General features: G+C 37.4%; 2 protein-coding genes across 2 annotated transcripts; one reads left to right on the top strand and one right to left on the bottom strand.

The window, feature by feature from the left end:
* Positions 1-33,993: 33,993 nt before the first annotated feature.
* Positions 33,994-42,964, top strand: LOC128997305 (decapping and exoribonuclease protein-like). Its single transcript, XM_054422938.1, has 5 exons — positions 33,994-34,717; positions 37,764-37,983; positions 38,959-39,193; positions 41,586-41,721; positions 41,859-42,964. The coding sequence occupies exons 1-5, from the start codon at positions 34,310-34,312 to the stop codon at positions 42,057-42,059; spliced, it is 1,200 nt and encodes a 399-aa protein (XP_054278913.1). The 5' UTR covers positions 33,994-34,309; the 3' UTR covers positions 42,060-42,964.
* A 363-nt stretch (positions 42,965-43,327) lies between these two features.
* Positions 43,328-62,542, bottom strand: LOC128997027 (structural maintenance of chromosomes protein 5-like). Its single transcript, XM_054422605.1, has 20 exons — positions 62,434-62,542; positions 59,646-59,793; positions 58,504-58,653; positions 58,019-58,148; positions 57,239-57,362; positions 56,675-56,792; positions 56,350-56,478; positions 55,187-55,379; positions 54,018-54,149; positions 53,402-53,556; positions 52,874-53,091; positions 52,433-52,596; positions 52,036-52,165; positions 51,292-51,541; positions 50,981-51,157; positions 50,117-50,332; positions 49,371-49,598; positions 48,551-48,730; positions 48,080-48,175; positions 43,328-45,723 (listed from the first exon to the last, which is right to left on the bottom strand). The coding sequence occupies exons 1-20, from the start codon at positions 62,484-62,486 to the stop codon at positions 45,541-45,543; spliced, it is 3,174 nt and encodes a 1,057-aa protein (XP_054278580.1). The 5' UTR covers positions 62,487-62,542; the 3' UTR covers positions 43,328-45,540.
* Positions 62,543-72,089: the final 9,547 nt, after the last annotated feature.

Here is a 72,089-nt window from a genome sequence, read left to right as displayed (position 1 = left end):
ACGACGACGACGACGACGACGACGACGACGACGACGACGACGACGACGACGACGACGACGACGACGACGACGACGACGACGACGACGACGACGACGACGACGACGACGACGACGACGACGACGACGACGACGACGACGACGACGACGACGACGACGACGACGACGACGACGACGACGACGACGACGACGACGACGACGACGACGACGACGACGACGACGACGACGACGACGACGACGACGACGACGACGACGACGACGACGACGACGACGACGACGACGACGACGACGACGACGACGACGACGACGACGACGACGACGACGACGACGACGACGACGACGACGACGACGACGACGACGACGACGACGACGACGACGACGACGACGACGACGACGACGACGACGACGACGACGACGACGACGACGACGACGACGACGACGACGACGACGACGACGACGACGACGACGACGACGACGACGACGACGACGACGACGACGACGACGACGACGACGACGACGACGACGACGACGACGACGACGACGACGACGACGACGACGACGACGACGACGACGACGACGACGACGACGACGACGACGACGACGACGACGACGACGACGACGACGACGACGACGACGACGACGACGACGACGACGACGACGACGACGACGACGACGACGACGACGACGACGACGACGACGACGACGACGACGACGACGACGACGACGACGACGACGACGACGACAGTTATGAGTACTGGTATGAGTAAAAGTTTTTATGTCAGCTTGGTGGTTGAGTGATTATAGTGCTGCTTTACTCGCCTTGTAATTAGAAGGTAGCTGGTTTGATTCTATGTTACTTTGTTTGTATTACCTGTCACTAGTTTGGTATTACTAATTTAATTAATCTTTGTCACAGGTGTACGAGGCTGCTGGGCTGGCCAATGCTGACAGTTTTATCCGACAGTTCCCTGATGGCTACAGTACAATTCTGGGGGAGAGAGGAGTTACCGTGTCTGGGGGCCAGAAACAGAGGATAGCTATCGCCCGCGCTCTACTGAAAATCCCATCCATCCTCATACTAGACGAGGCTACCAGGTCAGTTGCAAGGGAATGACTTGATCGTAAAACATGTTAAAATGTAACATGTAAAAATGTAACATGTGGAAATATAAGAAGTTAAAATGTAACATGTTAAAATGTAACGTGTTAAAATGTAACATTTTAAAATGTAACATGCTTATATTAAAATGTAACATGTAAAAATGTAACATGTAAAATTGTAACCTTTTAAAATGTAACATGCTTAAAGGTAACTTGTTAAAATGTAACACATTAAAAACGTTATGAGTACTGGTATGAGTAAAAGTTTTTATGTCAGCTTGGTGGTTGAGTGATTATAGTACTGCTTTACTCGCCTTGTAATTAGAAGGTAGCTGGTTTGATTCTATGTTACTTTGTTTGTATTACCTGTCACTAGTTTGGTATTACTAATTTAATTAATCTTTGTCACAGGTGTACGAGGCTGCTGGGCTGGCCAATGCTGACAGTTTTATCCGACAGTTCCCTGATGGCTACAGTACCATTCTGGGGGAGAGAGGAGTTACCGTGTCTGGGGGCCAGAAACAGAGGATAGCTATCGCCCGCGCTCTACTGAAAATCCCATCCATCCTCATACTAGACGAGGCTACCAGGTCAGTTGCAAGGGAATGACTTGATCGTAAAACATGTTAAAATGTAACATGTAAAAATGTAACATGTGGAAATATAAGAAGTTAAAATGTAACATGTTAAAATGTAACGTGTTAAAATGTAACATTTTAAAATGTAACATGCTTATATTAAAATGTAACATGTAAAAATGTAACATGTAAAATTGTAACCTTTTAAAATGTAACATGCTTAAAGGTAACTTGTTAAAATGTAACACATTAAAAACGTTATGAGTACTGGTATGAGTAAAAGTTTTTATGTCAGCTTGGTGGTTGAGTGATTATAGTACTGCTTTACTTGCCTTGTAATTAGAAGGTAGCTGGTTTGATTCTATGTTACTTTGTTTGTATTACCTGTCACTAGTTTGGTATTACTAATTTAATTAATCTTTGTCACAGGTGTACGAGGCTGCTGGGCTGGCCAATGCTGACAGTTTTATCCGACAGTTCCCTGATGGCTACAGTACCATTCTGGGGGAGAGAGGAGTTACCGTGTCTGGGGGCCAGAAACAGAGGATAGCTATCGCCCGCGCTCTACTGAAAATCCCATCCATCCTCATACTAGACGAGGCTACCAGGTCAGTTGCAAGGGAATGACTTGATCGTAAAACATGTTAAAATGTAACATGTAAAAATGTAACATGTGGAAATATAAGAAGTTAAAATGTAACATGTTAAAATGTAACGTGTTAAAATGTAACATTTTAAAATGTAACATGCTTAAATGTAATGGTTAAAATGTAACGTATTAAAATGTAACATGTAAAAATGTAACATGTAAAATTGTAACCTTTTAAAATGTAACATGCTTAAAGGTAACTTGTTAAAATGTAACATATTAAAAACGTTATGAGTACTGGTATGAGTAAAATCTTTTTATGTCAGCTTGGTGGTTGAGTGATTATAGTACTGCTGTATTCAGAAGGTAGCTAGTTTAATTCTATGTTACTTTGTTTGTATTACCCGTCACTAGTTTGGTATTACTAATTTAATTAATCTTTGTCAAAGGTGTAGGCTGCTGGGCTGGCCAATGCTGACAGTTTTATCCGACAGTTCCCTGATGGCTACAGTACCATTCTGGGGGAGAGAGGAGTTACCGTGTCTGGGGGCCAGAAACAGAGGATAGCTATCGCCCGCGCTCTACTGAAAATCCCATCCATCCTCATACTAGACGAGGCTACCAGGTCAGTTGCAGGGGAAAGACTTGATCATAAAAAATGTTAAAATGTAACATGTAAATATGTAAAATGTAAAAATGTAGACGACGACGACGACGACGACGACGACGACGACGACGACGACGACGACGACGACGACGACGACGACGACGACGACGACGACGACGACGACGACGACGACGACGACGACGACGACGACGACGACGACGACGACGACGACGACGACGACGACGACGACGACGACGACGACGACGACGACGACGACGACGACGACGACGACGACGACGACGACGACGACGACGACGACGACGACGACGACGACGACGACGACGACGACGACGACGACGACGACGACGACGACGACGACGACGACGACGACGACGACGACGACGACGACGACGACGGTCGACGGTCGACGGTCGACGACGACGACGACGACGGTCGACGACGACGACGACGACGACGACGACGACGACGACGACGACGACGACGACGACGACGACGACGACGACGACGACGACGACGACGACGACGACGACGACGACGACGACGACGACGACGACGACGACGACGACGACGACGACGACGACGACGACGACGACGACGACGACGACGACGACGACGACGACGACGACGACGACGACGACGACGACGACGACGACGACGACGACGACGACGACGACGACGACGACGACGACGACGACGACGACGACGACGACGACGACGACGACGACGACGACGACGACGACGACGACGACGACGACGACGACGACGACGACGACGACGACGACGACGACGACGACGACGACGACGACGACGACGACGACGACGACGACGACGACGACGACGACGACGACGACGACGACGACGACGACGACGACGACGACGACGACGACGACGACGACGACGACGACGACGACGACGACGACGACGACGACGACGACGACGACGACGACGACGACGACGACGACGACGACGACGACGACGACGACGACGACGACGACGACGACGACGACGACGACGACGACGACAGTTATGAGTACTGGTATGAGTAAAAGTTTTTATGTCAGCTTGGTGGTTGAGTGATTATAGTGCTGCTTTACTCGCCTTGTAATTAGAAGGTAGCTGGTTTGATTCTATGTTACTTTGTTTGTATTACCTGTCACTAGTTTGGTATTACTAATTTAATTAATCTTTGTCACAGGTGTACGAGGCTGCTGGGCTGGCCAATGCTGACAGTTTTATCCGACAGTTCCCTGATGGCTACAGTACAATTCTGGGGGAGAGAGGAGTTACCGTGTCTGGGGGCCAGAAACAGAGGATAGCTATCGCCCGCGCTCTACTGAAAATCCCATCCATCCTCATACTAGACGAGGCTACCAGGTCAGTTGCAAGGGAATGACTTGATCGTAAAACATGTTAAAATGTAACATGTAAAAATGTAACATGTGGAAATATAAGAAGTTAAAATGTAACATGTTAAAATGTAACGTGTTAAAATGTAACATTTTAAAATGTAACATGCTTATATTAAAATGTAACATGTAAAAATGTAACATGTAAAATTGTAACCTTTTAAAATGTAACATGCTTAAAGGTAACTTGTTAAAATGTAACACATTAAAAACGTTATGAGTACTGGTATGAGTAAAAGTTTTTATGTCAGCTTGGTGGTTGAGTGATTATAGTACTGCTTTACTCGCCTTGTAATTAGAAGGTAGCTGGTTTGATTCTATGTTACTTTGTTTGTATTACCTGTCACTAGTTTGGTATTACTAATTTAATTAATCTTTGTCACAGGTGTACGAGGCTGCTGGGCTGGCCAATGCTGACAGTTTTATCCGACAGTTCCCTGATGGCTACAGTACCATTCTGGGGGAGAGAGGAGTTACCGTGTCTGGGGGCCAGAAACAGAGGATAGCTATCGCCCGCGCTCTACTGAAAATCCCATCCATCCTCATACTAGACGAGGCTACCAGGTCAGTTGCAAGGGAATGACTTGATCGTAAAACATGTTAAAATGTAACATGTAAAAATGTAACATGTGGAAATATAAGAAGTTAAAATGTAACATGTTAAAATGTAACGTGTTAAAATGTAACATTTTAAAATGTAACATGCTTATATTAAAATGTAACATGTAAAAATGTAACATGTAAAATTGTAACCTTTTAAAATGTAACATGCTTAAAGGTAACTTGTTAAAATGTAACACATTAAAAACGTTATGAGTACTGGTATGAGTAAAAGTTTTTATGTCAGCTTGGTGGTTGAGTGATTATAGTACTGCTTTACTTGCCTTGTAATTAGAAGGTAGCTGGTTTGATTCTATGTTACTTTGTTTGTATTACCTGTCACTAGTTTGGTATTACTAATTTAATTAATCTTTGTCACAGGTGTACGAGGCTGCTGGGCTGGCCAATGCTGACAGTTTTATCCGACAGTTCCCTGATGGCTACAGTACCATTCTGGGGGAGAGAGGAGTTACCGTGTCTGGGGGCCAGAAACAGAGGATAGCTATCGCCCGCGCTCTACTGAAAATCCCATCCATCCTCATACTAGACGAGGCTACCAGGTCAGTTGCAGGGGAAAGACTTGATCATAAAAAATGTTAAAATGTAACATGTAAATATGTAAAATGTAAAAATGTAGACGACGACGACGACGACGACGACGACGACGACGACGACGACGACGACGACGACGACGACGACGACGACGACGACGACGACGACGACGACGACGACGACGACGACGACGACGACGACGACGACGACGACGACGACGACGACGACGACGACGACGACGACGCCGACGACGACGACGACGACGACGACGACGACGACGACGACGACGACGACGACGACGACAGTTATGAGTACTGGTATGAGTAAAAGTTTTTATGTCAGCTTGGTGGTTGAGTGATTATAGTGCTGCTTTACTCGCCTTGTAATTAGAAGGTAGCTGGTTTGATTCTATGTTACTTTGTTTGTATTACCTGTCACTAGTTTGGTATTACTAATTTAATTAATCTTTGTCACAGGTGTACGAGGCTGCTGGGCTGGCCAATGCTGACAGTTTTATCCGACAGTTCCCTGATTGCTACAGTACAATTCTGGGGGAGAGAGGAGTTACCGTGTCTGGGGGCCAGAAACAGAGGATAGCTATCGCCCGCGCTCTACTGAAAATCCCATCCATCCTCATACTAGACGAGGCTACCAGGTCAGTTGCAAGGGAATGACTTGATCGTAAAACATGTTAAAATGTAACATGTAAAAATGTAACATGTGGAAATATAAGAAGTTAAAATGTAACATGTTAAAATGTAACGTGTTAAAATGTAACATTTAAAAATGTAACATGCTTATATTAAAATGTAACATGTAAAAATGTAACATGTAAAATTGTAACCTTTTAAAATGTAACATGCTTAAAGGTAACTTGTTAAAATGTAACACATTAAAAACGTTATGAGTACTGGTATGAGTAAAAGTTTTTATGTCAGCTTGGTGGTTGAGTGATTATAGTACTGCTTTACTCGCCTTGTAATTAGAAGGTAGCTGGTTTGATTCTATGTTACTTTGTTTGTATTACCTGTCACTAGTTTGGTATTACTAATTTAATTAATCTTTGTCACAGGTGTACGAGGCTGCTGGGCTGGCCAATGCTGACAGTTTTATCCGACAGTTCCCTGATGGCTACAGTACCATTCTGGGGGAGAGAGGAGTTACCGTGTCTGGGGGCCAGAAACAGAGGATAGCTATCGCCCGCGCTCTACTGAAAATCCCATCCATCCTCATACTAGACGAGGCTACCAGGTCAGTTGCAAGGGAATGACTTGATCGTAAAACATGTTAAAATGTAACATGTAAAAATGTAACATGTGGAAATATAAGAAGTTAAAATGTAACATGTTAAAATGTAACGTGTTAAAATGTAACATTTTAAAATGTAACATGCTTATATTAAAATGTAACATGTAAAAATGTAACATGTAAAATTGTAACCTTTTAAAATGTAACATGCTTAAAGGTAACTTGTTAAAATGTAACACATTAAAAACGTTATGAGTACTGGTATGAGTAAAAGTTTTTATGTCAGCTTGGTGGTTGAGTGATTATAGTACTGCTTTACTTGCCTTGTAATTAGAAGGTAGCTGGTTTGATTCTATGTTACTTTGTTTGTATTACCTGTCACTAGTTTGGTATTACTAATTTAATTAATCTTTGTCACAGGTGTACGAGGCTGCTGGGCTGGCCAATGCTGACAGTTTTATCCGACAGTTCCCTGATGGCTACAGTACAATTCTGGGGGAGAGAGGAGTTACCGTGTCTGGGGGCCAGAAACAGAGGATAGCTATCGCCCGCGCTCTACTGAAAATCCCATCCATTCTCATACTAGACGAGGCTACCAGGTCAGTTGCAAGGGAATGACTTGATCGTAAAACATGTTAAAATGTAACATGTAAAAATGTAACATGTGGAAATATAAGAAGTTAAAATGTAACATGTTAAAATGTAACGTGTTAAAATGTAACATTTTAAAATGTAACATGCTTATATTAAAATGTAACATGTAAAAATGTAACATGTAAAATTGTAACCTTTTAAAATGTAACATGCTTAAAGGTAACTTGTTAAAATGTAACACATTAAAAACGTTATGAGTACTGGTATGAGTAAAAGTTTTTATGTCAGCTTGGTGGTTGAGTGATTATAGTACTGCTTTACTTGCCTTGTAATTAGAAGGTAGCTGGTTTGATTCTATGTTACTTTGTTTGTATTACCTGTCACTAGTTTGGTATTACTAATTTAATTAATCTTTGTCACAGGTGTACGAGGCTGCTGGGCTGGCCAATGCTGACAGTTTTATCCGACAGTTCCCTGATGGCTACAGTACCATTCTGGGGGAGAGAGGAGTTACCGTGTCTGGGGGCCAGAAACAGAGGATAGCTATCGCCCGCGCTCTACTGAAAATCCCATCCATCCTCATACTAGACGAGGCTACCAGGTCAGTTGCAGGGGAAAGACTTGATCATAAAAAATGTTAAAATGTAACATGTAAATATGTAAAATGTAAAAATGTAGACGACGACGACGACGACGACGACGACGACGACGACGACGACGACGACGACGACGACGACGACGACGACGACGACGACGACGACGACGACGACGACGACGACGACGACGACGACGACGACGACGACGACGACGACGACGACGACGACGACGACGACGACGACGACGACGACGACGACGCCGACGACGACGACGACGACGACGACGACGACGACGACGACGACGACGACGACGACGACAGTTATGAGTACTGGTATGAGTAAAGGTTTTTATGTCAGCTTGGTGGTTGAGTGATTATAGTGCTGCTTTACTCGCCTTGTAATTAGAAGGTAGCTGGTTTGATTCTATGTTACTTTGTTTGTATTACCTGTCACTAGTTTGGTATTACTAATTTAATTAATCTTTGTCACAGGTGTACGAGGCTGCTGGGCTGGCCAATGCTGACAGTTTTATCCGACAGTTCCCTGATGGCTACAGTACAATTCTGGGGGAGAGAGGAGTTACCGTGTCTGGGGGCCAGAAACAGAGGATAGCTATCGCCCGCGCTCTACTGAAAATCCCATCCATCCTCATACTAGACGAGGCTACCAGGTCAGTTGCAAGGGAATGACTTGATCGTAAAACATGTTAAAATGTAACATGTAAAAATGTAACATGTGGAAATATAAGAAGTTAAAATGTAACATGTTAAAATGTAACGTGTTAAAATGTAACATTTAAAAATGTAACATGCTTATATTAAAATGTAACATGTAAAAATGTAACATGTAAAATTGTAACCTTTTAAAATGTAACATGCTTAAAGGTTACTTGTTAAAATGTAACACATTAAAAACGTTATGAGTACTGGTATGAGTAAAAGTTTTTATGTCAGCTTGGTGGTTGAGTGATTATAGTACTGCTTTACTCACCTTGTAATTTGAAGGTAGCTGGTTTGATTCTATGTTACTTTGTTTGTATTACCTGTCACTAGTTTGGTATTACTAATTTAATTAATCTTTGTCACAGGTGTACGAGGCTGCTGGGCTGGCCAATGCTGACAGTTTTATCCGACAGTTCCCTGATGGCTACAGTACCATTCTGGGGGAGAGAGGAGTTACCGTGTCTGGGGGCCAGAAACAGAGGATAGCTATCGCCCGCGCTCTACTGAAAATCCCATCCATCCTCATACTAGACGAGGCTACCAGGTCAGTTGCAAGGGAATGACTTGATCGTAAAACATGTTAAAATGTAACATGTAAAAATGTAACATGTGGAAATATAAGAAGTTAAAATGTAACATGTTAAAATGTAACGTGTTAAAATGTAACATTTTAAAATGTAACATGCTTAAATGTAATGGTTAAAATGTAACGTATTAAAATGTAACATGTAAAAATGTAACATGTAAAATTGTAACCTTTTAAAATGTAACATGCTTAAAGGTAACTTGTTAAAATGTAACATATTAAAAACGTTATGAGTACTGGTATGAGTAAAATCTTTTTATGTCAGCTTGGTGGTTGAGTGATTATAGTACTGCTGTATTCAGAAGGTAGCTAGTTTGATTCTATGTTACTTTGTTTGTATTACCCGTCACTAGTTTGGTATTACTAATTTAATTAATCTTTGTCAAAGGTGTACGAGGCTGCTGGGCTGGCCAATGCTGACAGTTTTATCCGACAGTTCCCTGATGGCTACAGTACCATTCTGGGGGAGAGAGGAGTTACCGTGTCTGGGGGCCAGAAACAGAGGATAGCTATCGCCCGCGCTCTACTGAAAATCCCATCCATCCTCATACTAGACGAGGCTACCAGGTCAGTTGCAGGGGAAAGACTTGATCATAAAAAATGTTAAAATGTAACATGTAAAATGTAAAATGTAAAAATGTAGACGACGACGACGACGACGACGACGACGACGACGACGACGACGACGACGACGACGACGACGACGACGACGACGACGACGACGACGACGACGACGACGACGACGACGACGACGACGACGACGACGACGACGACGACGACGACGACGACGACGACGACGACGACGACGACGACGACGACGACGACGACGACGACGACGACGACGACGACGACGACGACGACGACGACGACGACGACGACGACGACGACGACGACGACGACGACGACGACGACGACGACGACGACGACGACGACGACGACGACGACGACGACGACGACGACGACGACGACGACGACGACGACGACGACGACGACGACGACGACGACGACGACGACGACGACGACGACGACGACGACGACGACGACGACGACGACGACGACGACGACGACGACGACGACGACGACGACGACGACGACGACGACGACGACGACGACGACGACGACGACAGTTATGAGTACTGGTATGAGTAAAAGTTTTTATGTCAGCTTGGTGGTTGAGTGATTATAGTGCTGCTTTACTCGCCTTGTAATTAGAAGGTAGCTGGTTTGATTCTATGTTACTTTGTTTGTATTACCTGTCACTAGTTTGGTATTACTAATTTAATTAATCTTTGTCACAGGTGTACGAGGCTGCTGGGCTGGCCAATGCTGACAGTTTTATCCGACAGTTCCCTGATGGCTACAGTACAATTCTGGGGGAGAGAGGAGTTACCGTGTCTGGGGGCCAGAAACAGAGGATAGCTATCGCCCGCGCTCTACTGAAAATCCCATCCATCCTCATACTAGACGAGGCTACCAGGTCAGTTGCAAGGGAATGACTTGATCGTAAAACATGTTAAAATGTAACATGTAAAAATGTAACATGTGGAAATATAAGAAGTTAAAATGTAACATGTTAAAATGTAACGTGTTAAAATGTAACATTTTAAAATGTAACATGCTTATATTAAAATGTAACATGTAAAAATGTAACATGTAAAATTGTAACCTTTTAAAATGTAACATGCTTAAAGGTAACTTGTTAAAATGTAACACATTAAAAACGTTATGAGTACTGGTATGAGTAAAAGTTTTTATGTCAGCTTGGTGGTTGAGTGATTATAGTACTGCTTTACTCGCCTTGTAATTAGAAGGTAGCTGGTTTGATTCTATGTTACTTTGTTTGTATTACCTGTCACTAGTTTGGTATTACTAATTTAATTAATCTTTGTCACAGGTGTACGAGGCTGCTGGGCTGGCCAATGCTGACAGTTTTATCCGACAGTTCCCTGATGGCTACAGTACCATTCTGGGGGAGAGAGGAGTTACCGTGTCTGGGGGCCAGAAACAGAGGATAGCTATCGCCCGCGCTCTACTGAAAATCCCATCCATCCTCATACTAGACGAGGCTACCAGGTCAGTTGCAAGGGAATGACTTGATCGTAAAACATGTTAAAATGTAACATGTAAAAATGTAACATGTGGAAATATAAGAAGTTAAAATGTAACATGTTAAAATGTAACGTGTTAAAATGTAACATTTTAAAATGTAACATGCTTATATTAAAATGTAACATGTAAAAATGTAACATGTAAAATTGTAACCTTTTAAAATGTAACATGCTTAAAGGTAACTTGTTAAAATGTAACACATTAAAAACGTTATGAGTACTGGTATGAGTAAAAGTTTTTATGTCAGCTTGGTGGTTGAGTGATTATAGTACTGCTTTACTTGCCTTGTAATTAGAAGGTAGCTGGTTTGATTCTATGTTACTTTGTTTGTATTACCTGTCACTAGTTTGGTATTACTAATTTAATTAATCTTTGTCACAGGTGTACGAGGCTGCTGGGCTGGCCAATGCTGACAGTTTTATCCGACAGTTCCCTGATGGCTACAGTACCATTCTGGGGGAGAGAGGAGTTACCGTGTCTGGGGGCCAGAAACAGAGGATAGCTATCGCCCGCGCTCTACTGAAAATCCCATCCATCCTCATACTAGACGAGGCTACCAGGTCAGTTGCAGGGGAAAGACTTGATCATAAAAAATGTTAAAATGTAACATGTAAATATGTAAAATGTAAAAATGTAGACGACGACGACGACGACGACGACGACGACGACGACGACGACGACGACGACGACGACGACGACGACGACGACGACGACGACGACGACGACGACGACGACGACGACGACGACGACGACGACGACGACGACGACGACGACGACGACGACGACGACGACGACGACGACGACGACGCCGACGACGACGACGACGACGACGACGACGACGACGACGACGACGACGACGACGACGACAGTTATGAGTACTGGTATGAGTAAAAGTTTTTATGTCAGCTTGGTGGTTGAGTGATTATAGTGCTGCTTTACTCGCCTTGTAATTAGAAGGTAGCTGGTTTGATTCTATGTTACTTTGTTTGTATTACCTGTCACTAGTTTGGTATTACTAATTTAATTAATCTTTGTCACAGGTGTACGAGGCTGCTGGGCTGGCCAATGCTGACAGTTTTATCCGACAGTTCCCTGATGGCTACAGTACAATTCTGGGGGAGAGAGGAGTTACCGTGTCTGGGGGCCAGAAACAGAGGATAGCTATCGCCCGCGCTCTACTGAAAATCCCATCCATCCTCATACTAGACGAGGCTACCAGGTCAGTTGCAAGGGAATGACTTGATCGTAAAACATGTTAAAATGTAACATGTAAAAATGTAACATGTGGAAATATAAGAAGTTAAAATGTAACATGTTAAAATGTAACGTGTTAAAATGTAACATTTAAAAATGTAACATGCTTATATTAAAATGTAACATGTAAAAATGTAACATGTAAAATTGTAACCTTTTAAAATGTAACATGCTTAAAGGTTACTTGTTAAAATGTAACACATTAAAAACGTTATGAGTACTGGTATGAGTAAAAGTTTTTATGTCAGCTTGGTGGTTGAGTGATTATAGTACTGCTTTACTCGCCTTGTAATTAGAAGGTAGCTGGTTTGATTCTATGTTACTTTGTTTGTATTACCTGTCACTAGTTTGGTATTACTAATTTAATTAATCTTTGTCACAGGTGTACGAGGCTGCTGGGCTGGCCAATGCTGACAGTTTTATCCGACAGTTCCCTGATGGCTACAGTACCATTCTGGGGGAGAGAGGAGTTACCGTGTCTGGGGGCCAGAAACAGAGGATAGCTATCGCCCGCGCTCTACTGAAAATCCCATCCATCCTCATACTAGACGAGGCTACCAGGTCAGTTGCAAGGGAATGACTTGATCGTAAAACATGTTAAAATGTAACATGTAAAAATGTAACATGTGGAAATATAAGAAGTTAAAATGTAACATGTTAAAATGTAACGTGTTAAAATGTAACATTTTAAAATGTAACATGCTTATATTAAAATGTAACATGTAAAAATGTAACATGTAAAATTGTAACCTTTTAAAATGTAACATGCTTAAAGGTAACTTGTTAAAATGTAACACATTAAAAACGTTATGAGTACTGGTATGAGTAAAAGTTTTTATGTCAGCTTGGTGGTTGAGTGATTATAGTACTGCTTTACTTGCCTTGTAATTAGAAGGTAGCTGGTTTGATTCTATGTTACTTTGTTTGTATTACCTGTCACTAGTTTGGTATTACTAATTTAATTAATCTTTGTCACAGGTGTACGAGGCTGCTGGGCTGGCCAATGCTGACAGTTTTATCCGACAGTTCCCTGATGGCTACAGTACCATTCTGGGGGAGAGAGGAGTTACCGTGTCTGGGGGCCAGAAACAGAGGATAGCTATCGCCCGCGCTCTACTGAAAATCCCATCCATCCTCATACTAGACGAGGCTACCAGGTCAGTTGCAAGGGAATGACTTGATCGTAAAACATGTTAAAATGTAACATGTAAAAATGTAACATGTGGAAATATAAGAAGTTAAAATGTAACATGTTAAAATGTAACGTGTTAAAATGTAACATTTTAAAATGTAACATGCTTAAATGTAATGGTTAAAATGTAACGTATTAAAATGTAACATGTAAAAATGTAACATGTAAAATTGTAACCTTTTAAAATGTAACATGCTTAAAGGTAATTTGTTAAAATGTAACATATTAAAAACGTTATGAGTACTGGTATGAGTAAAATCTTTTTATGTCAGCTTGGTGGTTGAGTGATTATAGTACTGCTGTATTCAGAAGGTAGCTAGTTTGATTCTATGTTACTTTGTTTGTATTACCCGTCACTAGTTTGGTATTACTAATTTAATTAATCTTTGTCAAAGGTGAACGAGGCTGCTGGGCTGGCCAATGCTGACAGTTTTATCCGACAGTTCCCTGATGGCTACAGTACCATTCTGGGGGAGAGAGGAGTTACCGTGTCTGGGGGCCAGAAACAGAGGATAGCTATCGCCCGCGCTCTACTGAAAATCCCATCCATCCTCATACTAGACGAGGCTACCAGGTCAGTTGCAAGGGAATGACTTGATCGTAAAACATGTTAAAATGTAACATGTAAAAATGTAACATGTGGAAATATAAGAAGTTAAAATGTAACATGTTAAAATGTAACGTGTTAAAATGTAACATTTTAAAATGTAACATGCTTATATTAAAATGTAACATGTAAAAATGTAACATGTAAAATTGTAACCTTTTAAAATGTAACATGCTTAAAGGTAACTTGTTAAAATGTAACACATTAAAAACGTTATGAGTACTGGTATGAGTAAAAGTTTTTATGTCAGCTTGGTGGTTGAGTGATTATAGTACTGCTTTACTTGCCTTGTAATTAGAAGGTAGCTGGTTTGATTCTATGTTACTTTGTTTGTATTACCTGTCACTAGTTTGGTATTACTAATTTAATTAATCTTTGTCACAGGTGTACGAGGCTGCTGGGCTGGCCAATGCTGACAGTTTTATCCGACAGTTCCCTGATGGCTACAGTACCATTCTGGGGGAGAGAGGAGTTACCGTGTCTGGGGGCCAGAAACAGAGGATAGCTATCGCCCGCGCTCTACTGAAAATCCCATCCATCCTCATACTAGACGAGGCTACCAGGTCAGTTGCAAGGGAATGACTTGATCGTAAAACATGTTAAAATGTAACATGTAAAAATGTAACATGTGGAAATATAAGAAGTTAAAATGTAACATGTTAAAATGTAACGTGTTAAAATGTAACATTTTAAAATGTAACATGCTTAAATGTAATGGTTAAAATGTAACGTATTAAAATGTAACATGTAAAAATGTAACATGTAAAATTGTAACCTTTTAAAATGTAACATGCTTAAAGGTAACTTGTTAAAATGTAACATATTAAAAACGTTATGAGTACTGGTATGAGTAAAATCTTTTTATGTCAGCTTGGTGGTTGAGTGATTATAGTACTGCTGTATTCAGAAGGTAGCTAGTTTGATTCTATGTTACTTTGTTTGTATTACCCGTCACTAGTTTGGTATTACTAATTTAATTAATCTTTGTCAAAGGTGTACGAGGCTGCTGGGCTGGCCAATGCTGACAGTTTTATCCGACAGTTCCCTGATGGCTACAGTACCATTCTGGGGGAGAGAGGATTTACCGTGTCTGGGGGCCAGAAACAGAGGATAGCTATCGCCCGCGCTCTACTGAAAATCCCATCCATCCTCATACTAGACGAGGCTACCAGGTCAGTTGCAGGGGAAAGACTTGATCATAAAAAATGTTAAAATGTAACATGTAAATATGTAAAATGTAAAAATGTAGACGACGACGACGACGACGACGACGACGACGACGACGACGACGACGACGACGACGACGACGACGACGACGACGACGACGACGACGACGACGACGACGACGACGACGACGACGACGACGACGACGACGACGACGACGACGACGACGACGACGACGACGACGACGACGACGACGACGACGACGACGACGACGACGACGACGACGACGACGACGACGACGACGACGACGACGACGACGACGACGACGACGACGACGACGACGACGACGATTACGACGACGACGACAGTTATGAGTACTGGTATGAGTAAAAGTTTTTATGTCAGCTTGGTGGTTGAGTGATTATAGTGCTGCTTTACTCGCCTTGTAATTAGAAGGTAGCTGGTTTGATTCTATGTTACTTTGTTTGTATTACCTGTCACTAGTTTGGTATTACTAATTTAATTAATCTTTGTCACAGGTGTACGAGGCTGCTGGGCTGGCCAATGCTGACAGTTTTATCCGACAGTTCCCTGATGGCTACAGTACAATTCTGGGGGAGAGAGGAGTTACCGTGTCTGGGGGCCAGAAACAGAGGATAGCTATCGCACGCGCTCTACTGAAAATCCCATCCATCCTCATACTAGACGAGGCTACCAGGTCAGTTGCAAGGGAATGACTTGATCGTAAAACATGTTAAAATGTAACATGTAAAAATGTAACATGTGGAAATATAAGAAGTTAAAATGTAACATGTTAAAATGTAACGTGTTAAAATGTAACATTTTAAAATGTAACATGCTTATATTAAAATGTAACATGTAAAAATGTAACATGTAAAATTGTAACCTTTTAAAATGTAACATGCTTAAAGGTAACTTGTTAAAATGTAACACATTAAAAACGTTATGAGTACTGGTATGAGTAAAAGTTTTTATGTCAGCTTGGTGGTTGAGTGATTATAGTACTGCTTTACTCGCCTTGTAATTAGAAGGTAGCTGGTTTGATTCTATGTTACTTTGTTTGTATTACCTGTCACTAGTTTGGTATTACTAATTTAATTAATCTTTGTCACAGGTGTACGAGGCTGCTGGGCTGGCCAATGCTGACAGTTTTATCCGACAGTTCCCTGATGGCTACAGTACCATTCTGGGGGAGAGAGGAGTTACCGTGTCTGGGGGCCAGAAACAGAGGATAGCTATCGCCCGCGCTCTACTGAAAATCCCATCCATCCTCATACTAGACGAGGCTACCAGGTCAGTTGCAAGGGAATGACTTGATCGTAAAACATGTTAAAATGTAACATGTAAAAATGTAACATGTGGAAATATAAGAAGTTAAAATGTAACATGTTAAAATGTAACGTGTTAAAATGTAACATTTTAAAATGTAACATGCTTATATTAAAATGTAACATGTAAAAATGTAACATGTAAAATTGTAACCTTTTAAAATGTAACATGCTTAAAGGTAACTTGTTAAAATGTAACACATTAAAAACGTTATGAGTACTGGTATGAGTAAAAGTTTTTATGTCAGCTTGGTGGTTGAGTGATTATAGTACTGCTTTACTTGCCTTGTAATTAGAAGGTAGCTGGTTTGATTCTATGTTACTTTGTTTGTATTACCTGTCACTAGTTTGGTATTACTAATTTAATTAATCTTTGTCACAGGTGTACGAGGCTGCTGGGCTGGCCAATGCTGACAGTTTTATCCGACAGTTCCCTGATGGCTACAGTACCATTCTGGGGGAGAGAGGAGTTACCGTGTCTGGGGGCCAGAAACAGAGGATAGCTATCGCCCGCGCTCTACTGAAAATCCCATCCATCCTCATACTAGACGAGGCTACCAGGTCAGTTGCAAGGGAATGACTTGATCGTAAAACATGTTAAAATGTAACATGTAAAAATGTAACATGTGGAAATATAAGAAGTTAAAATGTAACATGTTAAAATGTAACGTGTTAAAATGTAACATTTTAAAATGTAACATGCTTATATTAAAATGTAACATGTAAAAATGTAACATGTAAAATTGTAACCTTTTAAAATGTAACATGCTTAAAGGTAACTTGTTAAAATGTAACACATTAAAAACGTTATGAGTACTGGTATGAGTAAAAGTTTTTATGTCAGCTTGGTGGTTGAGTGATTATAGTACTGCTTTACTTGCCTTGTAATTAGAAGGTAGCTGGTTTGATTCTATGTTACTTTGTTTGTATTACCTGTCACTAGTTTGGTATTACTAATTTAATTAATCTTTGTCACAGGTGTACGAGGCTGCTGGGCTGGCCAATGCTGACAGTTTTATCCGACAGTTCCCTGATGGCTACAGTACCATTCTGGGGGAGAGAGGAGTTACCGTGTCTGGGGGCCAGAAACAGAGGATAGCTATCGCCCGCGCTCTACTGAAAATCCCATCCATCCTCATACTAGACGAGGCTACCAGGTCAGTTGCAAGGGAATGACTTGATCGTAAAACATGTTAAAATGTAACATGTAAAAATGTAACATGTGGAAATATAAGAAGTTAAAATGTAACATGTTAAAATGTAACGTGTTAAAATGTAACATTTAAAAATGTAACATGCTTATATTAAAATGTAACATGTAAAAATGTAACATGTAAAATTGTAACCTTTTAAAATGTAACATGCTTAAAGGTTACTTGTTAAAATGTAACACATTAAAAACGTTATGAGTACTGGTATGAGTAAAAGTTTTTATGTCAGCTTGGTGGTTGAGTGATTATAGTACTGCTTTACTCGCCTTGTAATTAGAAGGTAGCTGGTTTGATTCTATGTTACTTTGTTTGTATTACCTGTCACTAGTTTGGTATTACTAATTTAATTAATCTTTGTCACAGGTGTACGAGGCTGCTGGGCTGGCCAATGCTGACAGTTTTATCCGACAGTTCCCTGATGGCTACAGTACCATTCTGGGGGAGAGAGGAGTTACCGTGTCTGGGGGCCAGAAACAGAGGATAGCTATCGCCCGCGCTCTACTGAAAATCCCATCCATCCTCATACTAGACGAGGCTACCAGGTCAGTTGCAAGGGAATGACTTGATCGTAAAACATGTTAAAATGTAACATGTAAAAATGTAACATGTGGAAATATAAGAAGTTAAAATGTAACGTGTTAAAATGTAACATTTTAAAATGTAACATGCTTATATTAAAATGTAACATGTAAAAATGTAACATGTAAAATTGTAACCTTTTAAAATGTAACATGCTTAAAGGTAACTTGTTAAAATGTAACACATTAAAAACGTTATGAGTACTGGTATGAGTAAAAGTTTTTATGTCAGCTTGGTGGTTGAGTGATTATAGTACTGCTTTACTTGCCTTGTAATTAGAAGGTAGCTGGTTTGATTCTATGTTACTTTGTTTGTATTACCTGTCACTAGTTTGGTATTACTAATTTAATTAATCTTTGTCACAGGTGTACGAGGCTGCTGGGCTGGCCAATGCTGACAGTTTTATCCGACAGTTCCCTGATGGCTACAGTACCATTCTGGGGGAGAGAGGAGTTACCGTGTCTGGGGGCCAGAAACAGAGGATAGCTATCGCCCGCGCTCTACTGAAAATCCCATCCATCCTCATACTAGACGAGGCTACCAGGTCAGTTGCAAGGGAATGACTTGATCGTAAAACATGTTAAAATGTAACATGTAAAAATGTAACATGTGGAAATATAAGAAGTTAAAATGTAACATGTTAAAATGTAACGTGTTAAAATGTAACATTTAAAAATGTAACATGCTTATATTAAAATGTAACATGTAAAAATGTAACATGTAAAATTGTAACCTTTTAAAATGTAACATGCTTAAAGGTTACTTGTTAAAATGTAACACATTAAAAACGTTATGAGTACTGGTATGAGTAAAAGTTTTTATGTCAGCTTGGTGGTTGAGTGATTATAGTACTGCTTTACTCGCCTTGTAATTAGAAGGTAGCTGGTTTGATTCTATGTTACTTTGTTTGTATTACCTGTCACTAGTTTGGTATTACTAATTTAATTAATCTTTGTCACAGGTGTACGAGGCTGCTGGGCTGGCCAATGCTGACAGTTTTATCCGACAGTTCCCTGATGGCTACAGTACCATTCTGGGGGAGAGAGGAGTTACCGTGTCTGGGGGCCAGAAACAGAGGATAGCTATCGCCCGCGCTCTACTGAAAATCCCATCCATCCTCATACTAGACGAGGCTACCAGGTCAGTTGCAAGGGAATGACTTGATCGTAAAACATGTTAAAATGTAACATGTAAAAATGTAACATGTGGAAATATAAGAAGTTAAAATGTAACATGTTAAAATGTAACGTGTTAAAATGTAACATTTTAAAATGTAACATGCTTATATTAAAATGTAACATGTAAAAATGTAACATGTAAAATTGTAACCTTTTAAAATGTAACATGCTTAAAGGTAACTTGTTAAAATGTAACACATTAAAAACGTTATGAGTACTGGTATGAGTAAAAGTTTTTATGTCAGCTTGGTGGTTGAGTGATTATAGTACTGCTTTACTTGCCTTGTAATTAGAAGGTAGCTGGTTTGATTCTATGTTACTTTGTTTGTATTACCTGTCACTAGTTTGGTATTACTAATTTAATTAATCTTTGTCACAGGTGTACGAGGCTGCTGGGCTGGCCAATGCTGACAGTTTTATCCGACAGTTCCCTGATGGCTACAGTACCATTCTGGGGGAGAGAGGAGTTACCGTGTCTGGGGGCCAGAAACAGAGGATAGCTATCGCCCGCGCTCTACTGAAAATCCCATCCATCCTCATACTAGACGAGGCTACCAGGTCAGTTGCAAGGGAATGACTTGATCGTAAAACATGTTAAAATGTAACATGTAAAAATGTAACATGTGGAAATATAAGAAGTTAAAATGTAACATGTTAAAATGTAACGTGTTAAAATGTAACATTTAAAAATGTAACATGCTTATATTAAAATGTAACATGTAAAAATGTAACATGTAAAATTGTAACCTTTTAAAATGTAACATGCTTAAAGGTTACTTGTTAAAATGTAACACATTAAAAACGTTATGAGTACTGGTATGAGTAAAAGTTTTTATGTCAGCTTGGTGGTTGAGTGATTATAGTACTGCTTTACTCGCCTTGTAATTAGAAGGTAGCTGGTTTGATTCTATGTTACTTTGTTTGTATTACCTGTCACTAGTTTGGTATTACTAATTTAATTAATCTTTGTCACAGGTGTACGAGGCTGCTGGGCTGGCCAATGCTGACAGTTTTATCCGACAGTTCCCTGATGGCTACAGTACCATTCTGGGGGAGAGAGGAGTTACCGTGTCTGGGGGCCAGAAACAGAGGATAGCTATCGCCCGCGCTCTACTGAAAATCCCATCCATCCTCATACTAGACGAGGCTACCAGGTCAGTTGCAAGGGAATGACTTGATCGTAAAACATGTTAAAATGTAACATGTAAAAATGTAACATGTGGAAATATAAGAAGTTAAAATGTAACATGTTAAAATGTAACGTGTTAAAATGTAACATTTTAAAATGTAACATGCTTAAATGTAATGGTTAAAATGTAACGTATTAAAATGTAACATGTAAAAATGTAACATGTAAAATTGTAACCTTTTAAAATGTAACATGCTTAAAGGTAACTTGTTAAAATGTAACATATTAAAAACGTTATGAGTACTGGTATGAGTAAAATCTTTTTATGTCAGCTTGGTGGTTGAGTGATTATAGTACTGCTGTATTCAGAAGGTAGCTAGTTTGATTCTATGTTACTTTGTTTGTATTACCCGTCACTAGTTTGGTATTACTAATTTAATTAATCTTTGTCAAAGGTGTACGAGGCTGCTGGGCTGGCCAATGCTGACAGTTTTATCCGACAGTTCCCTGATGGCTACAGTACCATTCTGGGGGAGAGAGGAGTTACCGTGTCTGGGGGCCAGAAACAGAGGATAGCTATCGCCCGCGCTCTACTGAAAATCCCATCCATCCTCATACTAGACGAGGCTACCAGGTCAGTTGCAGGGGAAAGACTTGATCATAAAAAATGTTAAAATGTAACATGTAAATATGTAAAATGTAAAAATGTAGACGACGACGACGACGACGACGACGACGACGACGACGACGACGACGACGACGACGACGACGACGACGACGACGACGACGACGACGACGACGACGACGACGACGACGACGACGACGACGACGACGACGACGACGACGACGACGACGACGACGACGACGACGACGACGACGACGACGACGACGACGACGACGACGACGACGACGACGACGACGACGACGACGACGACGACGACGACGACGACGACGACGACGACGACGACGACGACGACGACGACGACGACGACGACGACGACGACGACGACGACGACGACGACGACGACGACGACGACGACGACGACGACGACGACGACGACGACGACGACGACGACGACGACGACGACGACGACGACGACGACGACGACGACGACGACGACGACGACGACGACGACGACGACGACGACGACGACGACGACGACGACGACGACGACGACGACGACGACGACGACGACGACGACGACGACGACGACGACGACGACGACGACGACAGTTATGAGTACTGGTATGAGTAAAAGTTTTTATGTCAGCTTGGTGGTTGAGTGATTATAGTGCTGCTTTACTCGCCTTGTAATTAGAAGGTAGCTGGTTTGATTCTATGTTACTTTGTTTGTATTACCTGTCACTAGTTTGGTATTACTAATTTAATTAATCTTTGTCACAGGTGTACGAGGCTGCTGGGCTGGCCAATGCTGACAGTTTTATCCGACAGTTCCCTGATGGCTACAGTACAATTCTGGGGGAGAGAGGAGTTACCGTGTCTGGGGGCCAGAAACAGAGGATAGCTATCGCCCGCGCTCTACTGAAAATCCCATCCATCCTCATACTAGACGAGGCTACCAGGTCAGTTGCAAGGGAATGACTTGATCGTAAAACATGTTAAAATGTAACATGTAAAAATGTAACATGTGGAAATATAAGAAGTTAAAATGTAACATGTTAAAATGTAACGTGTTAAAATGTAACATTTAAAAATGTAACATGCTTATATTAAAATGTAACATGTAAAAATGTAACATGTAAAATTGTAACCTTTTAAAATGTAACATGCTTAAAGGTAACTTGTTAAAATGTAACACATTAAAAACGTTATGAGTACTGGTATGAGTAAAAGTTTTTATGTCAGCTTGGTGGTTGAGTGATTATAGTACTGCTTTACTCGCCTTGTAATTAGAAGGTAGCTGGTTTGATTCTATGTTACTTTGTTTGTATTACCTGTCACTAGTTTGGTATTACTAATTTAATTAATCTTTGTCACAGGTGTACGAGGCTGCTGGGCTGGCCAATGCTGACAGTTTTATCCGACAGTTCCCTGATGGCTACAGTACCATTCTGGGGGAGAGAGGAGTTACCGTGTCTGGGGGCCAGAAACAGAGGATAGCTATCGCCCGCGCTCTACTGAAAATCCCATCCATCCTCATACTAGACGAGGCTACCAGGTCAGTTGCAAGGGAATGACTTGATCGTAAAACATGTTAAAATGTAACATGTAAAAATGTAACATGTGGAAATATAAGAAGTTAAAATGTAACATGTTAAAATGTAACGTGTTAAAATGTAACATTTTAAAATGTAACATGCTTATATTAAAATGTAACATGTAAAAATGTAACATGTAAAATTGTAACCTTTTAAAATGTAACATGCTTAAAGGTAACTTGTTAAAATGTAACACATTAAAAACGTTATGAGTACTGGTATGAGTAAAAGTTTTTATGTCAGCTTGGTGGTTGAGTGATTATAGTACTGCTTTACTTGCCTTGTAATTAGAAGGTAGCTGGTTTGATTCTATGTTACTTTGTTTGTATTACCTGTCACTAGTTTGGTATTACTAATTTAATTAATCTTTGTCACAGGTGTACGAGGCTGCTGGGCTGGCCAATGCTGACAGTTTTATCCGACAGTTCCCTGATGGCTACAGTACCATTCTGGGGGAGAGAGGAGTTACCGTGTCTGGGGGCCAGAAACAGAGGATAGCTATCGCCCGCGCTCTACTGAAAATCCCATCCATCCTCATACTAGACGAGGCTACCAGGTCAGTTGCAAGGGAATGACTTGATCGTAAAACATGTTAAAATGTAACATGTAAAAATGTAACATGTGGAAATATAAGAAGTTAAAATGTAACATGTTAAAATGTAACGTGTTAAAATGTAACATTTTAAAATGTAACATGCTTAAATGTAATGGTTAAAATGTAACGTATTAAAATGTAACATGTAAAAATGTAACATGTAAAATTGTAACCTTTTAAAATGTAACATGCTTAAAGGTAACTTGTTAAAATGTAACATATTAAAAACGTTATGAGTACTGGTATGAGTAAAATCTTTTTATGTCAGCTTGGTGGTTGAGTGATTATAGTACTGCTGTATTCAGAAGGTAGCTAGTTTGATTCTATGTTACTTTGTTTGTATTACCCGTCACTAGTTTGGTATTACTAATTTAATTAATCTTCGTCAAAGGTGTACGAGGCTGCTGGGCTGGCCAATGCTGACAGTTTTATCCGACAGTTCCCTGATGGCTACAGTACCATTCTGGGGGAGAGAGGAGTTACCGTGTCTGGGGGCCAGAAACAGAGGATAGCTATCGCCCGCGCTCTACTGAAAATCCCATCCATCCTCATACTAGACGAGGCTACCAGGTCAGTTGCAGGGGAAAGACTTGATCATAAAAAATGTTAAAATGTAACATGTAAATATGTAAAATGTAAAAATGTAGACGACGACGACGACGACGACGACGACGACGACGACGACGACGACGACGACGACGACGACGACGACGACGACGACGACGACGACGACGACGACGACGACGACGACGACGACGACGACGACGACGACGACGACGACGACGACGACGACGACGACGACGACGACGACGACGACGACGACGACGACGACGACGACGACGACGACGACGACGACGACGACGACGACGACGACGACGACGACGACGACGACGACGACGACGACGACGACGACGACGACGACGACGACGACGACGACGACGACGACGACGACGACGACGACGACGACGACGACGACGACGACGACGACGACGACGACGACGACGACGACGACGACGACGACGACGACGACGACGACGACGACGACGACGACGACGACGACGACGACGACGACGACGACGACGACGACGACGACGACGACGACGACGACGACGACGACGACGACGACGACGACGACGACGACGACGACGACGACGACGACGACGACGACGACGACGACGACGACGACGACGACGACGACGACGACGACGACGACAGTTATGAGTACTGGTATGAGTAAAAGTTTTTATGTCAGCTTGGTGGTTGAGTGATTATAGTGCTGCTTTACTCGCCTTGTAATTAGAAGGTAGCTGGTTTGATTCTATGTTACTTTGTTTGTATTACCTGTCACTAGTTTGGTATTACTAATTTAATTAATCTTTGTCACAGGTGTACGAGGCTGCTGGGCTGGCCAATGCTGACAGTTTTATCCGACAGTTCCCTGATGGCTACAGTACAATTCTGGGGGAGAGAGGAGTTACCGTGTCTGGGGGCCAGAAACAGAGGATAGCTATCGCCCGCGCTCTACTGAAAATCCCATCCATCCTCATACTAGACGAGGCTACCAGGTCAGTTGCAAGGGAATGACTTGATCGTAAAACATGTTAAAATGTAACATGTAAAAATGTAACATGTGGAAATATAAGAAGTTAAAATGTAACATGTTAAAATGTAACGTGTTAAAATGTAACATTTTAAAATGTAACATGCTTATATTAAAATGTAACATGTAAAAATGTAACATGTAAAATTGTAACCTTTTAAAATGTAACATGCTTAAAGGTAACTTGTTAAAATGTAACACATTAAAAACGTTATGAGTACTGGTATGAGTAAAAGTTTTTATGTCAGCTTGGTGGTTGAGTGATTATAGTACTGCTTTACTCGCCTTGTAATTAGAAGGTAGCTGGTTTGATTCTATGTTACTTTGTTTGTATTACCTGTCACTAGTTTGGTATTACTAATTTAATTAATCTTTGTCACAGGTGTACGAGGCTGCTGGGCTGGCCAATGCTGACAGTTTTATCCGACAGTTCCCTGATGGCTACAGTACAATTCTGGGGGAGAGAGGAGTTACCGTGTCTGGGGGCCAGAAACAGAGGATAGCTATCGCCCGCGCTCTACTGAAAATCCCATCCATCCTCATACTAGACGAGGCTACCAGGTCAGTTGCAAGGGAATGACTTGATCGTAAAACATGTTAAAATGTAACATGTAAAAATGTAACATGTGGAAATATAAGAAGTTAAAATGTAACATGTTAAAATGTAACGTGTTAAAATGTAACATTTTAAAATGTAACATGCTTATATTAAAATGTAACATGTAAAAATGTAACATGTAAAATTGTAACCTTTTAAAATGTAACATGCTTAAAGGTAACTTGTTAAAATGTAACACATTAAAAACGTTATGAGTACTGGTATGAGTAAAAGTTTTTATGTCAGCTTGGTGGTTGAGTGATTATAGTACTGCTTTACTCGCCTTGTAATTAGAAGGTAGCTGGTTTGATTCTATGTTACTTTGTTTGTATTACCTGTCACTAGTTTGGTATTACTAATTTAATTAATCTTTGTCACAGGTGTACGAGGCTGCTGGGCTGGCCAATGCTGACAGTTTTATCCGACAGTTCCCTGATGGCTACAGAACCATTCTGGGGGAGAGAGGAGTTACCGTGTCTGGGGGCCAGAAACAGAGGATAGCTATCGCCCGCGCTCTACTGAAAATCCCATCCATCCTCATACTAGACGAGGCTACCAGGTCAGTTGCAAGGGAATGACTTGATCGTAAAACATGTTAAAATGTAACATGTAAAAATGTAACATGTGGAAATAAAAGAAGTTAAAATGTAACATGTTAAAATGTAACGTGTTAAAATGTAACATTTTAAAATGTAACATGCTTAACTGTAATGGTTAAAATGTAACGTATTAAAATGTAACATGTAAAAATGTAACATGTAAAATTGTAACCTTTTAAAATGTAACATGCTTAAAGGTAACTTGTTAAAATGTAACATATTAAAAACGTTATGAGTACTGGTATGAGTAAAATCTTTTTATGTCAGCTTGGTGGTTGAGTGATTATAGTACTGCTGTATTCAGAAGGTAGCTAGTTTGATTCTATGTTACTTTGTTTGTATTACCCGTCACTAGTTTGGTATTACTAATTTAATTAATCTTTGTCAAAGGTGTACGAGGCTGCTGGGCTGGCCAATGCTGACAGTTTTATCCGACAGTTCCCTGATGGCTACAGTACCATTCTGGGGGAGAGAGGAGTTACCGTGTCTGGGGGCCAGAAACAGAGGATAGCTATCGCCCGCGCTCTACTGAAAATCCCATCCATCCTCATACTAGACGAGGCTACCAGGTCAGTTGCAGGGGAAAGACTTGATCATAAAAAATGTTAAAATGTAACATGTAAATATGTAAAATGTAAAAATGTAGACGACGACGACGACGACGACGACGACGACGACGACGACGACGACGACGACGACGACGACGACGACGACGACGACGACGACGACGACGACGACGACGACGACGACGACGACGACGACGACGACGACGACGACGACGACGACGACGACGACGACGACGACGACGACGACGACGACGACGACGACGACGACGACGACGACGACGACGACGACGACGACGACGACGACGACGACGACGACGACGACGACGACGACGACGACGACGACGACGACGACGACGACGACGACGACGACGACGACGACGACGACGACGACGACGACGACGACGACGACGACGACGACGACGACGACGACGACGACGACGACGACGACGACGACGACGACGACGACGACGACGACGACGACGACGACGACGACGACGACGACGACGACGACGACGACGACGACGACAGTTATGAGTACTGGTATGAGTAAAAGTTTTTATGTCAGCTTGGTGGTTGAGTGATTATAGTGCTGCTTTACTCGCCTTGTAATTAGAAGGTAGCTGGTTTGATTCTATGTTACTTTGTTTGTATTACCTGTCACTAGTTTGGTATTACTAATTTAATTAATCTTTGTCACAGGTGTACGAGGCTGCTGGGCTGGCCAATGCTGACAGTTTTATCCGACAGTTCCCTGATGGCTACAGTACAATTCTGGGGGAGAGAGGAGTTACCGTGTCTGGGGGCCAGAAACAGAGGATAGCTATCGCCCGCGCTCTACTGAAAATCCCATCCATCCTCATACTAGACGAGGCTACCAGGTCAGTTGCAAGGGAATGACTTGATCGTAAAACATGTTAAAATGTAACATGTAAAAATGTAACATGTGGAAATATAAGAAGTTAAAATGTAACATGTTAAAATGTAACGTGTTAAAATGTAACATTTTAAAATGTAACATGCTTATATTAAAATGTAACATGTAAAAATGTAACATGTAAAATTGTAACCTTTTAAAATGTAACATGCTTAAAGGTAACTTGTTAAAATGTAACACATTAAAAACGTTATGAGTACTGGTATGAGTAAAAGTTTTTATGTCAGCTTGGTGGTTGAGTGATTATAGTACTGCTTTACTCGCCTTGTAATTAGAAGGTAGCTGGTTTGATTCTATGTTACTTTGTTTGTATTACCTGTCACTAGTTTGGTATTACTAATTTAATTAATCTTTGTCACAGGTGTACGAGGCTGCTGGGCTGGCCAATGCTGACAGTTTTATCCGACAGTTCCCTGATGGCTACAGTACCATTCTGGGGGAGAGAGGAGTTACCGTGTCTGGGGGCCAGAAACAGAGGATAGCTATCGCCCGCGCTCTACTGAAAATCCCATCCATCCTCATACTAGACGAGGCTACCAGGTCAGTTGCAAGGGAATGACTTGATCGTAAAACATGTTAAAATGTAACATGTAAAAATGTAACATGTGGAAATATAAGAAGTTAAAATGTAACATGTTAAAATGTAACGTGTTAAAATGTAACATTTTAAAATGTAACATGCTTATATTAAAATGTAACATGTAAAAATGTAACATGTAAAATTGTAACCTTTTAAAATGTAACATGCTTAAAGGTAACTTGTTAAAATGTAACACATTAAAAACGTTATGAGTACTGGTATGAGTAAAAGTTTTTATGTCAGCTTGGTGGTTGAGTGATTATAGTACTGCTTTACTTGCCTTGTAATTAGAAGGTAGCTGGTTTGATTCTATGTTACTTTGTTTGTATTACCTGTCACTAGTTTGGTATTACTAATTTAATTAATCTTTGTCACAGGTGTACGAGGCTGCTGGGCTGTTACTTGTTACCGTGTCTGGGGGCCAGAAACAGAGGATAGCTATCGCCCGCGCTCTACTGAAAATCCCATCCATCCTCATACTAGACGAGGCTACCAGGTCAGTTGCAGGGGAAAGACTTGATCATAAAAAATGTTAAAATGTAACATGTGCCGATTTTCAAATCAAAAGATTTAAAATCCGCGACAGGCAATGGACAAGTCAGTCAAACATGACGTAACGCGGAAGGATACGAAGACCGGGGAACCGCGTCGTCTGCAAAGCGTCTCGTCGTCCTCGTCACTCGTGGCTCAGTACTCGCGTAGTCAACATGTGAAGTCGCGTTTTGTCGCTGGTGTAGGACGAATTTATTAATATCTTAATTCGTAGCTCGGAAATTAGCGTTCGGGCGGAAATTGTACGTGCATCAAACGATCGCAATTGTCAAAATTTCGCCGAATTGCATTTGGGGGTGTGTTTTATTAGTATTAAGTCGAGACAGTTGAGATGCCGGATTGATTGTTCGCGTTCGTGATGAAAATTCGTACATGCATCATATCGATAGCAAATGTCAGTTTCTAGCGAATAGCGGGTCGTCGTGAAGGTATTTTCAATTGAATCATTAAACGCCAGCTCGAAAAAACAAGAATTAATAAGTCCTACACCAGAAAAAAACCGTGTCGTGATGTTCCGCTCGGTCAGACAAAAAGTCACAAATTACCACGAGTCAGTTTTTAAATGTTCGGTACGCGTGAATCTTCGTCGGAATGAATGTGTATGTGTCGACATGTGTACGTAAGTAAATGTTTGTGTTATTTGTGTTTTAGTATTAAAATAGTCTTGCCAATCTGCCACATTTTTTCACATGTACCACTCGTTTTACAAGTTATGAATCATGTTTTGTTTGGTCTGAGATTTTCATGTTTCATTTGGTCTACTTAGAGCACATGGTCACGATTCAGGATAAAATGTTTTATTAAATTTGGTCATGTCATACAAAGAATTTAAGTTATAATAGTGAACCTAGTCAAATGAAAATTATTTATTAAATTGAATTGAAATGGTATATTAATTTAAAGAGCAATGTTTGTCTGTGATATTATTATTTTTGTATTCTATGTAAAGTCAGATTCTATCATCATCAGTATTATTATTTAAAACGTTTGTATTTCATGTGTAGAATAATTTCTGAACAGTATTACATTTTTTAATAGTGAGAGTTTGATTGTGTAACGTAAATGGGGGTAACAGAGTGCTCGGTCGAAGGCTAGGGTTGATAAAGGGTCATGAGGATAGACTCCCATTAAATTCATAAATATTAAATACTAAATAAAAAAATTATCAAATAATCGACTCAGCAGTCGATTGGCCCCGTTGCACTGAACAGCAAGGAGTGATGTAGATCACAAACCTACATAATAGTCCCTGTTTGATTAAATTGTAAACTGGCCAGTTTGATCGTTACGAACATCTTTGGGGAGTCTGGTGATCCAAAACAAATAAATAAAATCATCAAGGCTAGGTTTTCCCGAGACTTTGCAGTTTTAAAAATGAACAAACCGCCAATTTGAACATTCAATCTTACAATCAACTCTCTCACTCTCTCTTTCAAAATATTGTTAAATTGTGCACAAAAAAGGTTATTACATTGTTTATATTTGTTACTTGTATCACAGCTCAATTCAACTCATTATACAGTATTTTTACAAATCACCATCTTTTCATTATCCTGTGTTTCAGCTGTTAGTAGCATTAGTATAAAAACTGGTAAAGTAAAGAGGTAAATGGCTTAACTGAAAGAGGTATACAAAGTATTCACAATGGGTGTTGATGATCACATTTTGTAAATATATTTTGACAGTGCAATTTTCATAAGCTCAGTTCATAATATTTAATATTAAATTGGTGAATTCATGAGAAATCGGCTTAACCGAATCCAGTATATATAAACATCTTGAAGTCATATTTTGATAAATATTTCCTGAACAAACAGTTTCACAAATATTTTCAATCAATATTTCAATATTATTATTTGCACTTTTACAGTTTTACAGAGTATCAATTCATATCACAATTTTTCATCAGAACAGCACATTTTAATTCATGGAGTGATCAAATAGACACATCTATTAGTTTTAAGAAGTGTTAGAATTAAGCTGAAGAAGGTGTGAAGGAGGACAACATATCAGACCTCTCACGGTCCATAAATCGGATTTCTGGGATACACAATTATCAGGGCTCAATACAACATCTTACTTCCACTGCCGGCTCTGTGATTGGTCCTCAGTTGTCTGATCAACTAAATTAAATTCATTGAAACCCCACCAGGGGGCAACTTTTTGTTGTACTCACACCTATATGGAATAGCCAAATTGCATTACATAAAGGTGTGAGGCGATTTTAGTGATGGAATGATCAATTAATGTATAGAGTATATTTTGAATATAAGTGAAGAATTTTCTATTTTTTCTTTACAGTACCACATACAATATGTTTACTAGTGTGAACTACGCTGTAGGCTTCACATTGAATGTGTTGCCCATGTTTATTAAATTAACCTAAAACAGAGTTGTTTTGTTACAGAGTCATTGATTGAGGTGCTGGTGAACTGATTGAAGACTTAAAAATGTTTTGTCATTAGTGTGAGGTGTGATAGTACGGACTGTTGTGATAAATTACTACTGTTTATGATTTACTTTATATGTTTTAAAATAAATGTTCTACATAAACTATTAAAATTGAATGATCATTTACAATGCCACTATTTCCAGCTGTAATAATTTTTTTTATACTTCTTTTAATTATTTTTTACTTTGTTTCTAAACATAAGTTCTGATGTAGTCAATATTTGCATAATATGCACTTTCAAAAATATAAAATAGTAAACACAACAGCTTTTTATATACCATTGTTATTATTTATTGGCGTTTTTGTATTGCAATAAGAATAAGAATAAGAATAAGAAAGTTTATTGCCATTGACCAAGTTGTACATCGTTAAGTTGCATGCGTAGTTGCAGATGCATTGGTCTGTTTAAATGTATAAAGGAACTAAAATAAAATCTGAAAATTCCAGACTAACATAAAGATTATTCAAACAAAGGAGGTTGAAGTATGTAAACAATACCAAAAACTCTTAAGTTATTTTGAATTTGGTAAGTTTAATTTGATACCAAATATCGTTGACCTTATTTCCTATATTTTCTCTGGATGGTATTTCAATTTATTTTATAGTTGCAATGATTCTGCTCCACTCAAATTCCAGGGCATGGACTGCAATCAATATCTGCCAACATCAAATTCGAGAAAATCTAAAAATTTGTTAACTCACTTGTATATACCGTATAACATTTAAATACCACAACATGAAAAATAATAGGATTTCCTGGAATTTTTCTAAAATGTTTGAGATCATTCTCAACATCCCAGGCAATTTCCTTGAATATACTTGGATCATTCATAAAAAATATTCAAAGAAAATTTTTATATTGCCTAGAAATCTGAAGAACATTCTCAGAATATTCTGGAAAAGTACTCTGAAATATTCATGGTATCTGAACATATTAAGTTTAAATTATTAATTTTGTCAAATATCACAAAATAACTTGAAAAATACAAAAAACAATGTTTTTAGGGTAAAAAATGGGAAAACTCAATTTTTAGTCCATTCCCATAGTTAGTATTAAAGTACCGAATAGGTACTTAAAATGCAACGGATGATGGGGGTGACAGAGATGACTGACTCAAGTCGTCAATCGTCATGGAACGGAGGTAGCTAACAGCAGAACAGAACTGAAACTGAACTGAACTAGTAAGTTATGACTCCTGAGTCGACTCGTTGAAGACCAAATACAACTGAATTGATTCTTTCTGGCGCATGCGCAGTAGGCTAGTCCAATTCCTGCCCTGAAACGCTCGCCTTTACTTGACGTCCTACACTCATTCGAATGAAAATATCGATCGATATATCGATTGCTTCATTCGATATATCGTTTGGTTAGTTAGGTAAGGTTAACCTAACCTAACTAACCAAACGATATATCGAATGAAACAATCGAACTAAAATATCGAATCGAAAAAAACAATCGAATGAGTGTAGGACGTCAAGTAAAGTGCAGCCCTTCGAAGTACACAATACATCATAATACATAAAAGCATAAAATATTATATCCTTTCATTCATCGTTCTTCGAGAAAAGGAATTTTACAATTCAGGAAAAATCTGTTTTTTATTTATGATTATAAATCTAAGAATCCATATATTAATTTGAAACTGTTTTTCTTTGTCACAGCTATTTTGAAAGAACGGCTGGTTGTTAAATTTGTATTCTTATATTATTGTCAGATTCAATCTCCCTACCTCAGGCGATTGAACGAACGAGTCCTACCTTACTGACCATCTTACTCATCCTTCACTCTTCACTCATATTTGGGTTGAAATACGCACCTATAGGTGGCGTCCCCATCAATGATTGATATTTTAATGAATGCTTCTTGGCACGTCCGAAGATAAGCGTCGGATCTCCATCGGTCCATCACCACTTCTGTGGCTGCACAGCCACTATTTCTTAGTCTAGGTCACCTTGTTCTTCTAGACCTCTTTGCTCAGAATGGAGAAGGCCACACGGCTAAGGCTGTCTGTAGTGTTATAACCAAGCAATCAAGTTATAAAGTACAAATCATGAAACATGAACGTAAAAATACATTCTCTTAAATTTACGCTCTGCGTTGCCAGCGTAAAGTTAGTAGTCTATACGAAAAAAGCCAGATTCCAGAAAACTTTTATTATGCCTCCCATATGGTCCTTTCTTTGATTATACATATATATAATCAATGACCTAATTTGATTAGAACTACTCTTTTCCTATTTCGTTTTGTTTATTAATATCATATGTGAATGTGACAATAATTTAGTAAATACGTAACGTGTCAGCGTTTTCTTTCTGCTGCCAGCCATTGCCAATATTGCCATTATTTGTTGTTGGCAAAACATTCCAAGAGTAAACAAACTTGGAACACATAACTTAGTGTAAATGTTTGCTCCTTTAAGTGTTGTGTTATAAAGTAAATGACGTAGGCCTAAAATATATTTTATCGAGGCTAAAATAGCAAATTTACTTATATCTAAGTTTTAACACACGCGACTTGGTTTCCACGAAAGAGTGCACTCCTGATTCCTAGGCTTTCTCAATGCTTAACCTTAACATTATCATAAATTATCTACTTAACCATTAATGTTTGCTTTTTTATAAGACTGTCGTGAACAAATTATCAATGAATACCAAAAGAAAATTCGACAACAGAAACTCAAGTGGGAGGAATTACAACAATTTCAACGTTAAAACAAATAGCAACTATTTAACCTTAAATGATGATGACAATACTGTTCAATGTAAACGAACTGAAATTATTCGAGATGGAAGAAAATTTCCAGTTTTCCAAAAACCATCAGTGATTGGTGTCTTCAGTGTTGATACAAACAGAAAGTTTCTTCCTAATGAAAGTCAACTTAAGTACTTGTTTTGGTGCAAGTCTCCTCAAGGAGGTCTTGCCAGCAAAGTAAATTTTAATTTAAATGAAGGTATTGAAAAATGTGTTCGTAAAGATGAGTTGCTTAACGAGAAACTAGATCATATATTTACCTGGATACAAGCAGAAGGGAATCAAAAAGAAGAATTTCAAGTAAGTTATGAGACAGTCACAGATGTGAAAAATCTCAAAAAATCAATCTTACTTAGGCCTAGGCCCATTATAGGTCGGCCGCTTAGAAAACGGCCTGCGCAAAGTTTTTAGCGCATGTAGGGGAGGTAACGGCGAGGGAGGGTATGTTCCCCCTCGCTGCCAATGGCCGTTTTCACACTACACGACACGACACCGGAACGGCGCTGCCCCGGTGTTGTGGGAGTTGGAATCCTGTGTTACCAAATGAAACAGCGTACACAATGATATAATAACATTTCATGATCCTCAAATATTGATGCGATTTAGGCTATACAATATTTTTGCAGGACCTATTTTTCTCAAGTTATGAAGAACGTACTGGTAATTGTTTATATTTTGATCAGCTGTATAATTTAATTGCTGTTAATATTCAAGCTGCAATTCAAAGAAGGTTGGGGGTGGCAGCAGCAGAGTGGGGTAAGAGCCATAGTCTGTCTCACTCTCACATCTTGGTATCTCTCTCTCACACTAATGCTACGAGGACGCTTTCTAACCGGCCGACCCATAGTTTTTCTTACATTCAAAGAAGTGACACATAACTACAGAGTAGTAACTTAGCTTGTAACTAAAGTAGGCCTATTAACTTACTTTTTTGTCTATATGGAAGGCAGTAGCTCCCAACCATGATGTACAGCCATAACTTAACTTAAAACCAGACCAGTCAGTCGGGATCAAAGTTAATGTGCAATGATAGGATATAGTAGGGGCCTATGTAATTTCTCCGAATTTCTGTTATGGGGGCATTTCCATATCTGCTGGCACAAACGAACGAATGAAAATATCGATCGATATATCAAACTAAACAACTAACAAAGCGTGCATGGATAAGTCTTTAAAAAGTAAACTTAATTAAACTTGGTTGCACAAAAATGGGGGAAACATTATCACCCCAAAAACTAACTTAACCCTTCACGGACGGGTGACGGATATATCCGCCTAAGTCTTTGGCGTTAAAGGACGGGTGGCGGATATATCCGCTTATGGTTTTTGATGTTCCGGACGGGAAGCGGATATATCCGCCTTCTCTTTAGACAGGCAGGTGCATGAGCAGTAACCAGATATTTCGCGGTACCAAGGCGCCACTTTCCTGCTCTCTGCATGGCTGCACTCCCCCCTCTCTCCCACGCCTACCCCTCTCCCGCGCGCCACCCCCTCTCTCGCGCACCACCCACCTCTCCTACGCTGCCCCCCTCGACGTTTCGTGCTCAACACTGCGTCTTTATTTATTGTTTACATACCTATTGTTCTTAATTTATTGCCTAACGTCATGGTCATATCTTCTGTGAGGTATCAAATTTTAAGGGGGGTAAAAAAACGTATTGCTAGTCAACAAACACCATAACTTACCCGATTTTTATCCACAACATCCTAATCCTAGGCCTATGTGTTGGCCCTAGCTTGGGCTATGGGCCAAAGAACGTAGGCCTACTTTTGATAACAGTGAAGTACACGAACACACCCACAACTACATATTTATTCATAATAGCACTCCGTTTCACATAATAAAGTTAAAACGACCGATTTTACGAATATTTAACGCCGATGACAACATCACTTAACCTCGAAATGGTGTTTGTTGACCAACGACAGACGACAACTAGACCGGCTCAACAGGCGAATCCCCGATCAGCTGTTGGCTAGTTTCCGAAATCGCCACTGCAGCGCTTGAGCCGCGGCCGAGGAAATCGGGATTTGAGCCGGACAAGGATTATTCGCTCTGACGACTGTACGATATTATTACGAAGGTTAGCTACTATATTAGTTAGGCCCCTTTTTACGTTTTACGTTGTTTCTGTTTTACCTTACGCATACTTAACTTATTATACCTTTACGTTTTCTTAATATTCCGTTTCGAATTATCTAAATTTAATATCTTAACTTGAGTCTTGACCCGCCAGTTCCTGCCTGCCAGTGACTAGCGGTGGCTATCGTTTATTTAATTACCATTAATTAGTTTCGAAATTACGATTTCTCCGTTCGCTTAACAAATAATTATCACGTCTAAAATTATATCGTTTTCACCGTTTTAATACCCCGAGACTTGTCGTCTATGTTCTAAACCCCGTCTTTGGCGGGTGAAAGAATCAAGTCTTGGGAGCAGCTGATTTGAACAATCAAACAGCTACGAATATTAATATTAAATCTATTTTAAACAACATCACGATAAATTCTCCGTCCAATTATATTAATTAGGCCCCGACGACTCTGTAGGAATTGTTTTGCCTTTTATTCGATATTAGATCAATTACCAACGTCTTCAACTAATTAGTTTAAAGTTCATTACGAGTATTTAAATCACATTGGCTTAAGATTGAATACTCGTCGGCCCTACAGAGTCATTCTAAAAGTTAGGCAAAATTCTCCGAAACACTTTTACGAAGGCTGGGATGATATAGCTCCAACTGGGCGTCTTCAGGATTCCTGAGCGCTTCTAGAGCTCTGAGCCTTCGATAAAATTTAAATAAATTGATCAGTCAAAGCCGTGACAACTTCGTATCGACCCCTGGATTTTTCTCGGCTCCTTCTGAGCACTCCGGGGAAGAAATTTGAGTGTGGCCGGTTCTAGGGGTAGGCCTAGCCTGACTTGGTGAATACTAGTTTATTCCCCCCCCTAGAATTTTGCGTCACACTTCAAAGACGGGTGGCGGATATATCCCCTGCTTTTCTACTCATCCCCGGACGGGTAGCGGATATTACCGCATTTTGACAGTATCAAGTATTCCATTGTGTTTATTTTATGTAGGCCTACGGTAAACTTGTACCTATAACAAAACACAAATAAGGAAAATTAATCTTTATTTTTTCCCGTTCTATGTCACAATTTTGCCCGTCCGGTAAGGGTTAAGTTACATCTTATGACTTTTTCAATGATAGGCTACCTAGTTGTATTTTTACGAATAAAGATTTCTTCTTATTATTAAATTAATAAGTTTTAAGGTGTACAACCTTTTACTAATAACTCTCACGAGGAGCCGAATTTAGGCCTAATTTGTATGTTTTTTTTCAGACAGCTGATTTTGTGTGTTTCCGAGGTCTTCTGACCACTATTATGTGTACACCTTACGAGCAGCAAGAAGGCTGGATTATTTGTGCTACGAGATTGAAAAATACAAACTTTTTATGTGCCTTTGACACTGAAAAGAGGAAGAGAGAGAAAGAAAATGTTTCGGACAGACTAAAACAATTTCAGTCTTGGGGTTACAAGTTCGAACAGTTTATGTTGGCTGGTATGTTACGTTTGGTTATTAAGTCTGTACGGGGCTTAGGTCAGCACAAGACAATAATTATGAGGCTAAAAAATTGCCTAAGATAAAAAAAATATAAGTTAACTTTGGTTTAAGAAAATCTATGCTAAAAAAATATAACAAATCCAACCTACGTGAAAGTTTATTGTTTTAAATCCTCAACATTCTTTAATGACCTTCACAAACAAGAAAATTAATTAAGAACCAAACAAATTTTTGTTAGGCCTAGACACAAATTGAAATTTTACTAGGTTCAGGTATTCCAGCACTAAATAATTAAAGTTAAAAAATAAATTAGGTGGATAGTGACTTTAAAAAATTAAATGTAATATAATACTTTTTAAAAGAGTCTTTTAAACCCAAAGGCTTAGTCTAGGCCTACAAAATCTAAGTACTGGTGCTACAGTGAAGCTAACAAATTTTGTTAATTAGTACTGCCCAGGATTGGTACTAATAACAATCAAATAACTTCTTGATTCATAATAAGTTACATGATATTTTATTTAGATACAATTTTGGTGAAAGTAATAATTTATCACATTACCGGTATTAATAAAAATGATACTGTAAATAGTTATGAAATCACTCGATCGATCCTAAGGCCCCGTCCTAGCTGGGCGGCAAGATTGACGGGTACAAACACATGATAAGTAATGGGAGTGTCCTAGCTGAGCAGCGAGAGTGACGTTGTGCCCGTTGGTTACGCTACAAGCGTGTCAAGATACAAATGCAGTATGTTTGTATTTGGTAGCGCTACCCCGGCGACGCAACGGATTGCCATCCACCACAGCTGCCTCAGTTCATGGCGCGTCGCCCTGTCTCGCCGCATATTTTGCCACCTACAGCAGAGACAGTCAGTAACTTTTGCTGCCCAGCTATGACTGGGCGTAAGCTAGTCGGTCATAGGTGAACTCAAACCGTACTCAAATGTAAGTAAAGTGGTGCTCTTTTCTGCAGAAGAACCTGGTCAAGAACCAGACACGTCACAGCCAGTGTTGGAGACTGAAGAGTTGTGCTGCATTTTCCGAAGCAAGTTGAGCGGCAACAGTTTAGTGTACGCTGCGGAGATGGACGGCGTGTGCAGTGATGAGCCTGTGGACGCAGCAGGGCTCAGGAGCATGAAGGCACCGTTTATAGAACTCAAGACCAGTCGTCACATTGAGACTCAGCGTCAGGACACAAGCTTCAAGCGGTATGATTTACCTAGATTTTAAGAGCTGAAGTAAACTCGTAAATAAAACCTGCCATCAATGTTAAATTAGAATATATTCAAACAAGGATAGTTTACTACTTAAAATAAAACTACATACATTTTTGTTGGGACATTTGAATATTGACTATGGAAGAAATTACATTAACCCATTGACACTAACTTTTTATGGTTTCTATATTAATGTAGGTTATGTGGATTTCACATGTCTAAATAACAACTAAATTAATATGTCAATGTTTAAATGAAATAATATTCCTATTCTCCAACTCTATGCTAGTGTTAAAAGAAGCAAAATTGATTTGGGCAAGCTTCAGTAAACTCACTTCACTTTGTAATCCTAAAAAAGTCAGTAAATTTTTCATGGTTAGTAACATACCCAGCTGTTCTTGATAGTTGGGTTTTAAATAAATAATCACAGATAAATCAAACAGCTGATCTTATTCAGTAACAAAGGTACAGATCATCTCATTACATTTTACACTCACCTTGCCTTCATATTCAGCTTAAATTTTTCACTCAGACGCTCGTCGCTTTTTATGTAACCATAATGATGATAAAATCAACTTCCACCTAAACCAGACACCTTTAATCTAAGTGGCTCAGCAACTAGCTAAGTTGTGCACATACCTTGGACTAATGGGAATCGAAACCGCCAATGTAGAACAACATCAGAGGTATAAGTCAGTGCAACTATAGTTCGGCCGCTTAGAAAGCGACCTCCTCCAGCATTGGTTTAGCATTAGCGCGCAGGTCGTTTTCTAAGCGGCCGAACTATAGTTGGTTATTTAGTCTCCAGTTACTGTTGGTTGGATGGTAGAGTTCTGCTTATGTCTGAATGCAACACTAGCGTTTGTGTTATGTGAGATCTATTGAATTAAACCTCAGCTACTTATTAGCTTGTTTACACTGTAAAATGCCTAGACTAGACATACTTGTTACATCAAACTATTTCATAAGTTGTCTGCACTATATTCTGAATAAAATGTTAGCTTTTAAGCAATATAACATGTCTTATGTAATGTCCTCGTGGGTATGAATGAGTTAGAATAAGGACATAACCCCCTCCTGGCTCAAGATGAAAGTTTGGGAAATTAAATGAAGTTGTACAATTAATAGTTATTTGTGCAACTAGTGAGAAAAGTGAGCAATTGACTCACTCGAGAGAAATCCTTACTCACGAGCCGTAGGCGAGTGAGGAATGGTTTCTCGAGTGAGGCAATTGTACTTTGAACTCGAGTTGCACATTATACTTTTCCTACAGTTACCATAAAACAAATAAATTGGTGAAGAAACATAACCTATTTTTGCACAGAAGTGAACTTTTAATTAGGGATGGACGAGATTGGATTTTTAGTTCGAGACGAGACGAGACGAGATTTTTTATTTCTCATAAAATTTTGAGACGAGATCGAGACGGGATTTCCCTTCTCATACACAACGGGAAATGCAAGTTCAACATTTTTACCTGATTTTGTAACATTGTTAGATGACTGTTTAAATACAAAAATAATGATAATAGGCAAGAATATTTACAATCTTTTATTAAAAAACATCAGCATAACATTTTTTTTTTATCACGCCTAACTTATTAAAAATGCCTACGATTAGGAAACATAGTGATATCAGTTAGGATAGAGTTCAACTTATCCTAAAATAAAATAAATCATAAAATAAAATATTAATTTTGATAAAATAGTTACTTGTTTTGCCTTTTTTTTATAGTAATAAAACATTCCTCACACTGCTAACACTTAACAAAACTTCTCAAATGTTATTAAATAATTAAAGTAATATTTACATTTGAAGAATTAATTAAATAAGAACGCCTTCGCAAAGGAAACGCAACTACAACACGCTCCTGTATTGCGGGTATTGCATTGACTTTCTGCAGGCGTTTTTAATTTTTTTTTTCTCGTCTTGATAAAAATCTCGGCCAAAAAGAAATCTCGTCTCGTGTAACGAGATTTAAAATTTCCCGAAATTTCGAGACTTGACCATCCCTACTTTTAATACCTATAACATTCAATGTGAAGTGACAAATACAACAGTAGACCAGCTGATTTACAGCCAGTGCTGCCAACGTATTTCGCGCGCATACGACGTTGAATGCATGTTACGCCCTCACTATTTCGTGCCTTCACGTTGCAAATCTGGAGTGAGACAAAGTAATTAGAGTGAGACAATGTTAACATTGTCTCACTGATGAGCGAATTGGTCACTTTGCTTTCTCAAATTAGTGAGAGAACATGTGCATTGTTAGGTAACTGTAGGAAAATATTTTAATCATAATCAGTTTATTTCAAGAGTATAAATTATCCTTGTTTAACCAAAGGTTTTATCTTTTTTAACACCCGTTTGTTTCGACTAACAGATACAAGTTGCTGAAATGGTGGTGTCAAAGTTTCCTCGTTGGCATTGAGACGATTTACTGCGGTTTCCGAGATGACGATGGCATCGTTTCTACTGTGAAAGAGTACAAAGTGAGGGAGATACCTAAAATGGCCAAGGTTAGTGATTTTTACTTAACTCCCTTTAGGCCTCAGGTACGATGTGTTTTTAAGCATAGTCTATAAGTTACAGCTATCAAACGTTGTTTTAAATTTTATTGTTTGAAGTGATTTTGAACTTCATTTTTATCTTGCAGGGTTTCTGGGACCCTTGTGTCTGTATGAACTTCTGCGCCCAGTTCTTGGACTTTGTGAAGCGATGTATAAACGAAAGTTCAAGACCGAATGCATTGTGGAAATTTGAATGGAATCCTGGCAGTTCTATCACGGGCAAGGAAATCAACGGGCAATCTGAGTTTTCATTTGTGCCTGATTGGTATTTGAAATCAGAGTCATAAAACAGTTAGCATGTAAAGTAAACATTACAAATGATTTAAGAACAATTCACCACAAAGGCTGTGTTCATATCAAGAGCTTGAAGCATCAGAGTATTTTATTTTTTGTTAAGTTTTTGTCAATAAAGACAGTTTTATTTTAAGTAAGTTTTAAGGTTAGGTTGAACATTTGAACAATGTTGTTCCAAAGGAACAAAAAAACTTAATATAAACTGAGACATAATTTTAATAACAAATTTGTTTGGATCAGTTCCTATTTTTCTCTTTGATTCAATGTACGTTATTCATCAGAGATGAATTAGAAAAACATGATTTAGCTTAAATACCCAAGTGTATTCAGTTAAGAAAACACTAAAATACGAAAATTAAGTAACAGCGTGTAGTCTTCATAGACTTTAACCAATAGCAAATATAGCCTACTATTTATATTATGAATGTAAATTAGATGGTTGAGAAAATGTTGGAACTTTACTGCTATAAAATTAGTTATGTACAAATAATTGCTCTAGGAAATATTTTTCACTTCACTTTGGCCCAGATATTTAATATCACAGTATTTAAAAATCAACGTTTCTTTACAGTTCAACTATTCCACAGTATATCTTTGTGCCACTTCAGTAATTTCCAACTTCGAGTAAAACTGGTATAAAGGGTAACCTTATTTAAATTTTAGCACTATATATAAAAAAACATTATCGGATCACAACTTAGTACAAACAGATTTTGTTTTTGTTAATATTTGAAAAGGAGACCATGTATATTTATTTTTAACCATTTGATGTAAGATTGCTTTTAAAAGTGTAGGCTGTAAGCATGATAGACATACATTGCATTGTTTTATAACAATGACCAGTTTTCTGTATTCTTTTGCGGTGCAGGGCTAACCATATTTGTATGGTATGTAATGGTTGAACTAAAAAATTAATAAATTATTTTTATAAAAAACATGATTGTTTTTTTTTACTAGTTGCATTATCTTGCTTCACAACAGAACAAAGACACAGGAGAGGATAATGTTGTTCTTTAAATCTATTTTAGAAAATATAAGTTAAATACATCTACCACTGATCTCCAAAACAACTGAACTGTAAGTTACCGCTTAAACGGCACAATTGAAGAACCATCTTTCCACATTTATACCTTATTTTTTACTAACTTTAGTTCTTTTTCTTTAGTTATATTTTACAAACAAAGCTTTGTAGTAGTTCCCTTTAATAAAAAAATAAACTTATTATTTTATGGAAAGATTGAAGTTTTAATAATAAATCACATTGAACAATAGTGTATTTATTAAAAAATCTGTACAAATGTACAAACATGGTGTTGTACTATTTTTACTTATAAATACAGTTTATAACACTACTTTACCAAATACAATAACACACAGTCAATTCAAGTTTTAAAATTCTAGCAACTCGACTATTATTTAATCGTACAAAATATTTTCTGTAGACTCGACAAAATGTAGAAAAAGCAAAGTAAAAATGCAATTACTCTTACATTCCGTAATAACTTAGGTAATAAATAATTAAATGCCAAATATTTTATCACAATTTTATAAATTAGTTATTGAAGACGAACAAAAATGTATCTTGATGTTATCAATAGTTTTAAAATTAGGCCTAGTTATACAAGTATAAAATAAACACAAAGAACAAAGTACTATTAAATAACCTAAATGTAAAGTACACTTAACAAAGAACATCGGGAAATTGTTGCATGGTAGGAACTTGCTTAAGGATTTAGAAAAAAGACTTGATTTAAATCAAAAACGTAAGGATAGCTTTTTATCAACCATACAGTAAACTAGTAAACACAATAATTGTTGTTATTTGCGTTGTTTAAGCCTTAGTATTTAAGGAACATGTTAAATAATAAAACTTAATACATCTCTTTAGGTACAAAGTAACAATTAATGTAACTTATCTTAAACCAAAACTTATATTCAATGTTGCCTTGCCATGGCACATTAAACACAGCTTAAATTGGCTTGCAGGTTTAAACTGTGTCCGAACATTGCGTAATTATTGCAGCAACAATTCTATTTTCTCACTTATTCCTTTGTTATTCTGGTTCTTTTCCGTTAATTCACTACCACTACTTTTATATTGCAATTCTAAAATTTTTAACAGTTAGCCTAGTCTATGAATATATCAATTATAAAATGAAACTATTCTAAACTAACCTAACCAACCAAACTTGCAGATTATGAAAAAATTATGATAGTGAATAAACGGAATAGCAATAAAAAAGTAGTAGTAGTAAAATAACGGAAAATGAACGATGTTCTTACTTTATTCCAGAGGCGGCTGGTTAATGAAACCTCTACTCACCCATTCACAATATAGCAACAAAATGCACATTTTAAGTGTTCAACTAAATACGACAGCCTATTTTTTTAGTGCTTCCAAAATTTAGGATCATTTCCACAATGGAGAATTAGCAGATGCTAGGACGTTAAGCTAATAGGCAGGGGTTTAGATCTTAACCACAAAGTTTTGACGCTCAACTAAAAATACACCGATCACAACGCTGCCTTTAAGATTTAATGCTGCAATTTTAGACAGTACGATAATGTTAAAGAGTAGGTCCATGTGTGAAATGAAACATTATGAACTGATGTGTTCGTGTTGACTATCAGTAAAAAGCAATTTGATTGGGTTTTTGTTTTAACAAACATAAAAAAAAAATAAAATGTGTCAATTAGATGCTTTTGTGATTGTCTTATCATTGCTTATAACAAGTAACATGTCCAACCGGTCTAGATTATTGATTCTTTTTAGAGCATTCGAATAGGGGTTTTTAACTGACCAGCCGCCACTAGTTTGTTCTAAGACAATTTTTTAAATTCAAATCTCAAATTCAATCTGCATACCTACTTTAGCTGTATAACTATTGGTGGCAAGGCATAGGGTGTTAAACACTTTGTTTGAATTGAAACTCAAACAATACAAACACAAGCTTTACTTGGGCTAAATAAATGCACAAATCTCCAGTGAATACTGTACTGTGACAGGTCTACATGGAAAGGCACACGCATATAGGCATTGGACTGACAAGCCCTATCAATGTCACATTAGCACTGGATCCATGATACTTATCCTACATAAACACAACTGTGGATGATTTATTACTAGTAGAGTTCTCAACCGTGAATATTGTGCCAATAACTCCTTCACAATATCTAGTGTAAAAACGCTATACCAAGGTTTTGTTTTCTAAATTTTATATTTAAGTTTGCTTTGTCTTTGTAGCCTACTTCTTCAAAATTTACTGTCAAAATTGCACGATAAACAGTTTGAATCGACTAGTAAGGGCATAAGTAAATTGTTATCAAACATCAGCTTGTGTTTCAATTTTTGAGATAATTTTAAAATTTATCCGGATGGAATGTGAAACCTTGACAAGCACTCGTTACTCGTCCTCTTCCAAACTTCATGGATACCTAAATACTTACAATATGGACAAGTTTTATCACAGAATGTTAGTCGGAGTCGTCTGACTGAGAGTGTTTTCTCTTGAGAGACTCTCGTCGTGTGTTCTCACTGCATCTTGCCACCCTCTCAATGTATTTGTTCATCTTGAACCTCAGGCGACTGATGGACCACGGACCAGAGTAGATACAAAGTACTCTCACGTTGTCAGAGTATTCCAAGTTGGGCAAAATCTGAAACGGAGAGAATTAAAATACTGCAATAAACATATATGTTTATTACTTGACATCCCAAACAAATAGCACTTAAATTGCTGTGTATTTATTTTTTATACCCTTATCAAAACAGTTTCTACAAAAACATAAAAACCTAAGAGCTAGCTACATTTGCAACAAATGCACACCATTGAAAACACATAATAAATGACCATTTTTGCCGAGCTCTAGCTTTAACATGATGGTTAACACTATCATTTTATCCTCCAACTGGTATTCTTATATTCAAAATTGCCGCGGATAAAAAGTATGGGAATCTGAATTGGACAATATAATAAAAACACAGAGGGATTTTTATTCAAAAATATAAACAAGATGGTTGGGATTTTTGCTGAACAAGATAAACAAAAGGGCATGATTTACTTAGGGATGTGCAATACAGCATTTTTTTTTTGTCCAATGCGATTCATTTCTATGCAGCACCAGCATGATTTTGATTTTCTTTCAAAATTTATTTAAAACTTAACTTGCGTTACCGTAATGGATGATTTACCAAAAATCTAACCTGATGCTGATGGACACCGCTGATTTTATGGTTGGCCAAAGAAAATCTAGACTTAACTAACAATTCGAATAAGCCTATACCAAAGCAATTTGTACTATTATTGACCTATATAAAAAAAATGTGTTTCCTGGGTTAACTTAAACCGTTGCATAACCCTCCGAGTGTTAAGCGTCGCGTAATCGACGCACAACACACCCGCCGCGTCGCTTTTGCGACACACAAACATCGTTTACGGCGAAGGCTCTGGGACTGATTGAATCCAGATTGAACTGGATCGAGATTGGTATCATTGTTTTCAGTAGATTCTAAGCTTTCTCCTGATGTCTGTTTCTAGATGCTTTTCATTTTAGTTCCCAAAATATTATAGCAGACAGATGACGTGCGTATTTGTAAACAACTTGGTTAACCTCGCACCGATGACTGATGCGTTATTACGTTTATCATTGTTTTAGTGTTAAAAATAAAAAGTAGTGATATATGTGGTGCATTATAAGAAGATTTAAGTGATTTTGAAGGGCTGGTTGATGATCCTGAAGAAGTAGGTAGTGATATTGATGTAAATTATCCGCCAGATTCCTAGATATGGTTAGGCTATGCATTCTTAGCTAACGCTAAATGTACGAAATCTGTTTTTCACCCATAACTTATTTATTTGCAAACCTACTTCCTTATATGATTATATTTTTGGAATCCTCATAAGATTTAGAACAAAGTGGCTATTTTCAGATATTTGTAGACCTAAAATTATAAAAATTTATTGAGTGCAAACATAAAATTTTTTCATTTAGGCCTATTTTGTAATTTTTGAGAAATGTTAACCCCACATTGAAGCCCATAATTTTCCAAACAAAATTATATATAAAACAGTATTCTTTAGAGTGTTTTTAAGTTTTTAAGATACATTTTAATAAAACCCTGCGATTGCGCAATAAATGGGCCGACATTAATACCATTACTATGGACACGGAGGGATAAAATAATACAGGGCTAAATATAAGTACATTTCTGTAATACGTAATGTAAAATACTTTAGTAACTTCAGTTGTTTCTGTGTAAAGTATTCCGTCTTCAACCCATTGTAACATTTTTGAAGCTGAAATAAAACACTGAATTATATATAGACATTATTTTAAGTTCGTTTTACCATAGACTAAGCAACACAAGTAGACTCCTCATCCCATTGTAAATTTTGAAGCTTGTTTTTCATGTCCAGTTCATGTACGTCCACACTGATCGCTGGGGTAGACAACATTTTGCTTATATTATTTTAGGGTTATTTTAATGATTTGTGCTTTACTATTTGGTTATATAACTAGGGGACCAGTTATTCTTTATTATTAAATCGTTTTATATGATTAAATGAGGTTTTAAATGACTGAAATAACAAGAAACAAATTGTAAACAAAACATAACCTCTACAGTTGGACGTACATTACAAACAATAAAATTGGCTTCAGCTGTTCCATAAGGATGACAAATCTACTAAGGGAGTATGATTTATCTATGGTTTTACCTACAAACTGTGGTAATACATAGGCTATTTTTAGCGTATGACAGGTTAACCGCAAAATTGGTTACCGGAAACGGCTTTTCCCCCTTTATTTTTGTTAACAGGGGTTCTAATGTATATTGAAGCATCCTGAATCAAATCGTGATCAACATCGAATCAAATTGAAATTTAAATGCATTGCACACCACTAAAATTACTACTGAACAGTGAACCCAATAATAAAAATACTGGTATGGTATTTAATGTTATACAATTATTATAAAAATACATTTTACTTTGTAGTTTTAATATCCTCTAACCTTGGGTGTGAGCAGGAAGCATTGAGCAGAGTTAGCTTTCTCAACAGTGTTCACCATCAGCTTGAACACCACTCTCTCATTGTGCTCATCCATACCCTGAAAACAGAACATTGCATTTAACAACATTTACAAGACAAGAGGTAAAATTACAATGAATATTGTATACTCAATAATTCAATTAAGTTTAATGTTTTCTTACTTTTTATTCATTCTGTTGGCATGCAAATTGAAAATATGTAGGCCTAACTGTTGTGTTTTATCGAAGGCCTATTTGTTGTGCCTTATCTTAGGCTTACCTGTTTTATTTTATTGTAGGCCTACCTATTGTGTTTTATCGAAGGCCTACCTGTTGTATTTTATTGTAGGCCTACCTATTGTGTTTTATCGTAGGCCTACCTGTTAGTTGTGTTTTATTGTAGGCCTACTTTTTGTTTTATCGTATGCTTACATATTGTATTTGATCATTATTACCTGATTGATCTCGTCCACACATCTGAAAGGCACGGTGGTGAGTTCCTGCAGAGACAACATATAGATGGCAGTGGCCACCGCCTTCTCTCCCCCGCTCTGAGTGTGCGGACCGAGCTTCTGCAGACGACTGGACTCTCGGAACTGAACCTGTATGCTGATCCCGTACTTGCTGTATTCGTCCTACAGGCAAAACTTGATCAGTAGGCTCAATAATATAAAATATTTCCACTCTGTGATGTATTTTTGGGAGTCAGCAACTAGATTTCAATGTAGCTACGACAAAGTTTCTTTCGAACGAGACGTCTATAACTGAATTGCAATCCCAGTTGAACTTAGCAATCTGAAGGTGTAGACAGCAGAGAAAAAATACTTTAACTGTCTCGATTATACCATTAACTATTGGTTGACTGAAGTAAACATCCCATCTATAAGGACCAGCTGTCCCCGATTTTTTACTAAAAAAGTATGTATTAGTGTGAGCCAATTACAGAATGTGCTACTGAAGGAACTGTAGAGTCTAAAATTATTGTTTCTACATTATTATTTGTCGCTGAGAGTTGATTGGTCATAAGAGTTGCTAGAGCTCACAATAAGTCGTTTCATCAGTTTGACTTGGTAGAAACATCTTGTGTATTTGACATAAATTAGTAATTTAGATCACACAATCTGTTATTAACGTATTTAATTTTAATAACTGATGACAACTTTAACATGGGGATGGAATGTGGGGATGTATCAGTAGTCAAAGTTTATACTAAGTTTACACATTAGGATATATCAACTAAATTTACTACATCAACTTAGAAGCCCCCCGTCTCACCTGGTTCTCCGGAACCTCCAGCGAGACCTCTCCCACGCAGTTGATCAGACAGAAGAAAGAGCTGAAGTTTGCGTTGATCCTCTCCAACAGGTGTTGCACCTGAGGTATCCACTGGTTCCGGTTGTTCTCCATGCGTTCTTTTATAGTCTCTAACTGCTTCTCTGGGTTAGCCACCTGACGTTCTAGATCTTCTATGGTTTTCTTTGTCTTATCGTACTCTTCCAAAACCTAGGAAAAAGAACATTGCAGGAAGCTGCAAGTGATTTGGCAACTCAAAATTTTATTACAACACTGTGAATAAAGGGAAGGGAATAGGTAATATACAGTGGAATGTTGATTATCTGATCTTTGGTTGTTCCTTATCTGCAGATGATTGAGTGAGAAGAAATCACATCTGTTGAATGTTATGCCTGGACATCATGGTGAATCTTTCCCCACAAAAACCTTTAAACTTCATTTCTGTACTTATACATGTGTTACTGTTCCATTCCTCTAACCCTTTATGTCTTGGTGGTTGAGTTGACAAATATAGCTTTGTTTTATTTATTACAATTGCAGTAGTGGTGTTTATAATTTATTTTTGTTTTTTATCATTTGTGATAACGACTCAAAAAAAGTGGTTTTAATGGATATCAAAGTGCATCTCGATCACAAGGATAACCTTAAATTCTGTTGTTTTCAAGTAGGAAGACAAGCACAAATAAATTTCATATCAATTTCCTAAAACAATAGAAGTCTTAACTTACCGACTCTCTTCCCCCTCCCATACACCTCACTCGGGCCGTCGCCTCAGATATCTCCCTCTCCAGGCCATTCAGGTCATCCGGGAGATCAGCAAACTCCCTCCGGAGAGCCGCGTCTGTTGGAGTCTTCCCCCCGGACATCTCTTGTGCTTTGGCCTTTGCTCTCTCCCAAGTTCGCGATACTTCTCTCAGCTCGTGCTCGACGTTTTCCAGCATCCTCTGAAAAATGTTTGTTCAAGTGACGTTTAGAAGTTGAATTACTAAAAAGTACAGGGATAGTACAAAGAAGTGTTTTTTTAACCCATCATTGGTAAACTATATATTTATTGGACCTAATGTAAAATAAATACATTTCAGAACATCGATAGCCTAAAAAATTCTTATCCAACTGGGGATTTAATGCCAACAATTCTTTAATAACTAAAAGAGTCTCTTCACTTCAATAAGTACCTTGAAAGGGCTTAACTGTATTTAAACAGTTCCTGAATGCCTGTTCCATTTTTCTCCAACTCCCAGGTTTACTACATCCTAACACCTACACAATATAATTAACGTTTCCTGAACTGATAAAAACAGTTTTCATGAGGTAAAAGAAATTTTAGTTTCACTTGTTTATTGAAATCTATTCAAATAGGTACAATCATAAACATGATTTAGGAACAGAGGAGAGAGTTTTTGCAATGTACAATTACCAATACCGGTACAAGAATTTGAACTGTTCATATTACACGGAAAGTTTTTTAAAACTAAGGTTAAATAAACCAAAGTACTTGACATATAAATGTTTATAAGGGTTTATTAAAATTAAGGTATTTTGATTTTGTTTTGAGCATAAATTATAGCAAATACAAGTCAATCACAACTTACATTAGCGTTATCCACTTTACTTCGAGCCTCTGCAGCATCTCTCTTTTTCGCGTCGAGAATCCTTTGGTAGTGAGACTTTTTTTGAACATTTGTTAGTTTTTTCGAGAAGCAGCTCTGTGTGTTTTTTAAATACTTGATGATTTTTCTTGGCTCTGAAGTCAACGCGATGACAAATTTCTGAAAGTAAAAAAATTTTTCTAAAAAAGAACAAAGCAATTTCCCAGGCCTATAGCTACCAATATTAAATAAATACTGATACGTTTTATATAGCTGGATAGAATTATTCACTATTAGTAAATCTACCGACTCACATTAGCTTCAGCTTTTGCTTTGGATATTTCTTCTTCAGGATCAATTTCCACTTGCTGAATGACTTTTTGCAGCTCACTCTTTCTCATACCCAATCTGGTTCTTCCGACCTTCAATTTCTGCAACTCTTGGTCCAAATCTCGCTTCTTTTGTCGCAAGTCGTTTGTTACTCGTTCAATACTACTTATGTTTGCCATCAGTGCGTCTTTATTTTTCATAAGCCCCTCAAGTTTTTGATGTTCTTTTTGGATACTGAAACAAAGACAGTGTTTCTAAAAGAGACTATTTTACAGAAGACATATATTTCACACAAAAAAGTTGAACAACTTAATAATTGGCTAATGGAAGTGATTGGAAAAATTACCACCTAAATATTCAAGACTAAGACGACTATCTTTTCCTTTGTATGATTTCTTAGTTTATTGGGCTTGGTCCTGGCTAATGAAACAGATGGTCTTAGTCAGGAACAAATATCATAAGGAATCTCACTTCATTCTATACTCTGTTATTCATATTCAACTTCAAGGTGGAAAGAACAGCTGGAATGTCTGGGGAAAGAGTAACATTGGTATATCAGCATAGTGTTGGTGGAGCAGAGCTATCGAATCATCAGATTACTGTCCACAGCTGTAAGTAACAACTAACAAGTGTGCAATAATTGATAAACTCGACATTGACACTTTTAGTAAGATACAATGTAATGTAGGTATATATTTTGCTACTGGCCTAACTATTTGATTGCCTACCTTCTCCTGTATTCAGCAATAGCGGCAGTGTTGGTAGAGCCAGACAATAGAAAACTGTCTCTGACGTTCACGATGCGTGAAGACCTTTCTCCTGAGTACTTGGAATATCTCACCAAGTAATGCTGTGAATCTGCAAACAAGGCAAGTTACTGTTAATAATGACATAAATATCTCATCTGTAGTTAAATTCTCCAGGATAAACATTGTGTTTCGCTGTATTGCAGTTGTTACTCTTCTTTCAAACCAGACAAAAAAATCTACAATCATACGTACTAATCACACATATTTGGCAGAGTTTGTAAGTAAAACTATTAAAAAAAAGTCAATTGTTCCAAATTAAACTTTAATTAGTTGCAAACATTGAGAACCATTTGATAACTTGACATATTCAACGCACCTGAGAAGTAAGATCGAATCTGTCGAGGTATTTTGTCAGCCATCAGTTCAGTTTTTTTGTTCCCAAGGGGAATCTGATGCAAAGCGAAGTTTGCACAGAGATAGTTGAGGATCGCATTAGGACCTTCCATCTTGTTGATGATGTAATCCGAGAAGCCAAACTCTCTGTAAAAATACACTGACTTCAGATTCTGATGTGGATAAACAATTTAAATTGTACTGCTCACTGCAGTAGTTAGGCTGGACAAGTACAGGTTGTATTTGTAAAGAGCAGCCTTCATTGCTCACCTTTAGTCATCTTTATTTGCCTAACCTCAGCTCAATATTCCTGAACAGTTGGACTCGCAACAATCCGATATTTGGTAGGCTGACACACTCAGTAATCCAAATTTATTTAGTTAGGAAACAAAAGGGATCAATTTATGTAAAATCGTAATCTTACTTGATGCTCCTCAGGTCCAGAGGAGGCCTGTAGTTCTCACTGGCCGGGCTGTTGTAGTTTCTAGTTACCACAGCTGCGTTGATGCTAAGTCTCATACCATCTCTGACTGTCTTGAGCAACTGATTCATATCATTCTTGTCTTCGCACACAAACATAACCATTTCTCTGTGGGGTATGGAGAACTCTACAAACTTGGCCGCGTCTTGTTCGCAGTTAATCTAACGGCAGACAATTGTGACAAATGAGTTAGGTTGTAAGAAAAAACACATATGAAGTAATATTAGATTATTAGGTTACTTATATTGGAAGTATTGAAAATAAGTAAATACCCCCTTGGTACGCTCATGACTCTTCTGGTGCTCATCTGATCTTTTGGTTGTAGTGAAAAATACTTAATTTTTGGGTTTAGATACGAACACATTTTAAATTTTTTGTCTTTTCCCAGTGGGTTGGGAAACGCTGATCCAAGGTCCTTAGAATCAATGATAAACACTAAAGTGAGCAGAGTTCAAGGTAACAAATACACACCTCTAACATGATTGGTCCGTAGATGTGTTTCCTGAACTTGTCTCGGTTGTCCTCTAGCCACTGGTAGGCTTGATATGTGGCCGGGAATCTCTGCTTCAGGACTTCTAGCTTTTTATTGGCCGCCGACTCTTCTCTCTGCAGCGCTCCCTCTATTCCTGAATTGACATAGTTTTTGTTGTTTATGTTGCCAGTTAGAACATAAAAAAGTATAGAGGAAACAAAACAAGGTAATAATGTAATTTTAATTATGATTTACTGAGGTTTCCATTAAATCACCTTTTTACCCCACCATGTTAAACCAAAACATAGGTTAACCTGAACCATGGTTCAGCTAACCAAATAAAAAAAAATCATGATAAAGATTAAAATCAATTATAAAATTAGCTGAATCAATAACTGTCGGTCAATGCATGGGCATTTACCCTGGGTTTGTAAAAGGAATATAGTAGAGCAGTCGACAGCATGGATTTCCTACCAACATAAAAGATCAAGATCAGGAATCAATTATCAATTATTTCTCTAGATTTAGGGAATCCACTGACAGGAAATTTCCAATACTTACATCAACTCTTTGTTTTATACTTTGATATTACTAGATCACTGTTGTTTTACTTACTATTTTTTGTCCTAGTGACTTCACTTATGTTTTGTTCAACTTCTCGAGCCTGCCTCTGCGCTCTCAGCAGCTCCTCACTCTTAGTGGCCAACTGTGGCTGCATGCCTGACACTTGCTGCTGTAGCCTCGACTCTGAAACATCGTAAACACACCATTAGATCCAACAATGATCTGAGTGAATACCGGCTAAAGTAATGTGCCGACAGTGAAAAGGAATTCCCACCATTTCCACAAAAAAGTGCAATTGGTAAACGTTTTTTGACTGCATCTAACATAGTCAATATTCTTTTGCCGAACCCGAACAAAGATGCTGTTAGTGAGACAAGAAGTATCATGAGCAATTCATAAAACATCTTCCTAATGTCAGCAACATTCAAAGACAACTAGCAGACAATTGCAAACAACACAAGCATTTACTGCAATCTAATAAAGGAACGATGGACAAATAAAATTTTAGATCAAAAATTCTTTTCCACTATTGATAAACATTTAATTAAACACATAATTTGTGTTTTTCCAAGGATTTGTTCACTATAATGGACACTCCAAATGAATATGACCACACACATACTTAACTTACCATCTTAAGTATATAATTGCCTTTTTGAAGATAACAGTTCAAGTGTAAACAAATGTTTTAGGCAGTGCTCGATTTGTAAAATATGAAGTGCCGGAACTGTTACCTATTTATGGCAATATGTTTATTGTTTATCATTTTTAAAGAGAGGTACCAGAATTCCTTTTCTCCGTGATTACATTTTGACATTTCGACTACAATTTGAGCACTGGTTTTAGGTGTTGTTAGACTTTTTTTTTATTTTCAGTCCATAAATAAATGTAATAAGGGAGTGCAAAGATTTGTAAGATTTGAATTTCAATAAAAAATTACAATGAAGAGTATTAACAAAATGGACTTATATAATTGAGAAAAGCTATCTCTAGAGAGTTTAAGTTCTCAGCCAAATTGAGAAGATTGTCATTGAGAAGGGTGCAGTGAATCAACTAAAATTTGCAAACGCACAAAAGAGCATCAGTTAAATTTTCTTCACTTTGATTTGTAAAGAAGTACTGTAGTTGTTAATCATTACACATACTAGTAAATGATTAACCAAGACTATGCTGACATGCTGACAATATAAAACAAAAAATGAAGTGCGAACAATTCACACCTTTCTCAGGCTGAATAACAGTCTCCAAGTTTCTTATCTCCTCCTCCAAGCTGCTGATTTTCTCGCTCCGTTTCTTTGCTGCTTCTAGTTTATCTTTCAATTGGTTCTCAATACTTCTCATCTTGTCTTCACCTTCCTCTATCACACCCAGAATGTTTCTGCCGGCTGCCATTCCGTCTCCACTCAGTTTGATCTAGAAAGAAGAGAATGTTTACTATTTGAATTTACAGCCAATTTGAGTACTTGGTTTTTTCGTCCCAACTTCAACCCGAGTGTCGGGTCCAGAGCCAGCTTATACATCACTTCTGTCTAGCTCTAGAGGGTTGCAATCATCACAGAAGCTAAAAGTTAATGATTGGTGGGATTTAAACCCGTGACCTCGGGGACTTAAGACCCACTAAACCAGCTGTCGCAACCTAAGACTGACCTACAGTTAATCAATAGTTTCATTATCTTCATCATCTTACTCATTTTCTGATACTTTATTGTACAGTAAAACCCTAATAAACTGAAGTAAAAGGGACAAAGCAGTTGCGGATAACCTTATCAATATAATTTATGCCTTTTCAAAAGTTAGCCTACTGTAACAAATTCAAACCTAAATGAAATTGTTTCCCAAATGAGCAAATAACCATAAGAATGAACTTTTAACAAACCTAATGAAGCAAAATCCGAACACAATTTTTTTTGTAATGTTTATGTTAACGTTAACACGCAACAACAGATTTATAATAATTGCTTTCACCGTGTCCATTATTTGCAAACCCTTTACTCATAAATAATTGATATTTCAAACACTAAACAACACGTTTTACGTTAGGTTAAATCCAAGGGTTGAACGATTGTTAACTCGCAACAACAGGTTTATAGGTTAAGATAAGTTGTTGTATCCATGGTAAAATGGAATGACGAATAAACACTACAACAGATGACAGTAGTCGTAGTATCTAAGTGTTGCCAACTTGTTTTTAAGCATACACGTATTACGTGCTTAGTACAATCACACTTTTTTGTATTGTTTGGTTGAAATCCTGGAGTGCAAGAAAGTATAAATTGAGTGTGGGAAAGTATGAATCAGCTCCTTTGCAAGCTATAATTATTGCAAGCAAGGCCACTTTGCCAGATAACTGTAGGAAAAGTATTTTATATTTTACTTATCTTACCTCTTTTTGAATCTCTCTTTCGACTGTTTTTATGTTGTCTTTGACTCTTTCAATTTCTCGTTCAAATGGCGCCAAGCTTTCTTCCGCTTCTTTCTTGATACCTAAAATCTTCTTCCTGTCTTCTTGTACCTGAAAAAGCCCACATCTGATCATTAAGTGAATTCACACAACCAAGTGTAAATCTAGCCAAGATAATGTAGAATGTCTAAGCCTTTTAGGCGACTTATGACTTGTCAACAAAAGCAAGCCATTTGTGTCAATGATAAATATTTTAAACCTAAATAGGTGTTAATACCATAGAACAGTTACCGTAGAATACACTCACCCTTTTCTTGGATTCTTCTTTTTCACTCACATCCAACCAAGCTTTCTTCTTCTCTAAAATCGCAACCTTTTTCATCATTTCTTGTCGTTCCATAATTGCTTTCACTTCATTTTCCAACCTGAGAATAAAGCAGCACTTAAGTATACAGCAACAACACAACATTTTTAACAAAAACTTAGTGAATCAATTAATTGCAATAACTCAGGTACTTGATTAAATTATTTGTATGTCATTATAATATTTGTGTACACCAAAAAGCAGCGGATGCCTCAAGAAGACATGATTGAAGCAAAGTATGGCATAAAGTAAAATTCGCTAAAAAAGTTGTACAAAAACAACATAAGAACATTGTGATGTTTATAAAATTTTCAAGTGAGATGAAAATAAAAGGACCAGGTTGTTTTAAAATGCAAACAACATTGAATGCGTAGCAATAAGGTTGAAATCTTATTGTTACGCTATTACTATTTGGCTTGAGATTTGTTCACACAAAAATTTAGATGGACAAAGAAGGATGCACATTTCATTCAACCAAATGGGGTAATTAGACACATTGAAACTTACCTACTAATCTTTTTCTTCTCAGATTCAAGATTTTGTCTCAGTAACTTGGTTTTCGAGGCCAAGTTAGTTTCTTGGTTCCTCAAGTCTTTCAAATTGTCATGCAGGTCAACGATTTCTTTGGAACCTAAAAATATTTTTTATCAGTAAAACAGTAATTTCTACACAGCGATTGTTATTACAGGTGAAATTTCTACATCAATAGGATTAAGGATGCATCATAGAGCAAAAGGGCCAAGGGGTAAAAGATGAGTTTTACAAAGTATTGTGAAAGTTGTTTTTATTACTGCGCTAATTTAAAAACAAGTACGACAAGGGTAGGGACCCCCGAAGTTGCCCTTGGTTCCAGTGGGCAGAGAAGTAACGATGAAAACACCTCAAGGCACATGCGCAGCGGAAAAAATTCGCAGGAAGGTTTTAATAATCGCCCGAATCCATATATTCAGGCAGAAGGACTACTGTGTGCGTTCCCACGTTTGACAACATTTTGAGCAAATTTTAGTCCGTCTGTCTGCATGAGTCTGTCTGTCTCTGTGTGGGCCATTAGCCTGGACGTTTCTTCAGATTACAGACAAGGGTGACAAAAAGGGTTTTCTTGACATAACCAACTACATTGTGCAAATAACACAACACCAATACAGTCTAATTTTAAGGCATTCATGATGAAATGGAAGGTCTGTCAGATAACAGAATATCGTATGATCAAAACTGTGTAGTAACTTAGGTATTATTCAACAAGTTTCAATAAAAAAATAAGCTCAATAATAAACCACATATTCTTACCAACAGTTTTCAGTGTATTTTCCAACAACTGTTTTGAATCCATCTTGGAAAAGTCTTGAACCCTGTCTTGAGGTAGGAACTGGCAAAGATTGTCTACTTGTATGTTCATTTGTTTTATAATTTTTTCCACCTACAAAACCCATGAATTACTTATTAACTAGTAATTATCATTAACAGGGTGTTTCCAAATTGTTTGGACACATTTTGAGTACTTGTTCCTTGGGCTGAGACAAACATAAAATGCCATATAGGCTAAGAATGGGTCTTAAATGCTTAGATTTCTGTTTGTCAGAAGGTAAAAAGAACTTACAAAGTTCCGTTCCAATATCTCAGCCATTTCAATATGGCGGCCATTTAAAATCTTAAATGCCAAATTTAATAAAAAACTTTAATATTACAAAAATTATTTTATATGCAAAAATTACACAAAAGGTAAAATGTTTGTCATCCCAAATATATTAACAATCAATTGGCTAATCACTTACCTCTTTAAATGGGACTACTTGGCCATTGATAAACCAAGTAGTTTTATTGTCAATGTTAAACTCTCTTCCAATGACGTAGTTTGAAGGTTCACTGTAAAGTTCTATTTCGATCTTTGCTTTTTGACATCCTCTCCTCACGTACGCGGATAGCTACATGGAAATTTAAACAAGGTTTAATTTGTATCATTGTTAGCCAAACTCTTAAACCAATCAGGCCAACTATGTAATTGATAGCCTTGTTAGAGATTGAACCAACAACTTACTTAAAATATAAAGTGAGTAGGCGAACTTGAACCAGTTGATGCTTACATAAGTTTTACGGCCTACATTTTTTATTGCCACTTAAAATAAAATTAAAATTTTCCTTTTCAAAAATCTTGTATTTTTAGTGGTCACAAACTGTTCAACCCAGTACAAACGAAGAATTTGTTACAGAATGCTAAAATGTATTTAAAAATATTCATCACTAACAACTTATGTTTAGGGATAAACTTAAAAGGACATTTTTATCGCTTTATAAATTTTTATATGTAGCCTACATATAAGGTTGAGACAAATAGATGAATGAATGAATTCTTTATTTCAGTACAAAGTAGGCCTATTAAATGATGCAAAAACAAAGTATGAAATAAAATCCCAAAATGGGCTAATGCCTGTGGTACGGAATCAAAAGATTGCTAAATGACATGCGCAGGATTGATACGCCATAAAATTCTATTTAGGCCTACATATAATTATTTGAATACATCTTATTTGCAGCCAGGCTTTTAATCTTTATGCTATACTACGCTCTTTCTACTGTTAAGTAACCTGATCGTTAGAGTGTTATCTGGAGCTAGCATGGGGCCCAACTTAAAAACTCCAAAGTAAAAATAAATGCAAGCTTTTTTGCTGCTTGTGGTCTAACTTATTGCCAAATAAAATCAGAAATATACGTCAAGCATTGCTAAAATGTGGTAGGCCTTGGCCTATGAGTTAGCATTAACTTGCCATTTACTACCTACAAATTATTATTAAATAAATTATTTAAACTCACCAAGTGAATGTGTAGGCCTAAAGTTACACTCGGTATTCTATGGTTTCACCATAAAAAGACACCAAAGACTGACATAGGCCTTATCATTAATTCTCAGTCCACTCACCTGTTTTGCTCTGCCAATGATACTCGTTTTCCCTCCGAGTCCGAGGACAATTGCATTGACCAAGGAGGACTTCCCTGTACCATTAGGCCCAACAATCATATTCAGTTTTGCACAAGGATAACATTCTACACCGGTTTCATTGTATGTCCTAAAACAAAAAAATAAAATGATGCATTATTACTTATTAGATAGTTTTCTTAGGATAATTAAGTTTCTGTAGGCAGTGGTAAGTACTGTAGCCTACATTGAGCGCCTCACCCCCCCCCCCCCCCCACAGAACCAGTACATGTGAGCCCCCTTCCCTCCAACCAAAACTTTACCACTTACGTTTTATTTATTTACCTCAGCAAAATCTGTGATTCCAGAAAAATCCAAAATAAATCTCGTTGACGTGTTTTGATTGCCTCCCTTAGTCATGGAAACATCGTCACCGTGTTCCGCGGTGGGGCCAAATCTTGAATATCTCCTGGGTTTATGTAGACATGATCATAGTCTCCCGTTTTCATTGGAAACTAAGTTTATTCATCGTTTTCCATGACGTGGCAGTATCTTGTACATCATCTGGGGTCTTGAAAACATCATCATTGTCTCTCACGCACGGGTCATGAAAATGACGTAATCTTTTTCTCCGACTACGTCAAATTAATCATGAATATATTCTTCAGTTTTGAAGACACAATCTTCGTCACCCGCGGTCACGGAAACAACGTAATCTTTTTAAACGATTGCGTCAAAATCATTACGGTATGCCTAATATCTCATTTGGTCTTGAAGACATCACGTTCGTCTTCCGAAGTCATGGAGCACCTCAGTGTCCCTGGACCTCGGCCCCGTTCCCGCACGTGGGTGTTATTTACACCACTGACTGTAGTCCTAACTTAAATACTAAGTAAATAGGTAGCCTACCTAGGTAAATTAATATCCTAGAGTTAATTTTAAGGGTTGTGGAGAATAATCAACGGTTATCGAGCTACGAAATCTGAAAGTGTTTCCAGTTCCTTTGAGACTTAACTTAGGTAATGTAATTTTCACTCTCATTCACAAATTCAATGAAGAAAAAGGTAGGCCTACTTTGGTAGCCTATTATAAGAAGGCTGCCCTTGTAGGCCTATAGTGTGCTGCGGTTATTCCCTGCAGCGTGTTCAGGTTATCATAGATATGTTTGTAGGACTTTCCTCGTTTTGTTATAAAATGAACGATACCAGTGAGTCATAATTTTGCCCTCCAAATCCCCTCTAAGTAGGCCAAAGTCAGGTTGTTGACCGGAGCGTGCGAGACAGAAATCAAAGGCCGCTAATCGTAATAATGTCAAATTTGGACTGTAAGACAATCAAAGTACGCCTATGTTATTTCCAATTATATAGTTATTTTTGGTCTCCGGTAAAAAATATCCATCTAAAATAAGTGGCCTCCGTGTAATACCAAGAAAGTAGAGAAGTAGCAAGAAAAAATATTGTTTTGGTTGAAAGGCCTAGGCCCCACTCAACCAATAAGTTATCTTTATTTAGTAGGCTAGGCCTTGGTAGGGCCTAGCCTATTCTTTCTACTTATTTAGTAAAACCCTCCACCCTCCTTGAAATTTAAATTTTATGTGGTTGTCAATTTAAATTCATCTTAAGTGATGGCTCTGAGGAGTGGGATTTTTTGACAGGGATTTTCAAAACTCATCCTTTTTCCGGGTATTTCTCCTATTATGTTATCAATCAATCAATCAATTATTATCAATTATTTAAGATGGGGACGCCACTATGTGCGTATTTTAACCCAAATATGAGTGAAGGATGAGTGTAGGATGAGTGGCGCGATCTTGTAGTCTTGTTAGTGACTAAGGTCGACATGTTCCTTAGACACAGCTGTTAATTAATAGCCCATACAGCTAATGGCAACTAAGGGACCTACAGTTTATAGTGGAATCCGAACCACATTTTTTCCTTGTAATTTACGAATTGGTCTAATTATCAGGATAGTACTGCGGATAGTCGTAGTACTCACTAGTGCGGACGTTAATCCACACCAGGGAGCATCGTATCCACAGTGCATCCCTATAAATATCCACAATTTGTGACCTCCTAGTAGCTGGATTACAGGACGACGCCACCCGTCCCAGTCTAAAGTTGGTAAGTTAAAGGCAGTACAAACCCATGTATACCCCCTAGTTTTGGGACGAGGAATTCAATGGAACCATCACCGCCTCCCTACGACCACCATGTTTCTATTTACAAGGGGGATGGGGGAAATGTTCCTGGAAACGGGGGGGGGGGGGGGTCGTAGGGGGGTAGCGATGGTTCCATCGGATTCCTCGCCCCAAAAATAGAGGTATAAGTAGGCCTACATGGGTTTGTACTGCCTTACACCTAGAAAATAGAATACATTTCGGATAAGAGAAAAATCCCTGTCAAAAAGTCCCACTCACCAGAGCCAAACACCTTCCTAGCCATAAATTAACAAGAACTCTACTCTACAGTTGGTTCTCCTCGGTCCTGTGAGTTTGTGATGTGAGGCGCTAGCTAAGTGGTTAAGCCTAGCATTATAGGCTACATAAATAAATTTGGTATCCTATCTAGGTTATGTAAGCTAGGCCTAGGCTAACTTATTAGTAGGCCTAAATGTCAGATACGAAATACAAATAAACACAAAGGCTATCACTATTATTCTTATATTATGCTTAACATCTAAATTATAATCAAAATAACATAATTGCTAGGGTTTCGCATGCAATTAAGTTATGGTGCATTCATAGCCCTAGGACTAGGGTTGCAAAACCAATGTTTCTCTATGCAGTACTTACAGAAAATCTTTGCAAAATATCCTAACAATCATTCCTTCGGTAAACTCTTCCATGTTTAAATTAATTACTTGTCGAAATAGAGCAAAATTTTTTATTACAATAGGCCTAGACAAAGGATTGATAATATTAAGTAACTCCCGCCATAACAAATTGCTCAGAGCAGAGCTATTTTTTTTTCTGTTCACGCACGACAAGACTACGCTCCCGCGCGATGCCACCTGATCCATCCCATAGAGTTTTATGCTACCATGGAGGTATATCTTAAATTAACAGGTATTAAATACAACATTTATGTAGGGTCATATTAAGTCAATGGTTTTTATTTTAAATCTTGTACATGTCTTTTAATTAATTTTACCATAGATAAAAACCATAGATCTACCATCTACAATCTACCATATATGATAAAACCATAGTATGATAAAACATACTCTCTTTGTAGATTTCCTATCCTTATGGAACAGTTGAGCCAATTTTACTGTTAGTTCTGTCCGGTGTACTGTAGTGTCGTGTTTTGTTTACAATTAGTTTCTTGCTATTTTAGTAATTTAAAACCTCATTTAACCAAATAAAACTATCTAATCATAAACAAAAACTTGTCCACTAGCTATACAACCTTGATAACGTAAATGTAGAATCTTATATTTTAGAAATACAAAGAGGTGTTAATTACTCGCGATTTGTTATTTATCAGTTAAAAAAATCAATGAAATATTTCGATTAAAACTGGACAGTAAATGTGAGAGAAAACAAAATACTTTGCTTGGGTGACAAAAAACATCAATTGCTTCGGGGCGGAATATTGCAAGATAAATAATGAACTGAGCTTTATTGGTTTACAATATTACAACGTTTTTTATCTGGAGAACTCGTTAAATTTGAGCCTCGGGAAAGTACGGAACGGTTATCAAATTTGAACACATTAAAAAAAGAAAATACCTACCAAATAATAAAAATACCAAATAATAAATTATTATAATATAGTTGTAAATGTAATCCTGACAAGAAAAAAGTAAAAATAAATGTATTGTTCAGCTACTAAATTATTTCATTGTTTTTCATACAAACTTTGCATTTACGACACTTTACAATGCCAATGATTGAGGTTACACTAAACCATCTATAGATTTCCAATTAACATGACATTTTTATTTAGTTAGATTTAAACATATTTGAAGACATTTCCAATTGTTATCGATAAACGTTACCGACATAGACACGTGGGTAATGGTAATGTATGTTAACGTAGTTACCGTTACAAATTATCGATACACAATATCGATACACAATATCGATACACATTACCGGTACACATTATCGATACACATTCTCGAAACACATTATTGTTACACATTATCGATACACATTATCGATACACATTATCGATACACAATACCTATTCACGTTGACAAATACGTTCCCGCACAAGTCACAATAATTTCAATAGTTTAATAATGGAATGCAAAACTGTCAAATGTTTGTGATAAAAACCGTGTTGTATTCTCTTACTATATTCTAGATTATCTTCTCTAAACAAAGGAAAATCTTTAGACAATACGCGACAATACGCGACAATACGCTCATGGGCGAAGCTCTATTCTTCGCCAAATTACTCGATTTTAAAACAAAAGAAAAAGAATTAATAATTTCCCTTGTCGCAATTGTCGCAGCCTCTCCCCAGACTTCATTATATTTTCTTCGCTTGAAACATAAAATCCCTTTGTAGACAGTCCCAATTAACCGTAATAGTGGATCTGCATCGGTTTTACAACATAACGGTGTAACAAAGAAAATACAGTTTTCTTTGTTCATTTTCAATCAGAATTAGCGTACTCAGGGGTCCCTTTGTTAAAACATCCCACTGTGGGACAATTAGTAAATACAGCAGTATAACTAATCATCAAGTTATATGTTTTACCCCAATGGCGTTAAAAGCAATTTTTTTTAATGCGTATGTTGAGTATCTTACAAAATGTCAGGGACACTATAGACTGTATAATTGACAGTGCCGAATTACAGACAAAATATCCGGGGGTACTTGTGGCCCCCGCCCCTTCACAAACATACCCAGCGGCGAAATCGTCAACATCTCCAACATGGAATTTGAAATACTGTACATAACAAATAAATTGGAGATTTTTCGCCCGGAGGGACCTCCAACAATATATTATTACCTTTTCTGAATTACGTTACGAGCTAAACAGTTTCGCAACATTTTTTCGCTATATTTCAGGAGTAAACAATACTCTGCAATAACGACCAAATAACTCAATAATACTATTATTATTTCGATTGAAAATAAAGAAACAATATAAATAAACAAGCAGTGTCCTACGCGGCATTTTTAGAGCGCCTTCAGTATAAGACTGCAATACGCACATTGTTGGGTTAAGCAGAAATAGCGAGAGTATTGAAGGCGCAAACGAAATGCTTGAAATCTGCTTTTAGCGAATTTCTCTATAGGGAAGGCTATTAACGTAGGTGGCACGGTAAGACCTAAGCCCGGGACCTATTTACTTTTTCATTTTTATGTCCCCAGAGGCCTAAACACAATTCGTTCAAATTGTTATATATGTATATACAGACAATGTATGTCTTGGCGGGACAAACTTGTGTTCATTTACAGTCAAAACATAGCTTGATGAAATTAAATATTTTCAATGTGACAACAGCACATTCTTTTGAATCAAAATGTTGTAGGCCTATATTTTGAACTTGTAGATAGTTTTATTTTATGTTTAATTAATTAATGTCTACAACCACATGCATTCATGCCCCTCGATAGTTATTACAGTATCAAGAAATATTTCATACGATAGTTCGGCTGCTTAGAAAACGACCTGCGCGCTAATGCTAAACCAATGCTGGAGGAGGTCGCTTTCTAAGCGGCCGAACTGTATTTAAATAATTTTCATGAACTATAAACACTAGTTTGAAAGTGAATTTTAATGTGTAATGTATGATTAAAGAAAATGTAAGTGGTTTATTGTAATTTATTCAAATTGAATAATTTTTCAATACCAAAAATATACAGTAGTCACAAAAAGTTGAATATCAGCTTTGGAAAATACTGAAACAAAACCAATCAATTGAATGTTTGATAAACAATAATTCCGAACGGCCTTTGACAAGTAATTTAATTATTATTAGACTAACAGACATCCCATTTAACTTTGACAATTTAATATTCCATGTTTAATGAACAAAACAAAATCATAAACTACTGACGAATCAAATATTGATGTTTTTCGTTTTGCAATCATGACACTTCTCATACATGTTATATATTACTGTACTAGTAACCTCTTTCTCATTTGGGTTAAAATATTGTAAAATAACATTATCAATGCTGCCTAAGGATATGAGAGCGCACGTCAGTGTTAGAGTTTATTTGATTAATTATGAAAAACACATTCAATTGTTATAAAAGTTAAACTATGGATGGACATTAGTAGAATAAAAGATATAATTCTTCGACCTAACTCAAATTTGCCCCTAATTCCAAAAGAACATTTTGTCATGTTAGGTCAAAGGGTAACCAACAAAGTGATGTTCACTTTGAGACTTAACAAACCATACATTATGTCTGCTACTGTGATCAGTGTGGAGATAGGTAAATGTAATATATTTATATGGAAAACTAATCCCATTCTGGCATTAGTAGCAAATCATATAAAAATATTACGTATAAACTATCAGATTGGTATAATAGTTTTCCTTTTTTTCTCTTGAAATTTGTACTTTCACTATTCCTTAACATAATATGTGAACATGAGAAAACACAAAAACTCTTATTTTAGTAGGTCATGGTGAAATTGGTTTCATTTGCTTTTAATTTTTCACCATCGAAAATTTTCATATTTTTTTGACGAGGGAAGGTTCAAAATAGGCCTTGCTACTACCTTTGACTATCAATAGAATCTATACACAATCTTTTTAACCAAGTCAATTAAGGGAATGACTTATGATGAGGTATAGCAACTGTTATGACCCATCAACCTGGTCAGCAACAAAATATAGGGTATAAAATAGAATTTTAGACACTAGAGCATTCTGTGACTGGCTCACACAACTACATTAAAAAAAAAAATGGCTACAGCTGGTCCATATAGATGGGAAGTCTACTTCAGTATCCAATAGTCAATGCTACTATCTTACAGCTGAATGGGGAGCGAGCTCGTCTAGTGGTAGACCTCGGTGCTTCGTAGCCCGAGGTCCCGGGTTCAGATCCAGCCAATCATCAATGGTAACTATGGGATAATTCTGCAACCAAAACTAACCTGAAGCAATTTGTTAAACAGTTCCGTACTAGAACCTAGCGTCCTAGAATGTGAAGGTGGGATAAAAAAAACTTACAGTGATCTATTATCAATCAGTCATAGTTCAACTGTCACGGTGGATATTATATTCTGAATTACGGAGCCTGTTCACCTTCCATCTACTTGGTTACTGATAAATGGTTTAACACCCAGGCCAATTACAAGTAGACGTAAGTAGAGCGAGACAGGTCCCATCATACAGAGTATAGTCAATTGATAACCCAATGAAAAATGTCTTCCTAGTTTAGACTCGATTCCACAAGGGTTTGAATGGTCAGTTTTGAAGCTGAGCACCATAACAACTCGGCTACAATTGATGTGAGCACAAACATAACTTTAAATACTAATCTGAGTCGGTACTGTAAATAAATCGTCGATAAATAAATGTATAGAATTCTAGAGTATTATTATAATTTTAAGAAAATCAAATACAGACAAACTAATTGTAATTCCAAACACACGAAACGCCGATTAAAGCACAGTATTTTAATCGATTTACTTAATAATTGACCTAGGTAAAGTAGAGTAATCAATATACAAAGAACCAATACAGTATGGTAATCAATCGGCAGGTCCAGAACGTCAATCATATCGACAGTTGGATACCAAACTTCGTCACAATCCGATTTCATATTCATATCAATCCTATGCCGGGGGAACCTCAGTGGATCATATATTTAAATTGTGGCACCAAGCGTACGAATAAAGTTCTAATAAAACCCATTAAAGAAATGTTGAGTTGTTTCTTAAATGAGAAAATGTGAAATGGTTATTTTACGATTTGGTGTATTTGGTCATAGTAGTTTTATCGAAAACTAAACTAAATTATTAGTGCCACTTCGCCCACTAGTTACACAAATAACTATTGATTGATTTATTGTTTCTCAACGCGTTCAACACGGCAAACCATCTCACTGAGTTAAAGACAAGAAGTGCGTCCCTAAGATAAAATGGTTTTGGCTCTCAACATGACTGCTATTTATTTCTGATATCGTGTCGATTGTTGATTGTTCATTTCTGCAGTTGTACCACAACGGGAAGACAAGTCTCCAAGCGGCTTATACAGCAGTTAGTTGGGAGCGGATAAACTAAGAACGGAAAATTTATATTCAACGGGAAGATTAAAAGTTATTTTCGGCCATTTTATGCCCCCAAACAACAAAGCATTACTGTGCGAATTTCTAGAAATATATAGTTAAAATGTTCTATGCCGTTCATAATGTTTAATACCCGCTATTGTTTTGTTGAAGAAATAAGTAATCGAATGATGAGAAAGAAGGATACTTTCTAAGTGGACTTTACCGTCAGCTCTTAAACACTATCACGTTGATGCTTTTAGGCTTTTAAAGGAAATTGAAATTTGCTCTTCTAGAATCTACTGCATTAGTTCTTCAAAGTAAACAATGTTCCTTTGATGAACTTGCTCTGATTTTCGGACATGGTTTAAGCTTCCTAAATATTCCAGCTTATATTTAGAACTCTAAATTGAATACAGACTTGAAAGAGCAAATATCCATACACTCTAATTTTGAAACACAACAAAACATCTTTAATGAATTAGAGGAAAGGGTCGCTTTTAATTTGATTAACAAACACAGATAGGTGTATCTCCCATTGGAGGTTAGAACACGTAATTTGAAAAATAAATATATATTTCATAAAAATAATTAGGACACTTTCAGATTATACATAAATACGGACATGTTTGAGTTTTGTGTGTTCATCCCGATAACACAAGTTTTATTAGACATTGTGATTATCATTTATAAACCTATATTATTACACTGAAATTCTTATCACTTTTACTTTTTCTGTTGATTGTTGTTTTTCTGTGTTGATAATTGAAATAATATCACCAACTGTAAAATTAATTATATAATCACTAGATAATGCTGCTCTGCAGCGTTGAAATAAATATCATATTCGAGAAATAATCAAATCTATGTTTTTTTTTGTAATACAGCAGATAAATATATGCCAATGCTGGATGTGAAATCTGTGCGTGCAAACCTTCAATTTGAGACCTTAATCATGAAATTGGTCAGGTAGAAGAGCCAAACGAACTCGGAAAAGAAAAACCAAATTTTTTAAATATATAAGATAACATTGCAATTTTGTAATTTCTCGAGATCAACATCAGCTTCTTAGAACAAGAAAAACACTTCTATATTATTTACTATAAAACCTGAGGACTATTCCATGTATAATCAGATCAGTTCCCCCAGTTCAAGTCCGTTGTTCCCTTTTACCCTTTAGTCATACGTTGACACAGTAGACTATTGACACAGTGATGGTTAAAGCTTTTTCAGTTTCTATCTGACTTTTCCCCATAGCTGAGCTCCGACTGTACCTGTAATGTTTGTTTTTGTGTCAAGCATTTCTTTGCACCTTTGATGTACCACACACAGGCACCAAGTGACATTTAGATATTTACATAACCAGTCTAATCGTAAAACAATTGTTTTTAATTTAATTTTCCTACAATCTTTTATTTATAAACAACCAAGTGATCAACTGGGAACCATTTAGCTAAACAATAACAGTTTATCATTTTATACTTTCAAAAGCGCGTTACTGTAAAATAAAAGAAGTAATTTACTAAAAGCCCATTGTTCAACAACCCAATATATAAAGTTTATCACTCAGTTTTCAGCCCTCCATAACAATATCATAACTTGCAGTAATTTCGCTGTTCTTTGCTCTACCAGATGTTAGTAAGAGCGTTTCTAGCTTTAAGTTATAGTTTAATTTAGTACTAAAAGCTAATATAGTACTGTACCATTGTGGAACATCTGTGACTTAAGTGTTTGTTTTAAGATAGAAAATTATTCTTCATATATAAAGTTTTACACTTTTACAAGTACGGTATGTGAGCTAATGGTAATTGACAGAGAACTCCTATAGTTAATTATACTTTTTACTAATACAAACATTATCTGCAATATTTTTATTTTGAAATTTTGGATTTGGATTTGGTATTTAGATTTTATCAAAATTTATTACTTAAGTATTGTACCGACCACACCGATAAATTGACTTCCAAATAAGATTTTAATTTGTTTAAATAACAACATCTTCCTAACCTAACTACTCTTAGGTTAGGTTATTAGTTATCAGTTAAGTATTGCTCCAAAATTGCTCGATGAAAAGATGAGTAAAATGAGTAGTTTTAAAAATACTTACTGACCCAAAGGAAAAATAATTACCAACAATGACATGCATATTTGCTGGAAGCAAATACGTGACAGTAGCACAAAATATTTACTACATTTCAGTCTCAGTCTCTGTTATTTTGCATTTCTCTTTATACAAAGAAAGAATGTCATTCCAGCTGTAAAGGGAGGCCTAAAAAGAATTCATAATATAAAAAAATACTAAATTGTATACGCTTGATCCTTTATACTTCAAATTCTTGACTATTTTGAGTGTACACTAGGGGTGAGATTAAAGCCACAAAAACAAAATCTTTCCCAAGTTTATGTTATTGGTTATATTAATTTATAGAATGTTATAATTGATTCATTAACACTGTGGAGGCTGGGTAATTAATTGTTGTGGTTGAAGTATTTCAACGTGTTTGACTCATGTCAAGTCTAATATAACTGGTCAAATGATATTTTAATTGAATTTAGATTTTCATAGTTAAAACATTAATTAAAGCTATAAACAAGCTAGTAACCGCTGCACAATCTAAATGTGCTACTATTTCTAACAGTTTCGTTATTTTTTTAAACTTCTTGGCTCACTAGTTGGGTAGTGTAGATTTATATTTAACATGCACAATTAGATTTAATTCTAACACTTTTTTGATTGAAAATTACTCATACGCTGGATGTTACAATTTAAATATGATCCACTGAGGTCCCCAGGCACATGATTGATATGAATATGAAATCGGATTGTGACGAAGTTTGGTATCCAACTGTCGATATGATTGACGTTCTGGACCTGCCGATTACCATACTGTATCTGTATTGGTTCTTTGTAAATTGATTACCATAAAATTTTCAAACGTGTTCTAATTATATTTACTGTAATATCGTATAGTATTAAAGTAATGAATGGGGAAATTTGTGTCGGTAATAATGATTAATTAGGAAATATAGTTGTGAGGAACTTATTTTATTTTTTTAAGCAATGTGGACTGTATTTAAGTTATTTTAAAGTTGGAGACACTAACCTTTTCACATAAAACTGATGTGTAGACTGGGGGCCCCCTTTGATAATTCCTGAAATGCTTATAATGTGGATAAGTTCACTTTTTCACATATTAATATGGCATATACATTATTGATTGATTAATATTCCTAGTAAAACAATGCCCTTTACTACTCTTACCTTTCAGATATAGATTACTCATATTCCATTTTAAGAAGGTAAATAATTAATTATCGTTAAAGAATACAACTCCGACTAGACCGAAATAACTCTTGTTTAAAAATAACTTATACATTTTACTTAAATAATTTTCCAACAGAAAAGAACAAAAATATGTAACTGGTTTTAGGACGCAAACACTGTTTTTAGAGAATATTCAGGATATATTCACTTCAGTGTTGGCAGTTTGACAGGATAAAAGTAATTGACATTCTGTGCTGGCAACGGATATAGAATTACCCTTATGATAATTACAATTAATAATTTATAATTAATTATGATAATTACTTATGAATACAATTTAACATTACATTAAGGCTTAAAGCGGTTAAATATGCAATTTTTCTTACAAAAAATTAAAACCTTGTTTGACTTGTTTCTGATGCAAGAAATGGAAAATACATTTTTTTACTATTAAAAAATGTTTTTTAGGCCTAAGCAAAAAAGCTGTTTAATTAATGCGTTGTGAGTTTAAGGTAGTTGATTAATTCTAATGCGAAAATGAAAACATCAGTTGTACGTTTTTCTGACTTATGAAGTTCGTCCACCATGATAAACAATTCCAATTTATGAAACTACTATGTGTTGTACACATTTGTTCCTTATCATCATGTCTTACCGCACATTTCAATAAAAATATATCCCAGTATCATTATTTATTCTCATTTTAAATCTATAAAATGTTTAATTTTAATTCATTACTGTGTGGACCGAGTGAGAGCTGTTTTATTTTAATAGCAAACCTAGATACAATAAACAATAACAATAATGGACAATAATTTTGGGCATCGTTTGGAAAGGTTTAAATGTAAGATATTTTAATTTCTGAATTAGTTAGTTTAATGAATGGGGCAGTATGACGAAAAATATGGTTCTTCACTAAAAATATTTTTTTCAATCCACACTCATTTTCCAATTTTAGCTTCGCCTTAATCGTTATAATCTCGAGCCATTTTCAAG

The sequence above is a fragment of the Macrosteles quadrilineatus genome, unplaced genomic scaffold (assembly GCF_028750875.1).
Source record: "Macrosteles quadrilineatus isolate MER2022 unplaced genomic scaffold, UCM_ALF_1.0 Scaffold_6__1_contigs__length_79288215, whole genome shotgun sequence".
Taxonomy (NCBI): Eukaryota; Metazoa; Arthropoda; class Insecta; order Hemiptera; family Cicadellidae; genus Macrosteles; species Macrosteles quadrilineatus.
This window is presented reverse-complemented; position numbering and strand designations above follow the sequence as displayed.

What these genes read in the sequence shown, in the direction of transcription:
- LOC128997027 (XM_054422605.1), bottom strand. Translation starts at nt 62,486, where the DNA reads ATGGAAGAGTTTACCGAAGGAATGATTGTTAGGATATTTTGCAAAGAT. An exon ending in TCATTGGCAGAGCAAAACAG is followed by an intron (nt 58,654 to 59,645) that starts GTGAGTGGACTG and finishes ATTTCCATGTAG; the next exon opens with CTATCCGCGTACGTGAGGAG. An exon ending in GCTTCCTGCTCACACCCAAG is followed by an intron (nt 45,724 to 48,079) that starts GTTAGAGGATAT and finishes TCTCCGTTTCAG; the next exon opens with ATTTTGCCCAACTTGGAATA.
- LOC128997305 (XM_054422938.1), top strand. Translation starts at nt 34,310, where the DNA reads ATGAATACCAAAAGAAAATTCGACAACAGAAACTCAAGTGGGAGGAAT. An exon ending in ATCAAAAAGAAGAATTTCAA is followed by an intron (nt 34,718 to 37,763) that starts GTAAGTTATGAG and finishes GTTTTTTTTCAG; the next exon opens with ACAGCTGATTTTGTGTGTTT. An exon ending in CGAACAGTTTATGTTGGCTG is followed by an intron (nt 37,984 to 38,958) that starts GTATGTTACGTT and finishes TCTTTTCTGCAG; the next exon opens with AAGAACCTGGTCAAGAACCA.